The sequence below is a fragment of the Cryptomeria japonica genome, chromosome 8, assembly GCF_030272615.1.
Source record: "Cryptomeria japonica chromosome 8, Sugi_1.0, whole genome shotgun sequence".
Classification (NCBI taxonomy): Eukaryota; Viridiplantae; Streptophyta; class Pinopsida; order Cupressales; family Cupressaceae; genus Cryptomeria; species Cryptomeria japonica.
The window spans coordinates 203,754,710-203,826,798 of record NC_081412.1 but is presented as its reverse complement, the minus strand read 5'-3'; the positions used below and the strand labels follow the sequence as shown (position 1 = coordinate 203,826,798).

General features: G+C 37.6%; 2 protein-coding genes across 2 annotated transcripts; both read left to right on the top strand.

The window, feature by feature from the left end:
* Nucleotides 1-33,314: 33,314 nt before the first annotated feature.
* Nucleotides 33,315-35,485, top strand: LOC131857600 (LRR receptor-like serine/threonine-protein kinase FLS2). The gene is made up of 2 exons (XM_059210286.1): nucleotides 33,315-34,923; nucleotides 35,250-35,485. Exons 1-2 carry the CDS (start codon nucleotides 33,315-33,317, stop codon nucleotides 35,483-35,485), a joined length of 1,845 nt encoding a protein of 614 aa, XP_059066269.1.
* On the top strand, nucleotides 34,942-36,686 carry LOC131040201 (receptor-like protein 9DC3). The gene is made up of 2 exons (XM_059209976.1): nucleotides 34,942-36,370; nucleotides 36,536-36,686. The coding sequence occupies exons 1-2, from the start codon at nucleotides 35,698-35,700 to the stop codon at nucleotides 36,574-36,576; spliced, it is 714 nt and encodes a 237-aa protein (XP_059065959.1). The 5' UTR covers nucleotides 34,942-35,697; the 3' UTR covers nucleotides 36,577-36,686.
* The last annotated feature ends 35,403 nt before the right edge of the window (nucleotides 36,687-72,089 follow it).

Here is a 72,089-nt window from a genome sequence, read left to right as displayed (position 1 = left end):
TATCTTTAGATAGGGCAAACCCATCTGGTTTCTCTATATACACCTCCTCTTCAAGTACACCATTTAGGAATGTAGATTTTACATCCATTTGATATACTTTAAAGCCTTTAAAAGCTGCATATGCAAGAAGCATACGAACTCCTTCCAATTTGGTTACAGGGGCAAAGGTTTCTCCATAGTCTTCTCCTTCTTCTTGGGCATATCCTTTGCACACCAGTCTGGCTTTGTTTCTAATCACTGTGCCATTCTCATTCAGCTTATTTCTGAAGACCCATTTGGTACCAATGACATTTTTATGCTCCGGTCTGGGTACCAAGGACCATGTACCATTTTTCTCTATCTGGTCAAGTTCCTCTTCCATTGCCTTGATCCAGTCTTCATCTTTATGTGCCTCTGAAAGTTTTAGGCTCAAATTTAGAGATCATACATGATTTTTCTTTGACCTTTCTTCTTGTAAGGATTTTTGCATCCTTATCTCCTATGATCTGCTTAAGATCATGATTCAGCTTGACATACCGAGGAATGGTCTTGATAGATTCCTCTTGCTTTTCTTCTTCATCCTCATCTCCATCAGTATCAGCATCTACACCTACCGGTGTAGGAACACTATTACTGGTACTTGGTTGACTGACAACCGGTTCCCAGAAGGTTGCAACCAATTTGTTTACCACTTGCTCACTACCAGTTTCCTCAGTTTTCTCAGAGGTTTCATCAACTCTTACATTGATGCTTTCCATAATTTTCTGAGTCCTATTGTTGAAACACTTGAGAGCTTTGCTCTTGGTGGAATATCCTTGGAATATTCTCTCATCATATTTCGCATCAAATTTGCTCAGGTGTTCACTCCTCTTGATGTAACATTTGCTACCAAACACTCTAAAGTAGCTGACCATAGGTGTCTTACCGGTCCAATACTCATAAGGAGTTTTATCCTTACCTTTCTTGATGAGTACCCGGTTCATTGTGTAGACTGCAGTGCTCACTGCTTCTCTCCAAAAGGTGTGAGCTACCTTTCCTTGAATCAACATGGTTCTAGCTTCTTCAACCACAATCCTATTATTCCTCTCTGCTAGGCCATTCTACTGTGGAGTCTGGGGGGTAGACAATTGCCTCTTGATTTCATGTTCTTCATAGTACTTGTTGAATTCATCGGAAGTGAATTCCCCTCCTTCATCAGTTCTTAGGCACTTGATTCTTTTACCGCTTTCCTTCTCCACTAATGCTCTAAAAGCTTTGAACTTTACAAAGGCTTCAGACTTGTGTTTCAAGAATGTGACCCACATCAGTCTTGAGCAGTCATCAGTGAGAATCATGAAGTACCTATCACCTTGCACACTTCTAGTTTTCATAGGACCACACAAATCAGTATGCACAAGATCAAGCAAATTGTCAGCAATAAAAGATTTAGCTTTAAAGGTTGAGGAAGACATTTTCCCCAATTGACACTCTCAGCACAAGGTATTATCCAGTTTTCTTAACACCGACAACCCTCTAACTGCCTTGATCTTACTAGCCTTCACAATGTTATCAAAGTTTACATGGCAGAGTCTCCTATGCAATATCTAGCTATCATCAAATTTAGCCATAAGACATGTACTTATATTTGCATTCAGATGAAATAGGTTACCTTTGGTCCACATGCCGGTGGCCACCAATTCACCATTATTTCCTTTGATTTTGTAAAGTCCATTCTTGAATTCCAAAGTGAGGCCACTGTCATTTAGCTGGGCAACACTCAGAAGGTTGTGTCTGAGACCATCAACCCAGTACACATTGTCAGCACTAATCTTTCCATTCATAGAGATGGACCCTCTTCCCTTGACCATGCATGGTGTATCATTGCCAAAGCTAACCACACCACCATCATACTCCTCCAAGGATAGAAACTTGCTCTGGTCACTAGTCATATGGTGAGAACAATCACTGTCAATGATCCACTCATTGGAATCATCAAATCGGGAGACAAGAGCATTCTTGTCTGACACATCTTCTTTGACATCAACAAACACAATATCTTCATTTTCTTAATCCTTTGATTCCTCATCTATGACACCTTCATCAACTACCACAAAACAGTTTCTCTGGTTTCCTCCTTTGAACTTCTTGAACCTTTCCAGTTTGTCCTTGTTGTCGCCATTAGGATAGTTTATAGCAATGTGTCCTATCCAGTTGCAAGAAAAACATTTCAAAGGTAGCTTACCTTTGTATTTGTCAGTTCCTTTAGGAAGTTTCCTGGCAAGGAGAGCTTCAAATGCCATCAAAATCTCCTCATCATCCATTTCTCTGCTCTATCTTGGTTCACCACTAGTGCTAGCTTCTTTCCTTTTCTAGATGGTACAACATAAGCTTTAAAAGAAAATTTAGTCTTTTGAACACTGCCATCGAAACTATTTAGCTCATAGGCTGTCAACTTTGCTATGATGGAGTCCAAGGATACCTTAGTCTTGTCTATTGATCTCAGCTCCTGAATAGCAGCAACCCTTATTGCATAGACCAACAATAGGGATCTCAGGACTTTGCTTACCACAATGGAATCTTCTATTTTACCACTTGCACTCTTGGTATCTCCAACAATGGTTTTGATTCTTATTCCATACTGTTGAATGGTCTCACCTTCAACCATCCACATATCTTCAAACTTCCCTCTAAGGCTTTCTTCCTTAGCTTGTTTTACATGCTCATCACTGCCATAGATATTTTCAAGAGTATCCCATACCTCTTTGGGATTTACCTTATCTTGGACATCAATAAACTCAATGTTAGATAAACTACTAATTAGGGCTTCCATGACTTGCCCATTCTCCTGCATCTCTCTCTTCTAGTCATCAGTGAGATTACCGGTAGGGGCAACATAGGCATTCTCAACATAGCTCCAGTGTTGAGCACCCATGCTTCTAATGAATATCTTCATTCTGTCTTTCCATATATTGAAATTTTCTCTGTTAAACTTTGGACCTTCCCTCTTCATCATTTTATTAGGATCTTTACCTCAAGCGATTAAGCCTATAACACAGAGGACCTGGAGGACGCTCTGATACCAATTGATAACTCAAAGATGAACTGATAGTACTAATCTGGTACTGAGAGGGGGGGGTGAATCAGTATAGACAAAAATACAATCCTAAACCGGTCTGACAGTAGACACTTCAAATGACTGGCAAACGCTGACACCGGTTTGAAACAGAGTACAACCAGTAAAGCTAAGAATGACTAAGACAAGCATTAACTGGTTACTCACTTAGCTTTTCACTCAACTCAAGATTACACTACCATTTCACCCTTATGCATAAATAGGTAATCTATCATCAGATCATAATAACAACTAGTTCAACATGTTTTATTGACAGGCATAAAACATAGAACCATCATATGCTTGACAGACAATAGCAAAGCATTACAAGATAAAAGCATCACACATGACACACATATTTTTCACGTGGAAACCCAACTGGGAAAAACCATGGCAGGGATGAATACCCACAAGCTATTTTTGAACTCTTTAGAAGTCCACTCTGTTAGGAGCCTTGTTCGGTTAGAGACATTACAATAGGTCCTGCTAGGAACTGATCCTGTTAGAGATCACCCGGTTAAGGAATGGCTACAATACCCGGTTGAGGGTTAAACCCTGTTAAAGGTTACCTTGTTAGAGGATTTCAAGATCTCAATAGCTAAAGGATTTCCAACTCAATAGCTTTGAATTACCTTGTTAAAGGATTTACAGCAAGCCAGTTAAGGCTACCCTGTTAAGGGATTTTCCAACTGTTGAGGTAGTTAGAGATCAACAGGTATTACAATGATCTGGTAACATCACTCAATGCCAATGCATATCCACTTAAGATCCTCTTCACCTTCTGCACTTACACTCTACAGGTATCACTTCTCTCCTTTTGCTCTAGCAAGAATCACGTATCCCTTCTCTTGGATACACACACACAAATTTTGCCAACAACCCTAGAAAGAGTCACAACATCGACCTTATAGGAAAATAGTTAGGTCGGTAGCATAAACCCTAAACCCTAAACCTATTAGGTTAAGGAATTCAAATGGTTCAATCCTGACCATTGAGCACACTGCATTAATCTCCATCATTTGTTTTCCATCGATTTCACGGTGACTGATAACCCATCACACGTTATCACTATTTTACAGACTTCGCACATTCTCAAGGTAGATAGGAACAATCTTCTTCATGCATGATCCTTCACGCACACAAGGCTTACGTGGAAACATGATCTATTCTTTGTTATCATGCTAACTCATCACACAAAGTCACCGGTTGAGCCACAGAGGCTTGAATCACTTCAACCGGGAACCCTAAAGTTGAGACTACCAACCGGTAGTCATACAATGCTTCCATGTGCCGGTTCCCATAACAATATGCCAGTTCACCTTTGATCAAGCACACCACTTCACTTTGGCACAAATGCCGGTTCACAGTGTTATACCAGTTCTCTCATATGTCGGTTCTCACCTCTTCAACATATTGACATCAATGACAACATACAATGTCATTATGTCCTCATACTGGTTCACATAATGCCAACAGAATGTGTGTTTTTTCATTTTCTTCTGTGTGAGTTTGTTTATTGTCAAAGGGGTTGTGAAAGTGAGAAGGATTGCTAGAGGGGGTGTGAAAGCCTTTTCTTGTCAAGAAAGGCCAAGCATGGCACATCCTCTGTTGGCATATGCACACTCCAATGAGACACTGTAGGTGATTGAAGGTTTTGTCATTGATGGCAACCTTACAATCCTATGGCACTGGCAAGGCATTACACCAGCAAGATAGTTCATTGGCATCAATAGATCACACTCTACATCGGCACTCAGACCACCGGCACCGACACAGAGAAAGGAAGCATACTGGCACAGAGGCTGACAGGATTTTTGATATATTATATTTTGTTTATTATTGTAAAAACTTTGTAAGCCAACTTGGCAAGTTGTAAAATGACTCTTATATATAAGAGAGATCATTGTAGATATTTTGTAAGAAAAAGAAAGTGAAAAAGGAAGATATTAGGCAGACCTATTATGTGAAATATAGGTTAAAGGTTTTATGTAAAGAATAGAGTAGAAACCGGTACTAGATTAGACATTATAGATGCTATTGTAAAGCAGTACAAGATATTCTATTTGTATAATCCACATTGTAAGTTAGTGAGACTTCCCATTGAGCAGTGAGCTCTATGCAATTGGCCTTCCTGCATGTGCAGACCCCTCTTGTAATTAATATTCTCTTATTGGCCAGTAAGTGAATATTGTGGGTCACAAATCCCACCAATGTTTTTCCCACACTGGGTTTCCTCGTTAAATCCTTGTGTCATGGTGTGATTTTCATGTGGATGCTTTTAATTCTGTTTATTGTATTATTTCTTGCATATTGATATATTGTTATAATATGTTCTACATGTTTTAAGTTAAGAAATTCAAATCACCGGTGAGATATTGATTTACCCCCCTCTCAGTATCTGTGGGAATCCTAACAATTGGTATCAGAGCCTGGTCCTCTATTTTCAGAAGCCTAACAGCTTGAGGAAGATCTTGACACCGGTAGAGATGGAAAATCTGATGAAGCAACTTGGAGCAGCTCTTTCAGACTATGATACAGAGAAATTGAAAAATATCAAACTAGAAGAAGCAACTCAGGATATCATTCAAACACTTCAAGAGAATCTTACTATTGCAAGAAATAAGAGAAGAGAACTTTGTGAAAAAATGCAAAATAATAATGATGAAAAGGAATCACTCAATGATATGATAAGCAAGCTGAAACTGGAGAACATAACAACAAAGAATGAGATGCAAGATATGACTATGAGATTTTGTAAAGAAATTGAAGATAGGAAGAAGAATGAAGAAGAATTGACCAGGAGACTAAGTGATGCAGCAAATGAGAACACAAGACTTAGCTATGAAAATGATTTATTAAAGATAGATCTTATGCACACTCAGAATGACTCCAATGAACTGATGAGGCAGAAAGAAGTCTTATAAAGAGAACTAGAAACTGCAAATCAACATAAAGAAAAATTCAAGAAAAGCTTAGAGGAACTTGGTAACTTGCTGAAGAATAAAAAACCTAAAGGTGACACTTCTGGAATTGGCTTTGAAGTTGGTGAAAGCTCCAGTACTGCAAACACACAGGATCACAGTAAACCGGTAAGGCAACCTAATGCTTATAAATTCAATGGAAAATGTTTTAACTGTAATAAGTATGGTCATAGAGAAAATGAATGTAGATCTAGAAATTATCAGAATATCAACACACCCACTGGTCGATGTTCAAAATGCAACAAAGTTGGTCACAACTCTAAAAATTGCAGAATGAATGTGAGATGTTATGTTTGTGGAAGATTTGGATATTTATCTAATCAATGCAGAACACAAACCGACATAGGTTATGGGAAAGCTATTCAGAAGAATAATGTGACTTGTTATGCATGTAACAAGATTGGGCATATTGCAAAATTCTATAGAAGTAAAGGATCACCGACAGACAATAAAAGTTCTAGCTTGAAAGGTAAAGAAAAAGTTGAAGAGGTGAAGCAAGAATTCTCAAAACAATGGATTAGAAAAGTTGATCTAGATGTTGGGAATACTCCTCCACCAATAGAACCAATCAATGCTTCACCAGCAGGACAAAGTGATGCTTCACCGACAAGAAGTTCTTCATCAAATTGAAGAAAGTTTCCTTGAGGGTTTGGCAATCTAATGTCACATGTGCTATCATTCCCTCGGTTAGAGATGAGAAGTTGGAAATTACTTCATTACCGACAGACAATGTTAAGTGAATACTTAACCGACGTGCATTAAATATGGTAGATGGAAAATAAACACTATAAATTTGTGGTTTTGGCTCCATTTCATTTCACCGTGATTTCAAACATTCGTAGAGCGCAAAATTTACAGAGCTAAGGGATTTCAAGCAAAGAGGCGAAGCACTTCAAGAAATCAATCCATCCAAGATAGAAAAAGGTATTTATCATCATGGCATCCACCTCTGCACTTGAATATATAGCAAACCCTACTGTAGTCGAGGTTATAAAATGCCCTAGGCCCGTATTTCAACTAGTTCCCAAAGTAGCAAAGAAAGATGACAATGTAGGTGCTTTCTCTCAAATACCAAAAGGAGTTGTTTATGCTAAAGACCCTAGAATTTACATTCACTGTAACATAGAGGAATTGGGAGATGAAGAGAATAAAACTATGTATAAATTTGTCATATGTGATAATTCTGGAAATGTAAAACGGGAACATAAAATCATTGAAACCCTAGGATTTACTAAAATCCTTTGCATTCCTGAATTTCCCAAGGATGTGATTAGGATAGTCTTAAGTAGGGTACATGGTGAATTTTTATGGTTAGATGCAATTCACAAAATCACCAAGGAAGCTGTGAAAGCTGTCATAGGGTTACCGTCCACCAGTAAAAGGCCAGACAAAACCAAGAAGGTCTCAAATGACCTAGTTACTAAGCTAACTGGTGCTACATCTGATAAAAGGTCCTTAAGAGTCAATGATGTAACCGACACCAATGTAAGATTTATCAGCATGATATTAGGGTAGAAGGCAACTCATGCAAATAGACTCAATTCAGTTCCAAGTTTATGCATTAAGAGTGCTTATGATATGATCACAGATAATGTAAAGATTGATATGTGTGAGTGGTTGAAGGATGAGTTAATTGACAACTTAGGCAAGATTAAGAAGGATAAGAAAGGAACTTTTAGATTTGGAAATCTGCTAGTATGTTTGATGCTACATATAACCAAATAGGTTCTTGGTATAGGCTATAAAGTACTTGGATTTGATATACCGGTAGGAAAACAATTGACAAAACTATTCAACAATATGGGAGAAGATAAGGAAAACAATATCCATGAATACTTTCAAGCACTTAAGGCCAAAATGAAGAAGAGAATCAGATTATCACATAAGATTGTTGACAAATATAAGGATGATATATGTTTTGTAATAAAAAAGGATGAGATCTGGATGGAAGTAGTCATCCCAAGAACAATCTGGGTAACAGAGATGGGCTATGAGACAGATGATCATATAATTGAGACTTATGCTAAAGCACTTCTGGAAGCTCCAAATGAACCAGAGGAAGAAGTATTTGGTAGTGCTAAGACCATAGAAAAACAAATACAATCTAAGAAGGGAGTGAAAAAGGTTGAGGCAATTGTGAGAAGAGGCTCTAGATAGGCAAAGTCTATTAAAGAAGATGTGTTAAAGCAAATTGGTATCACTGAGGATGAGCTAGGAACTCTACAACCTGAGACTCACCTATCACTAGTAGGCACTTCTTCGGAGAGTGACATGCTTGCAACTTTCAAAAGAGTTGTAAGGAAAAGAGATCCCTCACCGACAACCACACCCTCACTTGGGAGGACAAGATAGAAACAACAAGCAGTGAGATCTCCGATTAAAAAGACTACACCAAAGAAGAATCTGACACCCAAGAAGAAGAAGAGAACAAAACAAAACTTGGTTCCTCTTGACATACTGTTAAATGAAATTACAAAGGAAGGGAAACTGAAGAATATAGAGAAATTGTATGACACTCTGACTGCAGATGAAAAAGAACAAGTAGAAAATAGTGTTATATTGCATATGGACATGTATAAGAAATTTTTGATGGAAGTTGTAGATGAAGTACCAAAAGAACTGTTCAAAAGACTGGAAGCAAGAAGACAAGCTATTATAGAGCTTGATAAGAAAATCAAAATTGAAAAGTTACTAGCTATTTATCCAGTGAACTCACCTAAGGAAATTGATGATTTAATTGTTGAAGCCAACCGGTCAGTATTCTCTACTGCACACCGACACATTGCATTAATGGTTGGAAGAGTCAATGAGGTGACTGAAGAAACAAAAAATGTATGGGATATATTCCTAGTTGAGAAAGAAAAATAGGAAGAATACAGGAACCCCAAACCAATAAAGGTATATCAAAAAGAAAGAGACAAAGGAAAAGGAAAGGTTGGTGGACCTCTGAGTATCAAAGTAAAAGACAACTTACCCCCACCTCCTTTTACATCACCGATAACAACAACTACAGAAGATCAACCGACAGTTGAAAGTATGGATGTAGAGGATGTCAATCCTAATCCTAAAGTCTTATACACAGTAGATGTTGATACACAAAAGATCAACATTGTGGTAGATAAAGATACAACTGGTAAGACTGAAATGGCTAGTGAGCCACCGGTAGCTGAGCAAACTGATAACACACAAGAGAAACTGACAGATGACAAAGTGCAACAAACAGAGCAATAAGAGAGAAACAAGCAAAAACTCAGTTTGAGACAGTGCAACAAACAGAGCAACAAGAAGAGCAACAGCAACAGCAATAGGCTCTGGAACATGTTCATGAGGAAACAATACAACCGACAACAGGAGAAGTACACAAACCATTGCTTAAGGAAATGCAAGCACAAACAGACCTACCAGAGGTCACAACAAGCTTGGTTACTTCCTCCACCAGCAGAATTCAGAATGTTGGTTCCTCCTCAGCAGGCCACAAATCAACAAATGTAATTGAAGTACTTTTAGATTCAATCAAAAGGATAATAGATTGTAGTTCACAGGCTTATAAAGCTATAGATGACACAATCCCAATTTTGAAGGTAATTGCTCCTAACTATAATATAGACAATAAAGATTCTTTAGAACAACTTGATACTTTGTGCAAATACATCACTGAGAACACAGTGACTATTGAGAAAATAAAGGAAGAGACATTGAAGAATAAGGTAGAAATTGAAAAGCAAAAATTCTTTGAAGATCAGATAAAGAAGTGTACTAGAGAATTTGACACACTTCTACCAAAACTATGTAACTTGTTAAAGGATTACAAAACTCTGTACAAAGACACCTGCAAGACAAACTAATTGACAGTAGACATAGATAAGAAAATAAGCAAGGTACAGGATGAAATCAATAAACTTGCTGATAATTTTGTTAACTCACCTGATACAGTATTAGTTTTTGAGCAAATGATAACAAATTTTGAGGAAGAGTTACTTAAGTTAGAAAGAGAAAAGGAGAGAATAGTGAATAAGGCAAAGCATCTGAGACTAAAACTGAGTCCAAGATTGGACTATCTAGCATCATTGCAGAAGGAAATATCTGAGGCACTGATACAGGGACAGAAAACACCAGCAGAGCATATGCAGCACCTCACCGGTACAGTTAAAAGAGCAGAGACAACAATAAGAGACAGTAAGAAGTTTATGGAGAGTATAAACTTAATTTTGGTGGATCTATTTCAAATTGTAACTACCTAGTTACAAGGTTGAAATTGCAAACTCTATTGACATCTTGACAACCTTTGTCATTGATGCCAAAGGGGGAGTAGTGGTATGAGAAAATTCAATATCACAAGAATCATATGCTCAGAGGGAGCACACATTTTTGGTAACATTTTTGGACTTCACATTTTTGGATACACTTTTGAAATTTCTCATGAGTGTTGCCATCAATGCCAAAGGGGGAGATTGTTGGCATATGCACACTCTAATGAGACATTGTAGGTGATTGAAGGTTTTGTCATTGATGGCAACCTTACAATCCTATGACATCGGCAAGGCATTACACTGGCAAGGCATTACACCGGCATCAATAGATCACACTCTACACCGACACTTAGACCACTAACACCGGCATAGAGAAAGGAAGCATACTGGCACAGAGGCCGATAGGATTTTTGATATATTATATTTTGTTTATTATTGTAAAAACTTTGTAAGCCGACTTGGCAAGTTGTAAAATGACTCTTATATATAAGAGAGATCATTGTAGACATTTTGTAAGAAAAAGGAAGCGAAAAAGGAATATATTAGGCAGACCTATTATGTGAAATATAGGTTAAAGGTTTTATGTAAAGAACAGAGTAGAAACTGGTACAGGATCAGGCATTATAGATGCTATTGTAAAGTAGTACAAGATATTGGATTTGTATAATCCACATTGTAAGTCAGTGAGACTTCCCATTGAGCAGTGAGCTCTAGGCAATTGGCCTTCCTGAATGTGCAGGCCCCTCTTGTAAGTAATATTCTCTTATTGGCCAGTAAGTGAATATTGTAGGTCACAAATCCCACTGATGTTTTTCCCACACTGGGTTTCCTCGTTAAATCCTTGTGTCATGGTGTGCTTTTCATGTGCATGCTTTTAATTATGTTTATTGCATTATTTCTTGCATACAGGCATACTGTTATAATATGTTCTACATGTTTTAAGTTAAGAAATTCAAATCACTGGTTAGATAGTGATTCACCCCCCCCTCTCAGTATTTGTGGGAATCCTAACATCCTCTGCTTCTACTTTGCCATAGGATGGCAAGGGGTTTGAAGAAGGAGCCCGCAAAGGAATGAAAGAAGGATTTGTTTGGGTGGGGAGTGGTAGCCAGTCATCTTTGTGACAACATGGAAGCTACGACCCCTCCCCAACATATTACATTTACCCTAAAGCTCCTTTTTCCACTTTCCCTAATCGTGGGCATGAAGGCTCGAGCTCCTCTTTCCATTTTCTCTGTTCCTGGGCATGAATTCTTCCTCCTCTATTTGGAAATGGTCTGTTGGACAGAATGTAACATCTCACATTTCATCCAAAGGCATCAGGGTGATAATGGCATGGCTCAAGCAGTTTTGCAAGTTGTATAGTCATTGGGGTTCCTTTTCTGGTTCCAGTAGTGATTCTAGACTCTAGGTGAAGGGAGAAAGTTGTATACTGTATAGTCATTTACAGAGAAAATGAAAAGCATTTAGTGTCAAGCTTTGTGCAAGTTCTTGAAGGAGTTATATATAAATTTATTTTGTGTATAATTCTGTCTCTTTCAAATGATCAGAATCATGAGTTTTAACTTTTTTCATTTGTTGCATTGTTATGGTGTATGTAGTTTTTCATTTAATGCTTCCTATTATGCCCAGGAATGCAAAAATTCTGTTAGTCTGGAATCATATTAAGGATTCACCTCATTGTAATTGGTGGGCAGATTATAGTCATATAACGCCTCCATATATATTACATAAATATCCATAGCATATAAAATCATAAGAGTATTAAGAATGAAAGTATCAAACACCACAATAGATAGGAATACAACATAATTATTAAAACATGCATGTAACTCAATTAAAGGGAATATCTTTTGAGGATCCAATTCCATGATAGATGTCATAGAAAAATCACAATTTCATAATCAAAGGCAAACAAGAAAACATATTCACCCACAATGAATCAACTATTATAATTGGAAGGTCACTTCACCAAGTCAACATCAAGACAACAGACCAGTGCCTTATCATAGGACATAGAGACACTTACAATTCAAAGACAACCTGATAATAAACTTCAATAAGATTCATTTGCAGATAAATAGGAATGAAATTATGAATAATGCCATTACATACACAACCTAGATTCATATGTAAACTGAAAAACCCTTGACCATTCAATTCACAGTGAAAACATAAATTCAACACAAAGACAATTATGTGAAGATCTCAAACTGCAAATGATATTTATATTATATTCATAATGAATCATGATATCAAAAAGTAAATTCACAATGCGATTCAGCTATGCACTTATCAAATTCTTGAACAGTTGAGCTTTATAACTATATAAGAGTTTTCAACATCAATAAAAGTGGCCAATTGGCCATCCCTCTCTACCGATCAAAAAGAAAAAGTGGCCATCCCTCTCAAATTAATCTTGGAATCCTTTTATAAGATGAGGATTCAACAAGATTAGAATTATTGTGAGGAATCTTAGGTAGCAACCTCAACCTGATATTTCTTCTTTGGTTTTAGCATGACTTGCCACCTATCCACCTCTTTGTCAGTTGGCCAACTGAATGCCTTTACCTCTTCCAACTTTGCAACTGAATATGTCCATCTGGCATCTATAACTGCCCTTGACTCAACAATAAACTTTGCATGGTCAACCTCAACCTTGAACAGTGAATCAAGCATACCGTTAAGGAAATCAGCATCAATCTATTCATTCATATGCTTGATTATTTCTTCTTGCTCCAAAATCAAATCAAAATTGCTGGTCCAATTAGAAATTGATTTCAAATCTCCATTACTACCATAAATTGAAGGCACCAATTTACTATAACCTTCCCCAAATGTCTACAATTTTTCATTTATAAGCAATTTTTCTGTGAAAAATGCATAAGTTGCATTCATTACCTCCACCATGTCATTAGTGGACTGATCTTGGGAGGTAACTCATCACTATACATCATTGTAGTATGTAGCTTATCCATTAATCTTCTTCTTCCTGACCAAACATTGAACAAAGGTCCAAGAAAAGAGACAGCCTCAGAGGATGTTTTACTTGCCTCTTTCAAAGAAATGTGCAAATCATGCACTACCATCAATTTTCCTTTCAATACAATCATCCTGTGTTTCAGAATTCCTGAGACAACAGAGGTAGCCTTGACATTTTGTTCCTTTTCAATATTTTCAATTTTCCCTGTGTATTCCTCTATTTTTGTTGTCACATCAGCTAGTATTTCTTGTACTTGTTCTGTAATCTATATTGGAGGGGGCTCATTTGCAATTTTTTCTTTCAACTCCACTAACTCTTCCTCCAGAGCACCCTTCTTGATCAGTGTCTCTTCATATTTTTTAGACAATGCAATCAATTGGGTATATGTTTCTGTGTATCTTCTTGACAAATCCTTTGTTTTTGATAAATTCATGAAAGAAACTTGAGTTAAAAATGAGGCAATCTCCATGTCAGTTGTGTTCTGCAAGTTCCAGATCATTATGTCAGCTTTCCTTTCTACTTGGATATTTAGAAGGTGGGGCTTTTGAGTGGAAGGGGCCAAGGACCAAGCAGCAAGTGTCTTTGACTTAGGATTAAATCCTGATCCTCTTATTACATCTCCAATTTCAAATTTAGTTTTAAACATTGGGTCCTCTTGCTTCCTAATTTGATCAATAATAAAAATACAATGGAAATCCCAGTCAGGCATCATAATCATACCAGTACTCTTAATAAATTGTCTTGCCTATTCCACAGATATTTGCTACTTGTCAGGATCATATTCCTGCAGTTCCTTAATGATCTCCTCTTTCTTTTCTTCATTTGTTTCCTCTATGATCAAATTTTGTCTTAATTGTGTTTGTTTCAACCTTGTCAAAAAAAATTTAAATTCATCTAACTTAATAAAGGCATCATCTTTCATGAACTCATTTGACAACATCACATGCTCATCAAAGCCTTGAGCAAGGGCTTCATTTGTTTCTCCCTATTCTTCATTCTACCCTGCTTCTCTGAGATGTGTCCTTGTTCTGTAATGATTTCTCTAGCAGGGTCTCTCCTCACAATTGTACCGACCTCATTGGTTTTTTGTTTCTTTGCAGTTGGCACTCAGGTAGATTGAACTTAATCCCCACTCTCTACATCATCAGCAGACACACTAAGTGGCCTCTTGCCATGTGAATAATGTGCATCTTTGGGGTCTTGCTACTGAGAAGCCACTTCTAGAATTTGAGGCATTTGTTCTATCAGAGTCATATAAACTCAACATTTTGTTAATCCTCTCCAGGTACGGGTTATCAGGGCAAAAACCTGAGAAACTAGGGTCAGCAACCTTCAATTCTGCTTCAACTCTCACCAAATTTTTCCATTTTCCTCTCCTTTCTTGTACTTCATCTTTTCTCAGCAAATTTCTCACCACATCTTCATCATCCAATGGTTCATGGTCCTTTATTGTGGCCTAAGGTGTCATTTTTGGCAATGTGCGTTTAATAAATTGTTCAGGATCACAGAATCTAGACACGACATTAACCAAACTCTACTGCTTAAGGAAATTGTTTACTTCATCAAAGGAACTCCTACCAATGGTAAAATCAGATGCAACCCAAAGCCTAGGAAGAAGAGAACCCTTTCTGTGTTTTTCAAGGTATTCTTTTTCAACTAGGGTCAATTGCCAGATAAACTCCATAAAAGCAATCCTAATTGGAACAAATTTTGGTAAAATATGGGGAGGCTAAAGATACCCATAGACTCTGATCACAGTAAAGTTATAAAAAAAATAAAAGTCCCCCCAATTATGTGAAATAGACCAGTTTGGAACATACTGGTAAGGTCTCAAAACTCTCCTAACATTAATTGACAATTGTTCCTTATTTATTCCTAGCATTTCCATAATTGGTCAAACAATCCAATTTTCAAAGAAAAGGAAAGAAGAATGGGGAGAACTACTGTCCCAAAACTGGGTCCATCTTTGTATTGGCATTGAGACACCCAATTCTTTATCTATGAACTCAACATTATAGAACAAGATTAAATGCATCAACAATGAATAATGCTTGAATGCAGGGCTAGGTGCACCACTCTGAATTTCAACTAGAGAATTATGAATGTGTTAAACCATATAGCCCACATAATCATAATCTTTGTTAACACCTGGGTGTTGAATGTCCATATCCATCATCAATAATTCAGCTAACACTATTGAATCTCCATCAAAACCCAACACTCTACACAATCCATAGATTGTCCAATGCATATAATGGTGGAAAGGTGTGATGTCAAATGGTGGTTTGATACTCTCTGGAATTATAACCAGTTTCCTATTCACCCTAGGCATGTATCTGGGAATTGCATGCTTCTTGACAACACCTTTGTATTTGTCATAATCCTTTGCAATCTGCTCTAAATCTATATGTGTACATGCAGCACCAGTAATCTAGAAAGCTTCAACAAAGCTAGCTTTGTCAATTGAAACTAAGGTAGAGTGGTTCTTTCTTTTGATTACTCTAGATACTGGGCAATAGCATTTGGCCAACTCTTTGATGAAATCCACATCAACATACACATCTAGCATAATTAACTTTACCATATTTAAATCCCAAGGATTTGACATCGTGACACCCTTAACCCTATTATTCCAGAAATAATGAAACCGAGCAGAACCAGTCATATTAAGCGTGGTAGGGTTTTTGCATTGGCTCCATAAATCTTTCCATGCCAAATCATTTGTATTCAAAGCAATGAAATTCCCTGGTAGCAAATCTACAAATTCTTCTTTGTATTTCTTAACCGTCTTTTCCTGAGTGGCACTAGCCTTGGAACCTCCAAGTCCTCCACTTGTCGTGGCCTTGGGCTTGGAACATCTAGTTCCACTCATTGCCTAGTTCATTTTAGCTACAGGAGAAAAACTTAACCAATTTTCTGAAATTTTCCCACACCCAACACTCTAAATTCTCCAACGTTGTTGCAAAGCTCAATTCACTGGATTACCTCGAAGATAGAATGCATTAATGCAATTATACAAAATCTCGGCTCGATCATGCAATTTATGGTATTTGGGCGTCGTCACTTCTCTCAAGTCTCATTAATTGCCACAATTGCATGAACTAGCTACTATGGCATTAATCCAAAGCTGAAGTACTTGAGCAAAATTTGAATTCATGCCCTTCTATTTGATTGGTGATTGCCATTTAAAACTTTTATAGAACCCCGAAAACAAGTCCACGTGTTAGCGAGTTAGCGACAATGCTACCAAATCCTCTTAATCACAAGCTTGCAACCCCTTTTACAAATCCTCAATCTCGCAAGTGAGCGACAACCGTTAATCTTCATCAAGCCCTTCAGTCGCAACCTCGCAACAACATTTGTAATATTCTTTCTTTACCTGCGAGCTGGCGACCACTACAAATCTAACAAAACAACTTATTTCGTCACAAGCTCGCAAATAGAAACTTAACTTCACTTAAACCCTTGTGATCCCGCAACAACAAGACACTTAACCGCCACTGCATGCTCACAACACTTTTTGACTTAAGACTTACAAACCCACGAGCATGCGATGACCACAAAATCAAACCAAAACTTACTTGTCGCCAGATCGCAACTTAAAATACTCAACAACTTCAAAAACTGTGAGCAATCGAGGAAACCAACTAAGCAGTGATACCAACCACATCGCATGATTGCAAATTAAAATGACTTAACTGCGAACACCTCGCTACCTTGCGATAACATAAAATCACACCCAGTCGCAACCTCGCAACATAAAATGGTATTTGGGTGCCGTCACTTCTCTGAAGTCTCATTAATTGCACACTTGCAACTAGTTATAACAATTTGGAAAGGAACAGGCCAGTTAGGGATAATGCTACCAAATCCTTTTAATCACAAGCTCGCAACCCCTTTTATGAATCCTCAAAGAAGCTCCCGAGTGAGTGACAACCATTGATCTTCATCAAGCCCTTCAGTCGCAACCTCGCAACAACATTTGTAATATTCTTTCTTTACCTGCGAATTGGCGACCACTGCAAATCTAACAAAATAACTTATTTCATCGCAAGCTCACAACTCAAAACTTAACTTGACTTAAACCTTTGCGATCCCGCGATAACAAGGCACTTAAACACCATTGCATGCTCGCAACACTTTTTAACTTAAGACTTACAAACCCGCAAGCATGCGATGACCACAAAATCAGACCAAAACTTACCTATCACCAGATCACAACGTAAAATGCTAAACAACTTCGAAACCTATGAGCAAGCGACAAAACCAACTAAGCTGTGATACCAACCACATCACATGATTGCAAATTAAAATGACTTAACCACGAACACCTCTCGACCTTGCGACAACATAAAATGGTCAAGTTCAAAACATCTTGCAAGGTAGTGACAACTAAAATCTCCTAGTACTCGCAAGCTCACGACTTAAACTGACTTGATGATAAAGGACCTGGGAGCTAGCGATAACCATAAAATCTCAAAACTTTTTATCTCTTGACCGTGGCGACCCAGCGAGTACCAACAAAAATTGATGTTTTATGCTAATTTATCGTCATAAACAAGCACGAGCAGTGGCACACAGACCATTAATGACTTAGTACTTACTTGCTAACTCTCGCGACTATAATGCATGGCATCAAACCAATTCGAGACCTCACGACCAAAGCAACTTCATTAACAATTTGCAGCTCGCTAACATAAAATGCTAACACTAAAAAAACAAGAGACCTCGTGATTTAAACCCAAACCAACACTCGCTAACTCACCACTTAAATTGTTAAACATGAAATTTATCTGCAAGTTAGAGATGAAACATTAAAAATGTCTCATTGTATCAATGTCTGACCAACCATTTGACCACACTTGATGTTGACATGGACAAATAAAGAGAGGACAACTCATATTTTCAATGCATGACAACTTCGGTTTACTAGCCAACTAAGACAAAAAACAAACACAAAACCCTAATTGCCATGAACATCATGTTAAGCATTTAATGTAGAACAGTAGAAAGGTTCTAGTAGTAACAATTATACAATATGAATAATTTTATGGATCTTGTGACACAAATTGTTGCATTTCATGCTCAACATAATGTGGAACCAAATACCAATTTACTAATAATTCAATTGTTTACTAATAATTTAGAAAATAAATTCTAATTGTTTACTAATAATTCAAATTCACAATTAAAAATATGAAATAAGTATCTATTCTGATTGACAAATTCAAGGAATACAATATCAAAAATCATCAATGACAACTATAGTATTGCAATTTTACAAATTGAAATTGTACTATGACTCAAGAACTATAGTATAGTTATAAATACTTATAAACTGACTGCTAATTCACTTCAGCGGCTCACTCTGAGGCTTCTATATCCTAGATGGACTCAAGATCCGAAAACTGACTAGTACTAATAGGTTCATCTTTATTCTGAGTCGGGTATTAAAAAAAAAATTTCATCTTCATGCTGACTCTTAGTCTGCGATCCATCATTTGTCTTAGCACTAGCACTAGTAGTAGCACCACCAGCTTTTAAAGTGTTGCACAACCCTCGTCTTTCATGCATGGAATTTCAGATTGCCAGTGCCCTATCATATGGAAAATCTCTAACATTATACTAGGTTACAAACAACCTCAAGCAAGTTTCCAAATTTTTGTCTAATTTGTTTAGGATCTTTGATTTCAAAAGCCCTAATGCATTGAAAACTCTCTCATCTTCGACTAACCCCGATATCATTGTTTGACATAAATCAACAAGTTTCAAATATTCTGGTACTGCAGTACGCAATGCTTCACTTTGATCTATCCTTTTTCAAAGCCTTGTGATTGATCCAGGTTCAAATGGATTCTCCAAGTTAACCAATTGTTGTTTCATAAGCAATGCAAACTATTTACACTGTTTTTTAAGATAATCTAAATTTAAAATTCCTTCTATTGGTTGTCCATTGCAATATGCATCTTTTGAAAATGTAAATATCAATTCCTCTAGTTTTTTATGAAACATCTTTGCATCATTTGGATTATCTCCAATAGAATGTCAAAATTGAGGATACACACAACCCATGGCTTCAAGTATTTCTTCTCGAGGGAATCTTTCATGAATCTTAGTTGAAAGTTCATATGCAATAGACTTCAAATTATCACTAACAGATTTAACAATCCTGTCAAAATCTTCCTTTTTAACTGGTAGTGCTCTGCCTTGCTTGTGTGTCTTAGATTGGTACATTGGTATCTGAAATCCTTTTACAAAGACACATAACTCATTTTTGTATTGAAATGTAAAAAAATTTCAGCATGATTCAAATCTGTAATTATCTGCCACCTAAAAAAATTTGGCCTTTGCCCTGTTAGATCTGAATATAGACCATCCAGTCTCAAGCATGTCATTTTACGAAGAGTGCTATACTCATTGATATACATAGTTCTGTCTTGGGCTTTCTTAACAAGTTTTTTCATTGAATCCAACATGGGGAGAAGACTAGCTAAAGTTAATAGAGTCTCTATATCACTTAACTTATGTAAGAGATCAGGAGCTTTGTCTACTATGAGGCGTTGCTCATACATTAGTCTGATCAAGGATTGATATTCTGTTAGAACTTGTTCTGATGGTCCATGCAAGGAGATCCATCTGGTCTCAACATCCCCGAGAAGCTTGTTTCTTGCTGTTTCTCCCTCTGCAAAAATCTAAAATTCTGCAAAATGTTTAGGACTTCAGCAGAAGTATGAGTGGAGCTCATGGACCAGATCTTCAACTTTTGACACTGTAGGAAAATTGCTTACAATTCTATATGCTAAATTTAATCGATGGGCCATGCAGTGAATGCCAACCATGTATGGTGCAATACTAGTTTGTAATCTTGTGCAAAGACCGGTCCTTTGACCTTGCATTACTGTAACTCCATCAGCTTCAACACACACCAACTTCTTGGCAATTGTAAAGTCATCCATACTAGCAATTTCATTCAAAGCTTTCTTAACTTCCAAATATAAATTTTTTGCTGTTGAATTGCCCCTCATTTTATGAACACAGAGTAGATGAGCTTAGCGGATGTGTTCTTTTATGGTATACACATGCATACAAACCCAAGTAGTGTTATCTACCGCAGTAACTTCATCTATGGATAATGAAATGAAATTTGACTCTTTTACACTCTCTTGTAAATTTTTCTTTTCGACCTCAGCGAGACAATTTGCCATTTCCCATCCAGCATTTATTGACCAATGTGACATAGGATAGTGACGAACATTCAAAAAAGATAATAAATTACTAAATTCTGGGAAATATTTCATAGGACACCCTCTCGACAGAAGATGAAAAACAACACTCATCTGAATAGTCTTTTCCAAGTTTGCATCTTTCGCTGCATGTTCAAGCCCAACCTTGATTGTATTTCCAAATCCACTATTACCAATCAGTGTTGTTTTGTGTTTATTCTCTTCATATTCCATGACATACTTAACATGAAGACATTCTTCCTTTGATTTCCATCTTACTACTCATGTCTCCTTTCTGTCTATGATCTATTTTTCATAAACCATACCAATATGCTTTTCTATGGTGTCAAGCTTTAGCTGCTTCTTCTTCTCTCTTTTAGTTTTCCAGCTACAAATCTTACACCTGCATTTTGTTGGTTGTTCATCATTGTTTGGGACCAGTTCAATGAATGGGTACCTTTCTACCCAATCAATCTTAAAACTCCTTGTCATCTCCCACTCTCACCCCAGTTTTACTTTCCTTTTTCTTTTCTTCCTACCAACATCATCTTCAGTACTAGCATTTGCATCCAAGTGAATTATCTCATTGTGTGTATCCCTTAGAACATCTTCTACTGTGTCAGTATTATCATCCTCATTTGATGCATTTAACTCAATGACAATCCCACCTTGTGGTGGTGGTGATCTAATGTGAATGGCTTCTGCAACTGCAGAAGTTGATAGACCGGAAACTTTGTCAATTCCAAAGAAAGACTTTATGGTAGTATCTTTAAGTTTAAGTTTTGGGCGTTTTGATGGCCTCTCAATCCCTTCAGTTTCACCGCCTTGGGGAGTCTTACCCTTTCCTGACATCCCAATCCCTTCACCACCATGAGGAGTCTCAGTCTCACCCTTGTGTGACATCTCAATCCCTTCACCAACCTGAGGAGTCTCACCCATGTTTGACTGTGACATCTTGAGTCTTGACCTCTCACTATGATTGAAAAGTTAAAACTAATACTATCAAGTATGAAGAAATGATTACTCACCTTTATGCCTTCTCAATTCTCTGAATCAGGAATCAGGAATGCTTGGACCTGTGTTGTAGGATTGTAACTCTGGCCCTCCGCCCTACGATGAACTTCGACTTTCCAACTCAATTTACAGAATGAGAATCGAGACTCGAGAGCTCCCAATTTACTAATTAGACATGAACAAATTGTAAGAAAGAGTGTATTTATAGCAATCCATGATTGCATTTTTGGTGAATTGCGTGGGGCACGGGCATTGCAATTGCCAATAAACATTTAATTTAATTGCATTTTTGGCGAATTATGCGGGCGTGCAATGAACATTTGATTTAAGCGGGGTGAAATGGGTCCTCGAATGCTTATAATGTTTTAATTGATATTGGTGAATTTGGTCGACGCGTGCAATGAACATTTAATTTACCATTGGCGAATTAGGTCCTGGGTACGTGGTCGTTTTACTATTGCTGGTGAATAACATAGGTGATATAATACCCACGTCCGAGTGATTCTAGGCAAATATTACGGGCATGCACGTCGACAGTGTGTGGTCAATGGCGAAGCTAGATTCTACAATGTACCATTAACCCCGAAATTCCGAGCAATTTGATCACGATGTTGCCCCAAACTATTTGCATGGAATTTGCCAATTGGCGAAGATTCACCACTAAAAAACTCTCTGATTATCAATCCCATGATAATATCTCCAACTATTTGTACTTATGTTTCCTTTTTCCTGGGCATTTTGAGTCATTTTTTATACTTTCTTTTAAGGACAAATTTGTTAACCAACAGATTTTTGGTGATCCTACTGGGGAAAGAATCGAATTGTCGGTGTTTTCATATTTCCTCAAAAATATTAATGGTGCCTTCCCTAGAATTAAGGTTGGTGACTCAGTATATGTCTGGTTGAAGAATTTTAGTCTGAAATCATCGCTTTGGTTGTAACATAGCTATGGGGGACTCATTTTGATCCATTTCTCCATAGTATTCAACCTTGGCTAAAAGATCAAGAGAATACTTTCCAAAGTTTGGTGGAGATAAGATTCAAGATCCAGATGATCATATTAAAGTAGTTACTATTGCTTGTGGAATTCTTGGAGTGCAAAAAGAAAATGTGTTTGTGAGATTGTCTATTGAAAACCTCATCGGAAATGTTGCAAAATGGTTTTAGAATTTAGAATATGGATGCATTACCAATTGGAATGATTTAAAGGTAGAATTTCTTGAAAGATTCAAAACCGTGATTGATACATATGATTTGTTGCTTAATTTCTTTCAAATACAAAAGAAAGAATATGAACCCATTAGAAGTTTAATTGAAATATTTAATCGATGTGTTGGAAAGATTCAGCATGGGTCTCAACCAACTGAAAATAATCAATTATGTGTATTTATTGTTGCATTACATCCTAAGATTAAGTTTTTTCTGAAATGTAAGAAGGTGCAAAATCTAGAAGATGCATAGAAAAAAGTTGTTGAGATAGAGGATGATATAATTGTGAGTGGAATGAAATGCATGAGTAAACATGTTGTGAAAGTTATAGAATCTGAAATTTACTTTCATAGTCAAAACTTTTACCTGAGATATAATCCTTTAAAAAATAATCTTGTCACAAAAGAAACAAAGCTAGTGCCATCTAATTCTTGTTGTCAAAACTTGACAGTTTCTAATGAAAAGGATTTTTGAGCATCTTCTAAGGCCAAGAATAGCACTTCAAACATTGCAAGAATTTATTATTTTTCATACTGATGGATTTGATCCTTCTAAAGGTGCAAATGATCATGTCATCCAACCAAAAGAATTGCCAGCTTTCCAAGCCACACCTACTATTAAACAAACTTTTGAGGATATGTATAATGAAGAATTGAACAAAAGTTTTTTGGAAAAAAATTCTTCTTCTAATTTTAAATCTTTCACATTTAAAATTTCTGATGCATTTTTAGAAAATGATCGAGTTAGCATAAAGGGCTAGCATGACAAAGAAACCTGAAAAGGAAAATATCAAACCTTTATTTTGCCTTTCTGTGGTGGAGAAGCTTATTTGTTTATGTTTCTCTTTGTCTCTCAATTCATAACTGCATTCGTGCCATGGTGATGGGTAGATATTAGTTGGCCTTTTCTGTTTTCTGGTTAAAAGTATACCCTAGAAAACTAAAAATAAATATTACGAAGGAGCTATACCTCTAAAATTCAAAAGAAGATTATCAATCCTATGATAATCTCACCAACTGTTGGTACTTATGCATCCTTGTTCCTAGGCATTTTGAGTCAGTTTCTATACTTTCTTTGAAGGACAAATCTGTTGACCAATACATATGAATTCAGTAAAAGTTGTAATATACCAGAAGTTTCATTATGTTTGTTGTGGGCATGAACCATCAATGCAATCATTTCTGGGAGGCTAGGTTTATGCTATGTATGCTCCCATTTTGTTTGCTAAGTCCCTTGAATGTTCTGAGCCATACCCAAGCCATGTATTCTCTTAGGTTCCCTGAGTACAAAAATTATAAAAATATGACACTATGTTTTTCAAAATCTATGGAAAATACAAATGAAACACCTAAATCTATGGGATCATTTGAGGCACCTCCCCAATAATCTCTCTCATATTTTTATTACTCAAATCCATTTTCTCATGGCAAGACTTTTTCTGCTACCCCAAAAAGTGTATATGCATTCAATAAAAATTTACAATAGATCCTAACTTATAGAGTTGAGTAACATTAAATACATTTGTAGTTGATTGCTGAGACATCCTTTTACAACTATCACAAGTCAAAAAAACATAATTTTAATTTATTAACATCAATGATATGTAGACTTATTAATCCTCCCATCCTCCAAAATATTTTTGACCATTCTATTTTATTTCTTTTGAGATACAATAAATCTATAGATCATTAAAAGTGCACACCATCTGATTTATTAATCTAAGATTTAACTAAATCATAATATGTCATCAAAATGACTATTTAAGCTCACTATCAATATGTTCAAACTTTACTTACAATTTATGGTTCAAATTATTTTCCCTTTAAGATCAATAGTTGCAAAAGAAATTGGTGATAATATAGATTGATCCATAGAATCCATATCATAATTGCAATCTGCTTCGAAAAAATTAGGTAAAAGATTTGGAGACCCTTGGTGAATATGTCATGTTTGGAGGCCACCATTCTTTGTTATATATACCTAGTCATTTAGACTTCATTTCACCATGGACCAGTTGGAGGAACATGCAACACCTTGTTGTAGTAGAATATTTCCACACTAGATGCACTTACATAGATGACATGTTCTTGTTACCAAAATTTTTGCACCTGCCAAATTTGGTTCCCTAATGAATCCTTACATTAATTCATATTAAAAAGGTCCAAACCATGAGCAAATCACCAGAAATGCATTTTTTGTCTAACTTGTTTGCTTCATGTGTAGATACAGGAGAAGCAATGCAGCATGTGGGTTAAAATGGGCTCCCGAAGAGGTTAAGCTCAGCATGCTAATGTAAGAATGTCAAAATTCTCCCTGCAGCATGATCAAATGGTGACAAAGAGAGGCTTAGAGATTTCCAAGCATCAAGCTTAGAGATTTTTTATGACAAACGCTCAAGTGCAGGTCACGTACGATAGTAGGGGCCGTGAAAAACATTTGTCCCACATTGTTAGTGGGGAGGAGCATTCTTGTATTTAAAACCAAAGTCGCATTTATCCTTAGTGTCAAAGCTTACGAGCTTTTGGCTAGTGGTCGATTAAGGAAGCAATCAACCTCGTGCGCACACACATCTCAAGGTGACCCAAATTTTGCATCGGACATCGGTAAGACCCATGATATGTTACGCTGAAGGCCTGATGAAAAGAGCAGGTGGGGCATCGGGTTATCAGTAATCCAATTCTAATGTTATGCTGATAACCCGATGGAAAAGGTGCGAATTAATGTGGGGTATCGGACAGAAGAATAGCAGGTTCCAAGTTATCCCAGAGGCCCGATAAAAAGTGCAAGGAGTTAAGGAAGCATCAGACATCAGGGTAAATCATTCTAATATTATCCCAAAAATCAAGGCGGGAAAAGGTGCGAGGCAATGCAAAATTCATCAAACATTTGGGTAACTCATCCTAATGTTATCCCAAAAGCCCAAAAGAAGATGCAAAGCAATGCCAATAGAAAATGAAAGTGGTGCGAGTCATCGGGTATCGGAATAGCAGGCTCCAAGTTGTCCCAAAGGCCCGATGGAAAGAGGAGAAGATCAACAAAGTGAAAAGGAGATCAAGGTCACCATCGATCATTGGGAATCTTCATGTTGAAGTTACCCCGATGACCCAATAGAGAATGCAAGGCGGGGCATCGGGTTATTGGTAATCCCATTCTGATGTTACGCCGATAACTTGATGGAAAAAGTGCAAAGTAATGTAAAAGGTGCAGAGCAGTGTAGAGGAAGTACCACCATTGGTCATTAGGAACCCTACATAGAAGTTACCCCAAAGGCCTGATGGAGAACCAAGGCGAAAAAAGTGCGAATGCAGGAATCATCAGGTTATCGGTATCTTCATGTTGATGTTATGCCGAAGGCCTGAAACAAAATGAAAAGCAGTGAAGAGGTCCATAGGGTATTGGCAACATGATTCTAAAATTATCCCAAAGGCCTGATAGAATGTAGGAATCATCTGACCCTTGTACCAGTTTTGTTGATGAAACTAGTGTTTTGGTGAATCCTTTTGGGGGTCTATTGTAGCCAAGATTTTCTCGATAAGTTATTTTTCAAAGTGGGCCCAGGTTGAAATGATAGTCAAGATGGCATACAAAGTAGATCTGCAAGCAAATCAGAGGCTGACACATGGCAAAGGTCTACAGACGAGCGGATTTCTATTTTTTTTTTTTTAAAGTCAACTTTGAACTTGAACTTTGAACCGGTTCAAGTGGTTCAATAGTTCAAGTGGTTCAACTGGTTCAAAGTGTTTCAAATGGTTCAAGTGGATCAATGGTTCAATTGGTTCAAAGTTCATTATCGTCGCTCGTCCCTGTGGGCCCAGGATGATAAGATGAACTCAGAAAGAGGTGGATCCACTCCAGAGTGTGGAAAATTATAAGTGAAGCGTAGGTGGATCCATAGACAAATCTGAATGTAGCACGTGGCAAGGGTCAAGTGACTAAGTGGGCCTATTTTGTTTTTCAAAGAGCAACGCAAGAGGGGTTTTAAAGGCCGAGCAAGTCTAAAAAGATCCGATGGTGGTCGCTATACCGTGGATTGAATTTTCTCGATGGATATCTGTCTAGAGTTGGCGACAAGCAATAAGTTTTCATTTCGAGCGGTTAGTGAGGCCATGTTGAGATAAAGGAGCAGAGACCCCAGAGTCAATCAGAAAGTGCCGCGTGACAGAGTGCAGATTGAGATCAAAGAGGATCGGACGATCAGGATAGCTGCTCGACTAACTTGTCATTGACCCGATGGATTTGATTTTAGAGGTCGGGATAACTGGTCGTTTGCACGGTGAAAAGCCTACCAAGCGAAGAGTTAAATTCCTGCATGAAAAAATTAATTCAGACACGGATCGATTGTCCAGAATGCAAGTGTTGCATACCATTGGAAAGATCACGAGACAGAGAGATCATATTTTTCAACCATTTTTACCAGAAGTTTCAGCATGAAGAGCAGTTGCCAGTGAATACATTCGATATTTTCAATGGGATTTCTTTTAATACAGTCACAACTAAGTTCGTAATGCATCTTTCACATGGGGATAGCTATTTTTTGCACTTAGACATGCGGATTTTTTAAACAATGGTTTCTTCTTTTCCAATGAAGCTATTAAGGGTGAGACTAGCAATTCCATATTGCAGTTTGAGAGATTCTCTCTTCGTGCAGGATCAGTGGCAATCCTTTGGAGCAATTAAGATTGTTATTTACAGTATTATGCATGAGTTTTTATGCCATTCTTGAGCAGATTCGCCCAAGGCTTTTCTCATGCAGCCATTTTAGGGTTTTTGAAGGGGATTCGTGAATATTTCTATATATTCCTCCTCTCCTTCTTTTTCCCTCTGGTTCTTTCTTTTTGCATACACATTTTTGCAAAAAGCATTGTAGCTCAACAGTATTTGAGTTTTGTAACATCAGGCTCCTTTATTTTCACTAATATAGCACCAGATCACCTTCTTGGTATTTCTTGTCTTGTTTAATGAATGATTTGATGATTTCCTATGATTTTTATCCTCTAATTTGTCTCATTCAGTCAATTTGTGGTGCAAGAAAATACATCTTAGTTGTAGGTTCTAGTTTGTGTTAGTTGATTTTAATTGCTTGAAGTTGTGAAAACTTGTTTTTTCCCTTCACACACGCATTAAATTTATACCTTTCTAGAGAATATTTATGCATCTACATGTTCAATTGAGTTGTGAGGTTCAGAGTTATTTGCTAGAAGATTTTTGTGAGTTAAGATGATTGTAGTTCTTAGATAAGATATTTGGTGCATCACCTTCATTAAAAATAGATTTTTATTACACACAAACCTTCTATCCCTTTCTATCCCTTTTCTTATCAAGTATTTACAAGAGATTCACCAAACAGGAAGTCAGCCTGATCTCCTGAGATTCACCTTCACTTTGAGCAACCCACAGGCTCGAAGGTGTTTCCATGTTTCATAGGATTGCTTGTTTTCAAACATAGCATCATGGGTGCAATCCTCAATGACAACAGTTCCTTTAGTAAAGATGAATATTTGATTGACCTGACCAACTTATATATTTAACCAAATTGATAACCAATCAATTGATGATAAGATTTAATATAACACTTTTAAAAATATTCACTAATAAAAATCTGTTTCACAACTTTCCAAAGACATGCAATTTTATTCAATAAGATTTATTTATATAAATTAGAAAATATAAAACTGCCGAAGATGAGTGTTTTCTAAATTTGATCATTTAAAAATTTCTTGTATGGGAGCCATTTAACTTAAATGTCACAATTGTTTCCAGACAAACAATCTGCGAGTTTAGGAATTTTGTCTGTCAAAGAATTGACACCATTTGACATGTCAAATTTATTAAGAAAGGGAAAGTTACAATTCCTAGTGGACTTCCCATGTTGTATATTTAGTGGGATAATTCTTGTTAGATAATTTTCCTTTAATCGCAAAGTTATTAGCTACTTGAGATTGAAAAAAATTCAAAATATGTTGTTGGATAGTAGATTACCACTAAGTAGATTACCACTAAGATTTACATAAATTATCATTTATGTCTAAGTATGCCAAATTTCGAGCATTTGAAGCTACAGAAGAAATGGCTCCAATCAAGTTGTTGATTTTTATGCTTCACCTAAACAAACTGTGGTATCCCACATAACTGAATGACAAAGAATTCTTCACAACCTATACAGACAATAAATGGAAGGCAATAGATAGAGTTTCTTAGATTTCAGACTGATTTTTTGATGTGTAAACTAGCAGTTTTCAAATGGATTTTTTGATCTGAAAACTAGCAATTTTCGGATGGATTTTTCAATGTGCATGAGCGTGAGACATTTAAGGTGGATAGAGTCCACAAAATAAAAGCCTCTTGACCAACTAGTAAGTATAAAAGGTTTTCTGGCATGAGTGAGACATTTTCGATGGGCAGAGCTCACATAATAAAATAATAATAACTAGCATTTGCATCTGGGTAAGGTGTAATGTGTAATGCTGATAGTAGTTTATATCATATTTAAGAATCTCCATATATGATGTGAATGTACAGTATACCGTTGAAGTCGGGTGGTCCTCCATTGATAAAATCCACTTGTCCTGGAAAAGACGGTATGTCTTTTTGCTTGCCCTGGAAAAGGCAATATGTCTTTTTGCTCATTTTCATGGTTGACCTACAAAAATAAAGATATTTTAGAAAACAAAACTTTCAAGGAGTGTATATACAAATCTTGTTCTTGTACATGATCATCAAACTAACATAATGCATGATACTTGCATACACCTAAAATTGGCTTGAGAGAATTTCATAGTGGATTCCCAAAGGTTCAGTTTGATCAGTCATCATCAGGCATCACAACAAGATCAACACGGGTGAAACGTGGTCCTCCCTTCATATCATGGCTTATTGGAAAGAGTTAAGACTTATGCAATCTCCTTAGCACATCTCATCAAACATTAAAGTCTCATCAAAATCCTAGCTTTTGGCCAAGACCACACAATAGTCTTATTGATATGGTCTTCATCGACATAAAATATTACTTTGGTTGGATCCTTGACATGTCTAACCAAACTCTTATGTCATGTTGAAAACCATCGCTTGTCGCCAATTAGATATTGGGTTTCAATTTAATTGCCTCCATGCTTGTGAAAATTGACTCTGTGTGGAAAGAGTTCAAAAAGAATGCAATTGAGCAAAGGTAGTTTTTAGATCCAAATGTAGATAGCGAAATGGTGGACCAACTTAATGATCTACAAAATAAGGATTTCATCTTTCTCAACAACACAGTTTGGAAGATTACATACAGAAAGGAGTTTAAAATATTATTTACCAGTATAAAGAATTTATATTTGCAGAAGAAAATAATCAACACATTATGGAGATGGGTTAATGATAGGTAACAAGCTATGAAACTTGCAGGTCCTACTAAGCAAAGCCTTATAAATGAATATGTGATTTTGGAATTATAATTAGCAAATATTGGACAAGGAGTGCAGGGATCTCTAGTACTGAAAATGTGGAATGTTCTTACCCTTAAAAAACTTCATGGCCTTAGACAAGGTTTATAAAATATTTTTTCAACATATCACAAATGGATTAAGAACTTAAGATGCTTGTGGAAAAGACAACAAGATTTAATTATAATTTTACTATTTTGTTTCAAGTTTCAACTTAGCAAACTCTTTCTGGTGCAGGGATTAACAGTAATCTGATCTAAGCTAGGAGGACAGGTATCTTTGTAGTCACATTGTGAATGGCAATGATTCAACTCAAAGAAAATATCAACAACAAAAACCAATTGGTAAGGGGTTATTGTATGGGTTTCATTATCATTAAAATATATTGGAAATAAGAAAATATAGGGAATGTTGTTTCATTCAGAGTTTCTAATGATCTGTAAAATATATCTTGTTGATAGTGAGAGGTTCATAGATTATGCCCTTCTTAGTAGAGCTCTGGGCAATCCTTATGCTGTTGTTATCAATAGACGAGGCCTAAATGGTTATTCATTGACAATGAATCAAGGTAAGATCTTGTTGGTGATGGTGAATCTATCTATAAATCAAACCTGTTAAATTTCTGAGGCACTTTTTGCCTGCAATGTGGTTTACATACATTTTTTGTCATTACCAAAAAGACCAAAATAGAAAAACCCAACAATGATCTGTGGGCAAAAAAAAGAACCGAGAAGAAAGAAGGGGGAAAACATCTTCTTATGGTATAGGAAATAACAATATTTTAAGTTCTTTCTTGCAGACAGGTTTTTTTCCTAACCAAAATCTTCCATCATGGTTTGATGGATATCCATAACCTATTAGAATGATTTCTTATATTTGTCATATGGTAATACTAGATTTTTCAATCAAACCTAATATTTTTTTTTCAAATTGATATATTTTTATGCCTAACAAGTAGCATCACAAATAGTTTCACAAAGTTCTAGAGATATCGGTGTTGCAAGTATTTGAATTCAAAAAAAAGATAAATAAAAAGTAAGAAACTCTGTAGATGGGACTAGAAACTTGGAGGAGTCTGATATGGCCTTCATGTTTTGTCACATTCTCTGCAAGCCATTAATGTTTTCTATTGTCTGTGATGGACACCTATGCAATAGAAATCTATAAAATAATCCCCTATTAATTCTAATCATAGGAAAAGTTGCAGAAGCCATAGCCAAATAAATTAAAAGAAAACATGAAGGAGCTTGGTTTTAAGTTTTGTTTTCCTTTGTCTTAATCATGTTACTTTTCTATAATAATAAGAGGTAAATATGATGGTGCAAAACAATCTACAAGGCAAGTGTTCACTACTAGCGAGGTTGGCTGGGATGGTGTAAATGTGTGGGCTGCACCAAGCATGTGGAGAACCACACTCATTTCGAATATAATGTTACCTATTTTCCCATGCATTAGATGAGTAACCCTGATATACATTTCATGGCAGGATATTTTTTAGAGAACAAAACTTTCAAGGAGTTTATATACATCACCAGACATCTCAACAAGAATAGCATGGGTCAAATGTGGCCCTCCCTTCATCTCATTTATCGGAAAGAATTAAGACTTCTACAATCTCCTTAGTATATCTCATCGAACATCAAAGTCTCCTCAAAATCTTAGGAAGATCAACATGGGTCAAACATGGTCCTCCCTTCACCTTAAGGCTTATCGACAAGAGTTAAGACTTCAACAATCTCCTAGCATGTCTCATCAAACATCAAAGTCTCATCAAAATCTTAGTTTTTCACCAAGATCACACAACAGTCTTATCGATATGGTCTTCATTGGTGTAAAACATCACTTTGGTTGGCTCCTTGACATATCCCACCAAACTCTGATGTCATGCCAAAAACCATCACTTGTCACCAAGAAACATGCACAATCTCACTAATATGGTCTTCATCGGTAGAGGAAATCACTCTAGCTAGCTCCTTGAATTGTCACGTTGAACATCAATGTCATACCAAAAAACATCTTTGTCGCCAAGACTAACCCAATGTCTCATCGAAATTGGCTTATTGGCCTAAGAGAATGACCTTTGTAATCCCCTTTGAGTGTCTCATCAAACATGGATGTCACATTGAAAATCCTATAATGTTCCCAAGACTTCACAAATGTCTTATCGATATTAGAGAAATCCACCACTTTGGTTAAATCTGCTCAATTTGTCTCACCGAACTCTAATGTCACAAAAACAAGGGACTTTTTTCGGCAAGACCAACCAATCGTCACATCGAAATCGTCTCTTCACCAAGACCACTCCAATGTCTCACTGAATTCAAAAACTCTATCACTATGAATATTTTGACCAGCGATCAGAATTTTCTCTCGGTGTGAAGACTTCTTTAACGTGCGTGGATAACAACTTTTGTTGACTAAAGTCGTGAATGTTTTTTAACTTATATAGTATATAGCTCACAAAGCAGGTAGCATAGCTAGGAGACTTCATGCTTACCACAAGTTCTTCATATTTTTTTGCGTGCAGATTCATTCCAGTTCGGTGTGTTTGGAAGTGGTGTTCAAACTTTAGAATGTTGAATAGTCGTTGCCGTTCATACCAAGGCGCTTGACTCAAAGAGCATGATATAGGACTCTAGTTAATACGGCATTAAGACAACGAATGCTTACAAACGCTTTCTTTCCAAGGGATTTTGGAGTGCACTCACGCCTTGACCCAGTAAACAACCGAAGTGAATTTGAGGAAATTCTTTCTGCCTTCACCCACTAAACATAACCTTAACTAAATGCTACCAAAACTGTAAACCTTAACCTATCCCTATTTGATCCACAATCTTAATCTCAGTCCCGACCATCATGGAATCCTAATCCAAGTTGATTATAAATGAAAATCATATCTTATTTAATTAAAATAGCAGTCTTAGTCAATGGGTCTTTGATGTAATGGAATTCATTGACTGAATGGATACCTTTCAGTCTTTGATTCTTAATCGAAGAGATTTCAGCTCCCACTTCATGCTCTTGATAAGCTACCATTATCGCAGGTCTGAACATCTATTAAAAAAACAACAGCCTTAATTAAACCAAATCATTAATAATAATATAATAATATTATTATAACGTAATCTTAAAATAATATAAAATAGTTTTCATGACTTGAATGATTTCTAGCCTATATTATGATGGCCGCTGTGCTGCGCTTAATTCATGTGGTATCCTTTGTTTAGGAATTTCAAGCATGCAAATGAGTGAAGGCATGTTGATCCAAATCTTCTGGGTAGGCTTGGCTGTGGTATTCGCCATAACCCCTGCCAATGCAAAACCGAATAACAACAATTCCTATTCTTCTCATCTCTTCCCTTTGCATAGCCCTAGAGTGGATGGAACGTTTTCTAATGTTGTGAAAGGTCGTATGCTACCAGAGAATGATGCTTTCGATAAGAGGGACCAGGAGAGTCTACTCACTTTCAGAGATGGCATTACAGTAGACCCCTTGCAGTCTCTCTCCACCTGGGTTTCTACCAATGCAGAAAACATGTGCTCCTGGAACGGTGTTTTCTGTAGAAAGTGTACCAATAGAGTTGTGGTCGTGATTATCCCTCACATGGGGTTGGAAGGTACCATTTCTCCTTCCATAGGAGCCCTCTCCTTACTACACATTTTGAATCTCACTAATAATTCTTTCACGGGAAAGATTCCACCTGAGCTTGGCCAACTGAAAGCCTTAAGTATTGTAGACCTTAGTTATAATGGACTGGAAGGTTTCATCCCCAAATCTCTCTCGAGCTGCACACACCTTCGGCAGATTAGACTTTCCAAAAACAATTTGACTGAGAGCATACCTGCAGATTATGGTAGTCTGAGTAAGCTAGAGCAACTCCGCTTGTCCTATAACCGTCTGACTGGAAGCATTCCAATTTCTCTGAGCAACTGCACACGTCTTCAAGTGATTTCACTAGGTGAAAACAATTTGACTGGGACAATACCACCAGAGTTTGGCCACCTGGGCATGCTGGAGAGTCTATTCTTGGAGAGCAATGATCTACGTGGAAGGATTTCAATTTCTCTGAGCAACTGCACCTCTCTCCTTGAATTGAGCATTGGCTACAACAATCTCATGGGTTCAATTCCTCCTGTTTTGGGCTCGATAAAAGGTCTATCATATCTCTACTTTGAAGGCAACTTGCTCACTGGTAATATCCCTCTTTCTATCAGTAATTGCTCTGAGTTGTGGTTTATTGCATTTTCCCACAACTTGTTGACTGGAAGCATTCCCTCTGAACTGGGTAGGCTGGACAAGTTACAGAGACTTTACTTGCAGTCTAACAAGTTCATGTCACAAATCCTAGCATCCTTAGCTAATTGTTCTTCCCTTGAAGTATTGTTTCTGTCTGATAACGTGCTGTCTGGCCCCATACCACCTGAACTGGGAAAATTGAAAGAGCTTTTTCAATTATCATTGTATATCACCATAAATCTAACTGGCCATATTCCACAAGAATTGGGCAATTGCAGTAATCTTGAATGGATTGATATTTCAAGAAACCAAATCAAAGGAACACTGCCCATGAGTATCGCGAAGCTTCCTTTAACAACCCTTGCTTTAAATGAAAATCTTTTTGAAGGCAGATTTCCAGATGCCGTTTTGAATATGACCCAATTGACTTCTTTACAACTTGGTATAAATGAGTTCAACGGAGCCGTTCCAGAGGAGATAGGAAATCTGAACAAGCTCATCTATTTGACTCTGGGTACAAACAGATTAACAGGTGCCTTACCCAAAACAATTTCAATGGGAAAATTCCACTTGCCATAGGAGAGATGCAATCTTTGAAGACGCTGCATGCGTATAGAAACAATCTTACTGGACCTATACCTCAAAGCATTGGTTAGCTAAAGAATCTTAATCAGCTTGTCTTCTACAACAATAAACTTTCTGGTGGTATTCCTCAGAGCATTGGTGGGCTGATTTCACTACAGTTATTAGATGTATCTGATAATCAGCTAATGGGAGAAATTCCGCAATCCGTAGGGAAGTGCAATCATCTAACTGATCTGATACTGTCAAAAAACCTTTTTTCCGGAATAATTCTAGTAACGCTGGGTAACTGTACATCCCTAAAGAGGCTAAAGCTGTCCAATAATGCATTCTATGGGGATCTAGAAATTGAATTTTCTTCTTCTATGGAAGTTCTATCTGCTCATTCTAACAACTTTTCTGGAACCCTGCCTGCATCGTTAGGCAATTGCAAACAGCTTAAGCTTCTTGATTTCAGCAACAACAGATTGACAGGTGACTTTCCTTCAGGCTTGCTTGCTAAAATTGTCTAGAATTGAGAGTTATAAGTCTTGGCTCAAATGAGCTCAAGGGGAGTATTCCTCTATGCATCAACAATCTCAGCAGATTGCAAGTGTTGGACTTATCCGGTAACAAATTTTATGGAAAAATTCCTTCTGCTCTGGAGGCCCTGCAGGGATTTAAAAACCCTGAAATTTCACAAGTGAATGGTAGTACACTGTATGAGGATCTACCGAGCGTAACAATGAAAGGAAATGTATATTCACTAGTATATGTGCTAGCAACAAACACCATACTTGATCTTTCAAACAACAATTTAAGTGGGGAAATACCGGCAGGCATCAGCAGTCTATCTCAGATGAGGTTGTTAAATCTAAGTGGAAATCATCTGAAAGGTGGGATACCGGCATCTCTGGGAGAAATATCAACCTTGGAACAGTTAGACTTGTCTCGAAATTATTTGAGTGGGAAGATACCCCAAGAACTATCTAAATTGTATCTCTTGAGCTATTTCAATGTCTCTTTCAACAGTCTGTGTGGGCAAATACTAGGAGGACCGCAGTTTGCAACTTTTGACACAATATTCTACCAGGGAAACCCACCATGTTTGTGTGGCTACCCTCTTCCAAAGTGCAAAAAGGATACGCTGGTTCCCCCACCACAACCACCACCATATGTGAGGAAGTCAGTGTGGAGCATAGTAGATGACCATGTCCCAGTGGTTGCGGTGGGATTGGGGTGGGGGATTGGATTTGGTGCAACAGTTTTACTCATAATATGGTGGGATACACTATGGCGTTGTATTAGGGCCCTCAAAATCAGAGCTTTCTATGGAGTTACGGGTTCCCAGACATGTAGTTGGAGTTTGAACTACAGCCCTCATTTTACATTTCACTCATCCACATCAACGACCACTGGTTAGTTGCTTCGACAATTCTTCACTTTCAAATTGTTTAGTTTTCGTCTTACTTCTTGAAAGGCTTAGCAGTTATATTTTATAGTTATCTAAAAATAGAAATTTTTTTGTTTATGTTAATGCTTCTCCCTGAAAGTTTATTGCAACAATCTTTGTGGGAATGCAGTTGATAACAGTCGATCAGTAAAACAAGATGTGCATATCTGATTTCCCGCTAGCTTGTGGTTGCTGAACTGATGGGAAGGACATTTGAATCCCCTGTATTGACTTTAATTTTCTGCTCAGGAGTACTATGATATCTTCTAGTTTTAGTTTTATTTTAGGGACAAGGGTATTATGATATTAGAGTACAAAATGGATCTGCTTCTTTTAGAGTTTCAAACCTACAATGCATATTAGAATATTGGTGCTATTAGGAAATATTCTTTTGTAAACTATAAATTTAGAGATCTAATAATCTCAAAGTGGTTACCTAAAATGTTGACTAATGTACAATATGCATCTCATTAAAAAAAAAATCTATTATTTAGTTTACTAAAAAATATTGATTGGCATATTGAAAGTGTGTTATCCTTTACATCCATCTATTTTATAATATATTTGAATAATAAATTACTACAAACTCATTTCATTCGACTTGCTCTTCCATTATCAAGATATGGTTTGTCAAATTTGTATGCTTTTGTAGGCATTTGTTTTGATTGATTAACTTGGGATAGGCCCAAACCTTTTACATAATTATTCAAAAGAAATTGTTTGGGGTCCATGAGGGGTGCACACCCAGCCAAAAAAATAAGCCAAAGCACACAAAAGACCAACAAACTATTGGCAATTGACACTCATTGGATTCATTTTATTGTCATTGATGGCAACAAGATATGATGGAAGTCATAAATCGGAACTAGGAGGCATATACCGACAGATATCAGTTTTGGAGCATTCAGGGCTACATCGGCACCGACATCAATACTTCTTTGGAAGCCGACATCAAGGAGGGTTTACTTAAATCATTTAGTAATTATTATTGTCAAGGTCGACATTTTTGTAAATATATTGTAAGCGGACATAAGGCATATCATTTGTAATAGGTATATAGGTCAGTTTGCTAGGTTACTTTTGTAAGTAGAAAGACATATGAAATGTGTGGATATAGGAGAATATAGTAGAGCTGTATGATGTGAAATATATGTATGGAGATCATTTTGTATGCGAGTAGTATATCATGCAATGATATATAGATAGCTTGGAAATCATTCTTGGAGGAGAAGAGATACTAGTAGTAGTTCAGAATTTATGAACTAGTACAGAGCAGAACCAGAACCGGAACTCTATTTGGCATAGCAGATGCATTCTTGAGTTCCTTTTTAGTAATTTCCTTTGGCAGAAAGCTTGTAGTCAGTGAGGCTCTTTAGTGATGAGCAGTATGCTCTAGTCGGTGTGCCTTCCTGCAAGTGCAAGCCCCTGTTATATGTAATATTTTTTCATATGGCCAGTGAATTGATATCGTGGGTCACAAATCCCACCATGGTTTTTTCGTCATTGAGGTTTTCCACATATAAACTTTGTGTGTTATGGTGTTCATTTATGTGGATGGTTTATTTGCTTCTTGTTATAGTCTTATTTGCTGACCGGTTTATATATGCATGGTCTAGAAGTTAAAAACAGTTCATTCCAACAGAACATTGGTTAACCTCCCGTTTTAGTGTTCTTGGATCCCAACAATTGGTATCAGAGCTTGGTACCTCAGAAGAAGTTTAATAGCTTGAGGAAGATCCTGAAACCAAAATATTTGTACATGGCTATGGAGAAGCAACTTGAGATGGCTCTTGAGGATTATGATGTTGAAAGGATAAAAAACTTGAAATTGCAAGAAGAATTGAATTATGCAAATGAATTCATTCTTATCCTGCAAGAAAGGTTATCATCTGCTCAAGCCAAGAGAAAAGAACTTTTACAACAATCGGATGATAGGGAGAAAAACGCTCTTAAGGAACAAAGTCAAAAACTAAGTCAAGCAAACATGCTCATGAAGAATGAAATGTAAGATCTGACTATGAGGTTATCAAAAGATATTGAGGATAGAAAGAAGAAGGAAGATAATCGGGTTATATCTCTTATGAACAAATTTGATGAATGTGGCAGATTGACTCATGAGAATAATCTTTTGAGAATTGTTTTGGCACACTCCTAGAACAATGAACAAGAACTTGAAAGACAAGTAACCACTCTGAGAGATGATCTCACTACTACAAGTGAGTATAAAGAAAATTTTAGCATCAGTGTTGCACAATTGGATGACTTACTGAAAAGACAAAGATAGATTGATGATTCTAGATGACTTGGATTTGTAGAAGGTGAAAGCTCTAGTACGGCAAATGAAGATCAGACAACCAACATGCATAACTCATTTGAACAGAGGAAACTGGTAAGGCAATCTAATGCTTATAAATTGAATGGTAAATGTTTTGTTTGCAATAAATTTGGGCATATGGCTAAACAATATAGAAATAAGGTAGATTAAAACTACAATTTTTTTCCTGGTCAATGCACAAACTACAAGAAATATGGTCATAGATCAGAAGATTGCAGAATGAATCTTAAATGTCATGCATGTGGAAAGTTTGGACATTTTTCTAATCATTGTAGGTCAAGAAATGATACCGGATATGTCAAAGCAATTCAAAAGAACAATGTTACATGTTATGCATGCAACAAAATAGGTCATACTGCTAAGTATTACAAAAGCAAGAATCAATCGGTTAATAATGATAAAGATAATGAGAAAGGAAAGCAGAAAGTAGATGAAATACAACAAGATCACACCAAGAGATGGGTTGGAAAATCTGAAGAACCAAGTGGAGATGGATCTATACCAGTAACTCCACCAGTAGAACAGAGTATTCCTCCACCGACATGAAATTCCACCTGTAACTAGGGCATAAGCCTTAGGGGTTGGCAAAGTCATTGCTAAATTTTGCATATTACCCTAGAAGAGATCTGGAGAATTGTGTACATCATCGATGAAGGTTCACCTAGCACATAACTATGAAACCGACATCCATAGGGTTGTTGGTGAAGCATTTATTACAAAAAATTAGGGTTTTATTTTCTATTAAAGAAGGTAAGTGAATTCATTTTCACTCACCGAGCATTCAAGCATTCAGAGCGAAGTAGAGGCAATTCAAGAGTGAGCAAAAGCATTGTGAAAAGCTTTTGAGTAGTTATCAATCTTCCACCAACATTCACTTTCAGGTTTTTTTTGACATGGCACCTGGATCTTCATCTCCTACTTTTATTGAAAATACCACCATTGTCGAAGTCAAGGATAGGTTGAGGCCAGTATTTAAGGAGGTTCCCAAAATTGCTAAAAAGGAAAACTTTGCGAGAGCATTTTCTAGGGTTCCTGACGGCGTAATGTATGTCGAAGATGTGAGGGCATACATTCACTGCAACCTTGAGGATTTGGGCACTGAAGACATCAAAATCATATATCAATCTATGATACTAGGGGACTCTAGAACCATCAAACTGGAATTCAAAGCAATTGAGGATCTAAGGTTAACCGGTATCCTGTACATACCGAAATTCAAGGATGAGGTTATCAGATACGTTTTGAGAAGGGTTCACAATGAATTTATTTGGCTAGTGTAGCATCCTAAAATTGCGACACTTGCAATTTTGACCACATTTGAGTCTTCACGATGGCGATGCAACACGGAACCTGAATGGAGACCCCGAAACTTGTTCATGACATCAAAAACTGCATTTTTCAACACCCTGGCCTGATCCTCCTTGCACCCTATTGTCCCTGGAGGTGGGACCATGGCGCCCAGTGCCCTGGTCCTTCAGGACTAGGGCGCCCAGTGCCCTGGTCCCCCAGGACCATGGCGCCCAGTGCCCTGGTCCCTGGTCCTATTTTTGGGCCCGGTCTCTTTTGGGTCTCGGGTCTTTATGTTTGCAAATTGGAAAATAATCTTTCCTGGTCGGCCTAAGGTCGGAAAAATCAATCTTTTAACCCTAATTGGCAAGTATATAAACTACATTTCCTCTCCCATTTTGGTATGATGGAAAAAAGGCAGAAGCGATATTCAAACATTCAAGCATTCAAGCATTCAAGCATTCCTTCAAGCAATTGATCATTCTAAGTCTCCATTCAAGGCTAAGTGTTGCATTCAAGACAAGGATTCAACCATTGAAGAGGATATCACATACAACATACAACATACAACAACAATTACGCCTTCGCATGTAAGAATACAAACATTCTTACAACAAGGTATCAGTACTTGTTTACATTACAATCATTTACATTTACAACATTTCTCATTTCTTGGTTAATTCCAAAACCGGGGTTTGACCTAAGGGCAAACCCCTAATCCCTAACCCCCCAATCGTCCTCTCTTTTCTATGTGTAGGTTGCAGGTACGCAACTGTAATTGAAGATCTGGAATCCTTGTGTAGAGACGAACAGATCCCCCTTTGTTTCGCGGATTTTTCGGAGGACCGTGTGCACGCCGGGTGCCATCATCGCGTTAACTTTCACTTAAATTTGTAGGACAGTGCCGTCTCGACATTTTACTGCTAATTCCAGGTCCGCAGCTTCATCCTATATTCCTATCTCTATTTATAAGTGAATCTTTCTCACTTTTCATGCATTCCTAGCTTAATCCTTCTATCTACATTCTTTACAAAAGAGGGTAGCCTTGCTGTCTTAACCCTTGAAACTCATTTAGAATCCAATCTTGCATTGTGTGGGATTGGATCTTGTGGGTTTTGACCCCTCTTTTGAATGTAAAGTCTCTCCTAAGTGAAAACCGTCAACCCTAGTGACCTCCTTCCCCTCTCCTCAGAGTGGTGGGGGGGAACACTTGGGGTTCGCTCGTGATTTTCTGCTTTACATTTTGGTGAACCTGACGTGAACATCCTTTCTGATTATTCATGACTACATCTGAAAATTGGATGCCTTGATTACATTTCCATGTTTGATCTTTTGCAAATTTTAGAGGTTAATTGCATAAAAACCCTAAATTTTCTTTTTAGAAATTGAGCTTGTGAAATGTTTAATTGTTAGTGCTTGTCTCAGATCTACCCTTTTACTACAAATTTTCAAATCATATCTGTGCTTTAATTTTGAAAATTAAGTGGTTAAGTGTCAAAACCCTAATTTTTGAAACCCTCTTGATTCAACCTTTGACTGATAATTTCACTGATCAAAACATTTCCAAATCAGCTGTAACTTTGGATTCTGCAACAAAATCATAAAATCTTTCATCCCTAAAAATTTGGAAAAAAGTTGCGAGGACCGTGTGCACCCCGAGTGCCATCGTCCCCGACATTTTTTCTGAAATTTCGGGAGTTAGATCTTACTGTATTTTTCTGCTAAAATCCAGAATTTTGGCTAATTTTATCAATTACAACACTTTCAAAATTAAAGTCAAAGTTGGTCTAGTGATTGCTTGGATTAAGGCTCCTAATCATTCAAAAATTATTGAAATTGAAATTTTGTGTCAAAATTGTGTTCTTACTGTCCTAAATCTAAAAAGTGTGTTGGCATTCATTCAAAATTTCAGTGCTTTATTCAAATTCTTGCAATTTGTGACTTTTGAAATTAAGTGTTTAATTACACTAACTTTGATTTCCGCTTTCAAAATTGAATTTTGCATGAAATTGAGTCAACTTTTAAAATTCAAAACTTGCATTGCTTTTGGTATTCCCTCTAAAATCATAAAATTCAAAATTTCAGTTTCCCTCTCTTTTTCAAAATTCAAATTTTGCATTTTTCAACAATCTTGGTAGGGTTCAATTTTGAGATTGCAACTTTAATTTGGCCTATCCACAGATCGTAAAATAACTCAATTTTTTCAGATTAGCTTTAAAATCATCATAACTTTCATCTCTGAAAATTTCAAAAAAAGTTGCGAGGACCGTGTGCACCCTGAGCGCCACGGTCCCTGACATTTTTTCTGAAATTTCAGGAGATTGTCGTGATTGCATTTAACAGCCTAAATCTAGGAGTTTGGCTGATTTTATTGAAATTTGCTACCTCTAAATTCAAAATCTTCTCTCCCTCTCTAGTGCATGAGTTTTACAACAATAAGCCCTACTTACACTATTCCCGTTAGACGAAGCATTAGAATTAAGTCTGTCCAAGGTTTAATTACCGAGGAAATGGAACCTAATTTGAATAGCCTTTTTAACGAGGACACGGGTAATTCCTCTAATTCTCCTAATGATGAAGAAGCTCTCCATGAGGTTTCTGTAGAACAACTTTCGAAATTGGATAACCAATTTGATGATTTTCAGCAATGGATGTCTCAAGAGTATCCTGATAGTCAAGCTCTTTCTTTAATTGAGGGTCTAAAACATATGGTTCAAAGTGATAAGAATGGAATTGATATTTTGCGTGGTATTGCACACATTGTGGATTCGAATGTGATGCCTATGAAGAGTTGTGCCAAAACTTTGGGTTATACACAACCTCCTACTCAAGTCAATCATTCTATTCCTTTGACAACTTCTATTGCTAGCATACCTACTTTTACATCAAACATAATGACTACTTCTATACAAGACATTCCCCCTATGATCACCAGTCATGGGGGCAATCCTTCCTCTTCAATTAAGCCTCTTCCTTCATTCAATCCGACTTCTTCATTCATTCCTTCAATGAGTGTCCCTATCACATCTTCACAAATGAACATGACGCAAGGGGGCAATTCATTCAACCATTCCATTCCTCCTTGTAGTGCTCCTCTTTTCCAATCATCTCCTATGACTAACTATCATAGTGTCCCGCCACCTTACTCTCAATCAATACCTTCTTTCAATAACATAATACCTCCATCACAATCTAACACATCTAATATGAACTCTTCGACTGAAGCGACCATTAACAATCTTGCACAAACTGTCTCTTCTTTACAGCAACAAATTGCCTCTATGAATCAATCTAAGTTTAGTGTGCCCACATTTGATGTTGCGAGCCCACTTTCTCTTGACATTGTTCGAGCTATCCCTCCTAAACATGTTGAAATCCCGCATTTGGAGCTTTATAATGGTAAAGGTGATCCTCTAACACATGTTAAGACTTTTCAAACAATATGTACCGATTTTGCTTATGACCAAAGGTTGCTTGCAAAACTGTTTACTAGAACATTAAGAAATAAAGCCCTACAATGGTATTGCTCATTTCCTTCTTATTCTATTACTTCTTTCGAACAACTTGCAAATGCTTTTATTCAACAATTTCAAAACAATATAAGTCCTAAAGTTACTTTGATTGATTTAATGCATTGTAAACAAGGTGTTAAAGAAAAAGTGACTGATTTCATTGGTAGATATAAGCATTTGTATGCTCAAATCTCTTTTCCTGTGCTTGATAATGATATTCAAAGAATCTTTATTTCTAATTTACAAAAAGATATTCGAGACAAACTTCTATTTTCTGAGTTTACTTCTTTCCAACAGTTGTGTGCAACTCTTCACAATTATCAACTGACTGTGAGTCAAATGGAACAAGAAAATCCTATGGCTCTGAGTGATAAAGGTGATAGTAGTCAACAACCATTTGGAAAGTTTAAACTGAACAGAGAGTCCATTAAATTCAATGAAAACATCATCAACAACAATGTGAATGCAGCATCAGGTGTGCCTCCTATTTCTAAGTTTTTCAAGAAAGAAAGAAAGTTTACTCCTTTGAATGAATCATTGCATAGTATTATGAATAAGTTATTGGAACAAAATGTGCTTACTCTCCCTCCTATAAAGCAAATTGATCCTACAAAGATTAATTCACCCTATTTTGATAACAAATCTTTTTGTCAATTTCATTGTCAACCTGGGCATGATACTGAAAAATGTTTTGCTTTAAAGGGTAAAATTCAAGATTTGATTGATAATAATACTATCTTTGTTTCTAGTATGAATGATAAAGGCAACACATCTGTAGCTCCTCCTAACCAAAATCTTAAAATTTTTACTGATCCATTACCTTCTCATACCTCTAATGTGATTGAGACTAATGATTCCTCTTTCTCATCTGATGGTCTTGTGTCTATGACTCCGAATGTGATTAACCTTGTAGAACAACAAGAAAATCCTAAAGAACCTTCCATCACATTTGATTCTAGTGAAACTATCAGGGCACCTGATGGTCCTTTATATATAGTTGCAAAAGTCAAGAATACACCTTGCCGTGGAGTGCTTATTGATCCTTCGTGCATGGTTAATGTTATTATTGAAGAATTTCTTTTTACTTTGCAATTGAATCAAGTGATCTATGACAAAACAGATGTGGTTGTGAAATTATTTGATGCATTTTCTTCTCCTGCAATTGGTTCTATTACATTACCTATTGAAGTTCATAACAAATCCCTTGATGTGAGCTTCGCTATCATTCCTTCATCTGAACAATTTCGTGTGAAGCTAGGCTATCCTTGGCTATCTTCCATGAAAGCTATTGCTTCTCCTATTCATAAATGTTTGAAATTTCCCCATAATGGTGAAGTTGTTACTGTCAATCATAGTCTCTTTAAACCAGCTGAAAGAACTTCTAGTGTTCCTATTGATTATTTTTGGCCTAAACAATTCCAATCTCTTCCTCTGCGAAGTGATCATCTTTTCAAATCTTATCAAAAGTGGAAAATAGATATGATCCTATCTCTAAGTGAACCTAGAACACCCAAACTTGATATTCCTATCGTTCTTGAGAAGGAAGTTCTTCCTTTGAAAGATAAAACTAATGTTTTTCCTCAAGAAGATTCCCAACCCATTCCTATGGATGTGACTATGTCTATGTCTAATAAAATTTCTAAAAGTAGGCCTATACCTCCTCGTCATGATGGACTTGGTCTCCTTCCTAAACCAAATATTCCTCCTTTATATGGAGCAGTTCCTCCTCCTTCTTTTTATAGAGAGAAGAGACCCTCTTCTTCTCCTATTATCCAACTTAAGAGACCACAACCTAAACACCCAAGTGATAAGGATGAGAACATTCCTCCTCCTCAATCTTCTCAACTTCCTACTAAGACTAGACGAAATCGTTCTACACGTGAATGTCGACGAAAGCGTCGTCTTAGAGCTCAGGCAGCTGCTTCTCAAACTTTGCAATCCCCAAAAACACCTTCAACAAGCATTATTCCATTTTCTCCAAAATCTCCTAAACATAAGATGCATGATGGTCTTGACCCTGTGCGAGTTAAAGACCCTATTTTTATAAATCTTGATGATGATATAGATGAAAATGTTACTCATGATGAAAATGCTACTTCTCTTGCTTCTGATAGTAAATATGAATTTGTTGATGTTGATAACAATTTATCTAACAAATTTTCTAAAGCACTTATCCTAGCTCCTAGACAAGAACAACGTGGCTTGGAACATGAACATAGCCCTTGTTTGGATCTTGTGATAGCTCCATCTGCTGTGTTGAATGTTCCTCCTCTAGCGTGTTTCTTGCCTTCCCGAAACATTGATTAGCAAGATCAGGGGGTAGATGACGTGCTAGACTAGTTTCATTAGCATAGCAGATTCTCTCCTCCTCTCTTTTGTTACTTCTTCTATGTGTTATTCTCATTCTTCTATTTGTTGTCCTTAGTGTTGTCTACTTGAGGACGATGCAAAGCATTGAGATCTCTTTTGGTCTCTCTCATGTTGACTCAAAAGACACATGTGCTCCCTTCTTCTAGGTGACCTTCCTTGATTGGGGAATGACAAACAATTATGCATACATACATATGATATACATGAATTATCATACAACATACTGACCCCAAGGAAAGCGAAGTCACCTTGTGCTTTGTGTTTTGTGTCTATTATCCTTGGGTTTATCCCACACTTGGGGGCTAAATCTTTGTGATAACGTGCTCCTTTCCCTTCTCATTTGTTATGTGTATCACTACCTTAAAGCAATCACCCCCGCTGAGGCGTGTGCAATCACTTTAACGTAGGGGGATATACACCCCGTCTATCCCTTCAGGATACTTGAAAATTTCTTGGCGAACTTAGCTTTGCCTTGAAAATTTTTGGTATTTTTCTTACATGACTCATAGTGAGGGAACCTTACTACTGATAGTCATGGTTCTCCCTCGTGATCTTCCCTTTTGCTTTGTCAATCGAAGTCGTAAGATCCTTAGTCCACTGGGGGCTTGGTGTGTCTTGCCTCCTTGACGTGGTGAAAGTCCTTCAATGTTGTTTCCTTGTTCTTTACCAGAAGTATGAGCGTACGCTTATACTCCCACTAAAGTGGGGGCTAAATGTAGCATCCTAAAATTGCGACACTTGCAATTTCGACCACATTTGGGTCTTCACGATGGTGACGCAACACAGAACCTGAATGGAGACCTCGAAACTTGTTCATGACATCAAAAACTTCATTTTTCAGCACCCTGGCCTGATCCTGCTTGCACCCTGTTGTCCCTGGAGGTGGGACCATGGTGCCCAGCGCCCTGTTCCTTGGCCCTATTTTTGGGCCCCGTCTCTTTTGGGTCTCGGGTCTTTATGTTTGCAAATTGGAAAATAATCTTTCCTGGTCGGCCTAAGGTCGGAAAAATCAATCTTTTAACCCTAATTGGCAAGTTTATAAACTACATTTCCTCTCCCATTTTGGTATGATGGAAAAAAGGTGGAAGCGATATTCAAACATTCAAGCATTCAAGCATTCAAGCATTCCTTCAAGCAATTGATCATTCTAAGTCTCCATTCAAGGCTAAGTGTTGCATTCAAGACAAAGATTCAACCATTGAAGAGGAGATCACATACAACATACAACATACAACAACAATTACACCTTCGCATGTAAGAATACAAACATTCTTACAACAAGGTATCAGTACTTGTTTACATTACAATCATTTACATTTACAGCATTTCTCATTTCTTGGTTAATTCCAAAACCGGGGTTTGACCTAAGGGCAAACCCCTAATCCCTAACCCCCCAATTGTCCTCTCTTTTATGTGTGTAGGTTGCTTGTACGCGGTTGTAATTGAAGATCTAGAATCCTTGTGCAGAGACGAACAGATCCCCCTTCGTTTTGCGGATTTTTCGGAGGACCGTGTGCACGCCGGGCGCCATTGTCCCGTCAACTTTCGCTCAAATTTGTAGGACAGCGCCGTCTCGACATTTTACTACTAATTCCAGGTCCGCAGCTTCATCCTATATTCCTATCTCTGTTTATAAGTGAATCTTTCTCACTTTTCATGCATTCCTAGCTTAATCCTTCTATCTACATTCTTTACAAAAGAGGGTAGCCTTGTTGTCTTAACCCTTGAAACTCATTTAGAATCCAATCTTGCATTGTGTGGGATTGGATCTTGTGGGTTTCAACCCCTCTTTTGAATGTAAAGTCTCCCCTAAGTGAAAACTGTCAACCCTAGTGACCTCCTTCCCCTCTCCTCGAAGTGGTTGGGGGGAACACTTGGGGTTCGCTCGCGATTTTCCGCTTTACAGCTAGATAGGCCTTACATGATCACAAAGGAGGAAATTCAAGCTATCACCAACTTACCTAAGGTTGGACAAGAACCTGGCAAGAAAATTTCCAACACAGAGGTCGAAAAACTCACTGGTGCTACACTTGATAGCAGATCAATGACGATAAGCACAATCACTGACATGGATATAAAGTTTGCAAGAATGATCATAGGTTACAAGGTAACTCAATCCAACCAATTGAATTATGTTGCTAGTTCAAGCATTCATACTACGTATCAGATGTTGAGGAATAATGTGGAATATGATTTATGTGAGTGGATGAGGAGTGAGCTAATGTTAAACCCTGGAAAGATCAAAGGAATCAAGAAAGCCACTTTTAGATATGGAAACTTGATTGTTTGTTTAATGCTTTACTTCCTAAGTGAGCTACCTAGTATAGGGAAGAAGCATTGGTCTCATGACATACCGGTAGGTATGTAGATCAAGGAAGCTATCACCGATCTTGGTACCAGCAGAGATGAGAAACTTTGGGGGTATTTTGAGACTTATCAAGAAAACAAGAGGAAAAGGGAGAGAATTTCAAAGAACATTGTGGACAAGTATTCCACTGATATCTATTTCATAGTAAAAACTGATGAAACTCTTATGGAAGCAATTGAACCAAGGCAAATATGGATTACTGAGCTTGGATATGAGGTGGATGATAGCATTTTTTAAGTCTATGCAAAGATGTTGTTAGATGCCCCATTAGATGATAAGAAAAACATTTTGGTACAATAGGAGAGAAGGCTCTTGAAGTGAAAACCAGTTTTAATAGGAAAAGAAGAGAGAAGAAAATAGAAGAGATGTCTGCATATGTACAAGATGTGCTTTATAAGATAGACACTCAACTGGGCTCCAAATCTAAATAGGTAGCTAAACTGACAGAGGTTGGTACTGCAGAAGTGAAAAAGCCACAAGTTCACATTTCCCCTATCACTTCTATTCTGACTTTGACTCTGAGGATAATGAACCTTTGGCTTTTAGAAGGGTACAAAGGAAGAATGTGGTAAAACCACTGGTAGAGCAGAAGAAGGTAGAGCCTTAGGAGGAGACTATTTAGATAGGCAACTAAGCCTTCTGCACCTCCACCATTGGTAAGGAAGCCTATGCAAAAGAGGAAACCAGTGACACCGACAACCACAAGCAAAAAATAGAAGGGTGATGATACTAAAACCGGTAAGACCACAATGATCCGTGTTGAACTTATTGATAAAATTACAAAAGATGGAATGTTGAAAAATATATCAAAGTATTATGAACATTTAGAAGAGAATGAGAAAAGTGAATTAGAAGAGGCTATTATGTTATATATGGACATCTATAAGAAAGCCTTAATTAAAATTTTGAAGGACATACCTTTATCTTTGTATAATAAACTTGAGGTCAAGAGACTTGACATTGTCAAGAGAGATAGGGAGGTGAAAGAAGTTGTACTTTTGGAATTATGTGGTATTGTAAATAATGAAGAAATGAAAAGATGTATAGACACTGCAAATAGGACAATCTTCAGTAGTAAATCCCGACAGATAAGTCTTATGATGGAGAGAGTAAATGAGGTGGCAAATAAGACAAGTAAGGGATGGACCAAATTCTTTCAGAAAAACCCAGACTTTCTCACATCTCAAGAAGAATTTGCAAGGGCAACATCTTCTACCCTTCCTGATAAATCAAAAGGGAAAGGTATTTTGGGTAGTTCAAATCTAGTTTTGACACAACCGACAGTAACTATAGATATTCAAACACAACTGGAAGTTACAGAGAGTGTACAGTCTATACTAACATAGGCTTTTTTTGAGCAAGACAATGTACAGGACTCTAAAAATACTATGGATAATACTCCACTGGCAGCAATCGACACTGCACCAAGTGTTGAAGCCACCGATTCAATAGAGGTCGAGATGGACAAGGTAATCACTGAGTCCATACCAATAAGTAAAATTGATCCCTGGACAAAGGTTTTGGAAATTGACACTTCTTAGGTTGAGAAGAAATCAATCTGTGAGTTGAGTCCAACTGAATTAATGATGATGGCTACTCAAAAATTACTGAAGGAAGGTACTGTAGATAAAGGATTAATTGATCAATCAATCTCTGTGTTGCACAGATTATTACCTTACAGTCAGATTGAAGGTGGAGCAAGGCCTTCCAGTAAGATCAAGACTCTAACAGAGCACATATCCAACAATTTTCAACCTCTGACGTAGATAACAGACCAACCGACTTTAGACAATTTCATAGCAGCAAAGAGAACAACTTTTGATCATCTTATAGAAACAGGGAAGAATAAAATTGGGGAAACACTTATCCCTATTGAGGTTTGTTTAAAACAATGTACAAATATCTATAGAGTGTGTTGTAACATAGAATTTCCTACAGCTAATGTAGATAACAAATTGAAGGAGTTATATGATAAGATGGCTAAAATTGCTAACTCTTTTGATGGACAAATTTTGTCCTTGGAGAACCAATTTTTTTCTTTTGAGAAGGAGAGAGATGAAATCATGAGAAGAGCAAGAAATCTAAGAGGATTGGTGACTCCTAGACTAGATTTATTGGATGTTCACAAGAAAGAGTGCATGGATGTGATAACTAAACCCACACCTGTAGATATCCAAGAGAAATAAATACTTGGCCACTTACTAAGTGGACTTGCATCTATTTCTAATACTTACAAATCCGACTGGGATACATATTTTCAGTTATTGCAAAAGGAATTCCCGGAAATCCTAAAGATGACTAAGCTCCAGTGAAACTAACAGTATTCTTTTACTCTTTCAATTCTTTCACTGGTCTTTGGCATTAATGTCAAAGGGGGAGTATCTTCATATGTGAAAAATATCAGCGAAACACATTTCAGATGGATTGTATTGCTCAGGGGAAGCATATCGGAAGGGAATCCATTTTTCACACGAGTGTTGCCATCAATTCCAAACGGGGAGATTGTTGGCAATTGGCATTCATTGGATTCATTTTGTTGTCATTGATGGCAAAAAAATATGATGGAAGTCATAAACCGATACTAGGAGGCATATACCGGCTTTGGAGCATTCAGGGCTACACCGACACTAGCATCAATACTTCTTTGGAAGCCGAAATCAAGGACGGTTTACTTAAATCATTTTGTAATTATTCTTGTCAAGGCCGACATTTTTGTAAATATATTGTAAGCTGACATAAGGCATATTATTTTTAATAGGTATATAGGTCAATCTGCTAGGTTATTTTTGAAAGTAGAAAGACATATGAAATGTGTGGATATAGGAGAATATAGCAGAATTGTATGATGCAAAATATATGTATGGAGATCATTTTGTATGTGAGTAGTATATCATGCAATTATCTATAAATAGCTTGGAAAGCATTCTTGGAGGAGAAGAGATATCAATAGCAGTTTAGAGTTTATGAAGCAGTACAGAGCAAAACTAGAACCAGAACTCTATTTGGCATAGCAGATGCATTCTTCAGTTCATTTTCAGTAATTTAGTTTGGCCGAAAGCTTGTAGTCGGTGAGGCTCTTTAGTGATGAGCAGTATACTCTAGGCAGTGTGCCTTCCTACTAGTGCAAGCCCCTATTATATGTAATATATTTTCATATGGCCAGTGAACTAATATTGTAGGTCACAAATCTCACCGTGGTTTTTCTTCATTGAGGTTTTCCACGTATAAACTTTGTGTGTTATGGTGTTCATTTATGTGGATGGTTTATTTGATTCTTGTTATATGCTTATTTGTTTACCGGTTTATATATGCATGGTATGGAAGTTAAAAATAGTTCATTCCGGCAGAACATTGATTCACCGTCCCCTCTCAGTGTTCTTGGATCCCAACACAAACAACCAAAATAGAACCACTACACAAAAAGACAACAAAAAACCCAGACAACCAACCACCCACCACAAACACAAAGTAATGGCTTAACAAGTGGGGGCATTATAATCTTGTCATTGATGGACAAACATATTAACTTCATAAAAAATGGATAGTTTTCTGTTCAAATATTTCCTACATGACACTGCCATAGAATCTAGAGCGGCCTTAATAGAAGATTTGAGGAGGTCTGATGTTGTAGAAGGAGTCTCTAGATGTCTCTTTCTCCTTGCCTTCTTTCAATCTCCTCTTGAATGGCATGCAAAGATGAAAAAAATTCCATAATCTTTTTCTTGGTTAGTGTAGTCATCTCCTCAACTTTCCTTTTTAGGTGCTCATGGTTTTCCTCCAACTCATCCATATCTTTCCTCTCCTCCCTCAGATTGATATTTGTATTAATTTCTTTCAGTTTTTCTTCCATGGTCTCCCAATTTTCTGGTTTCTTTGCCATGCCATTGGCCGCCTTCCAAACCCTCTCATCTTTTTCCTCCATGGACCAACTGTCACCACAAGCCTTCACCTCACAATTGCTTCCAACCTATTGATACTCTTCTAGGAAACATTAAAATAGCAGAGGAGCTAACAAATGACCACATAAAACCACATCGTATCCAATGATGGCATTCGCTAGCCCAATAACTTTTTCTATGAGAGTAGGGGAATCCAATTTAAGGGTAGTGACACCATGGACTAGGGAAGGGGATCCCATAGGTGGTGCGAAGGGATATGTTTCTATAGAAGTAGCCAAAGACCAATCTAAACCTTTGGATGATGAAGAATCAAAATCCTCATATTACTCTTCTTCCTTAGAGTCCACTAAATCAATTTCCTTAGCAGGGGGAGTAAGGGGGTTTTTTGGTTTAGACACTCAAAGAAGGATGAAGTGGGTAGGGATTTGTTTAGTCTTAGACGAGGAGGCTAAAATGGGGTCAATTTTAGTAACAACTATTCCAAAAAGCTCCACCAGTAGGTTAGAAGTAGAAATGGGGCCATAGGAGATCAACAAGGTCCCTCTAGATGGAGTCAAAGCTAGACAAAACTTATAAAGTCTCAAAATTAAACCTTGGTGAAGAGGGAGAGTATTCTCAGTTTAAGCTAAAATAACTTACTACGATAAAGAGGAGAAAACTTGGAATGAGAAATCCGTTTTAGCGTCATACCTCAAATGCTTCAACATGGGAAAGAGTTAAATATAAAATATTTTGAACCTCCAATCTAGAATGAAGTACTTCATGAGCATAAGAGCGACATCTTTTTAGACCCTAGGCAGATCCTCTCTATTGTAGCCACTCTAAAGCTTTGAGACACCTTCACCTAGTTTTGAGATCCTCTTAGAATCACCCTTCTAAGTTTGCTTAAGATTTTTTGGAAAAGTCACTTAGTCCAAGGATAGACTATTAACATTGGAAATATTTTCTATAGAAACTGTAAACACCATGCCCCCAATCATAACTTCACCTTTCTCCCAAAACCAAGAAAATTTCTTAAAGGGATAGATCATAATATTGGATCACTTCCACATAGTCTGTAAGATTTTCATTCGCCACCTATAGCCACAACTTTTCATTATTATTGAAGCCATCACAACTATCTAGTTTTATCTAGATTAGGTCTCCACCCATAGCTATAATATTCATAAAGAAACCAGAGGCTAAAACTAAAGAAGGAAACCAAAAGCCAGAAGTAAGAAAGGGATAGCTCGAGCCACTATTGCGAAAGGTATATATAATGCTAGAATTAAAGGCTCAACAAGAAATCACTTGATTTATTACCTTCCTGTCTTGTGTGATTAATTATGATGTGGCCTAGCATAGGAAGGAGATCAAGACATTTGGAGATGAGGTGTCCAGATTTCCAATTCGGTTAGCTTCCTTTCTGAGCATCATTATGGTGTTTTTTAAAATCACATTCAATGATGATTCTTATATATCCTCTATCCTTCACAATCACAACTCCATGATACATTGCAATCTCTTCTACAAATTAAGGTTTGAATTCCAACATTAGAAATGTAGTCTAGTAGCATTTTAGCCATGTAGGTTGGCCATGTAGACTAGCAGGTTAAGGTTTGAATTACAAGGATATTCATGACCCTACCCCCACCCACCCAACCTAAGCTACCTCTTGACAAGCTATCGAAATTCAATCTCAACCAACCAATATCAGGGGTGACCATTTAATACATATGAAGCTCGAAAGGGAATTCACCAACCCACAACTTTTTGCAATATGCCAATTTAGGGAAGAGGGTGGGTGAGAGTGTTTTATACTTTCTTCTCTATTCCTGGCATCAATTTCTCTCATTTCTTTCTCTCTTTACAATGTTTCTATTAGTTTTATGTGTCCAAATGGATTAATATTTTCCCAAGTCTTTTTGGGAATGATCAAATTCAATCTGCACTATCAAAATCACTACTGTGTACAATATTTAACACATGTTTCCACTAGGATGCCCCCATATTCACAAGTCATGAGAATGCTGAGAAATATCGAGGAATTTGGCTTTATGTCTGCCACATATGTTTTGATGATTGTCGATACTCTATTCCAAAGTTTCTATTTTGGCATGGGTGAGAAGGATGTTGATGGTGAATTTGGCTTCTCACTGCCAATTGCATTTGCGTAAAGGTTTCTAAAACTTTATCAACAAATATATTTCATGCATAACTAGCAACCAGTGTAGTCCAAAGGACAACATTCTTGAGGCATTCTAACAAACAACTAGGGTATCCTATATTTTGGCAGTTGTGAATACCACATATGAGACAACTTCTTTTATAACTAGATGGATTCCCATTCCCTCTTCAAAAAAAATGTGTGAAGATGTAAGAAAATACTATGAAAATTTGTTTTTGAATTTCTATCCAAATATACATTTAAACTTTCCCTTTCACCCTTCATAGTCATGGTCAAACTTCTGCAAATTTGAAGGAGAGATGCCACGACAAACCAAAATTGAAGAAACAAACTAAAACCATGTTTTTGATTTGTGTTGATTGTTGACTACCTCGACTACTCTTACACCAAACACACTGGGTAGGAAAATTTGTAAGCATAAGTACACAAAATGGGGTTAAGTATTAAAACTGATGCCCTCCTAAATGGACAAGGTTAGCAAATGATAAACAACACAAAAGATAAATGAAAATCGTTAGTGTTAGTCAATCAAAAACTAATCTAAACATGCATACCAAGAGAGACACTAAAATCATGCTAATATATCTAATAAACAAAACAAAGATTATGAGGCATCTCCAACTGCCTCTTAGCATGGCCTTAGCTCCTTCTCCCTTGTTCCTCTCCTCCCCAAGTTCCAAAATAGTGTAGCTCTCAGCAGCTTTTTGCATTGTGGATGCTTATAGAGGATTGAGATTGTAGTATTGCTCTAAATGTAAAATGAAAAGCTAATATTAATCTATTAATTTTAAAATGATTTATTTTAACCAAAATGACAATACATGAGTTTGTTATGCTAAATGCTCTCTTAAAATGCCTATAGCTTAAATGCATACAAGTTTTTTAGGATCTGGATTATGAAGAAATGGGCTCTATTTATAAGAAAAATGGAGCAATGGATGGTTGACATTGAGCAATCTCAACAAGGGTTAGGATTGAATGATTTCAAATCCATGTGAGGGCTTTCAACCCAATCCCAGGATGACAAGTGTCAATGTGAGATAGGTTGAGAGGAGAGGGAATAAGCATTTAATGCTTGAAATGACCTTGAGAGTTAAAGTCAAGGTTGGTTGAATGAATAAACTCTTTATTCAAAGAATAAAGCTTTTATCCAATGGATAAACTCTTGTGCAAATGTGAAATGGATGAATATGGTCAAAACAATAAATGTTTGGGGAGACAAGTTTGAAACAACTATAAATGGTTATGTAAGAGCCATAAATGGTCATGTAAGAGCCATTAGTGGTCTTGGAAGACTTTGGGGGTTAATTTGTTGAACACACAAAGCATTAAATGTTTTTCAAAGACTTTGGAGTCTTTGAGAAGTGACTTCATTTTGCTTAGGAATGTGATAATAATTAGGGGATGGATTAGGCTAATTAGGAAGGGGTTAGAAGAATCTAGAAGGGGATTAGATTTTGCAAGTGGATTTGGTGGGTGAGGGAAAATAAGATTTTATTAAAATAAAAATTCATTTATTTCAATAAATGTGTGCAAGTTGCATTTGTAGGAAAATGCAAGTGGGGGGTTTTAAAATGATTTAAATAAATGTTAATTTATTTAAAAGAGGAAAAGGGGGATTTTAATTAAATAAATAGATTTTATTTATTTAATTGATTTGAATTTGATTTAATGAATTAATTAAAATAAATTGAATAATTTATTTAATTAATAGAAGAATTTTTGGGGATGAATTAATTAAATATTTATTTAATTAATTGATGGCTAGTGGATTTTTAATCAAATAAATAGCAAATATTTATTTAATTAAGTTGGACAGATTTGTGTGACTACATTTGCCTCTCTTTGAGACGGTGCGATTTATCGCGTCGTTTCAAAGAAAGAAAAATTGGTGTAAAGAAATGTCCCATAAATTGTAAATTTAATGGGTGGTATGCCCCCTCGAGAGATGGGCCGAAATTTTTTGAAAAATCGAGCGATCTCTCGAAAAAAAATAAAAATTGGCAGGGTCGTAGAAGAGAAGAAATTAGCCATATAGGTGAGAAATAAAAGAAAACGGGGGAAAAATGGAGAAATGGGGAGCTCGGGAAGTTCACAGGGACCACGGCAGTGAGCGAGGAGAAGTTATAGTGACGACGACGAGTATAAAAGGAGTGAAAGGGGTGAAAACAAGATCATTTGTGACCGCGACCATTTGGAAATCAAAGCTCTGATAGGGACATTTTGGAGGAACGAGGAGCTGTTAGAATGCCGATACCGATAGCCGAGCACAAATTAGAGTGAGTCCGATGGTTCCAGCGCCCAGATGACTACGGACTAGCGGTACGCAAATTCAAAATTTTAATTTTGATTCGCTTTTGATACCTTTTTAGCTGAGTCCAAGTCGGGTCGGAGCAAGAGCGCTGGAACTTCGGTTTTGACGCTTTTGCTCCATGAACTAGCGCTATTGTGCCGCAATAGCGCTATTGGACCCTTGTTTGAGCGCTTTTGATTTTCTTTAGCGCTATTGTAGACAAGTTTAGGCGCTATTGTTCAATGAGCGCTATTGAAGGCTTATTTGAGTGCTTTTGAACTTAATTAGCGCTATTGGGTGGTTGTTTTAGCGCATTTGTAGTTTTAGCGCTATAGGATAGTTGATTGAGCGCTTTTGTTAGGGTTGTAGCGCTACTGTTGAGATACTAATGCTTTTGCTAGTAAAATAGCGCTTTTGCTGTAGGATAAAGATATGCCCCAGTTGGATGAAGAGAATCTCCTGATGCCAATGATGGGTGGATGGCGAGGTGAAGTGGGAGTTGTTTTGAACCATAGCAGCCTATTGAGACTTAGGTCATTTGTTAGGATAAATGCCTGTTGAAGTCTAGGTGGCCATGATTGCTTACCTATTGAGACTCAAAGATACTTGATCAAAGTATTTGATGATAATCTAGGTTTAAACTTAAGAAAGTTTGAAAACAAAACAACTGATGGTGATTGATGAATGTCCATGTGCAGGAGGAGCTATGCGTGTTGCAGTTACGTGAGCGTCATCCTGCGACACAAGAGTTACGGGATCGATTGACAGAGGCGGAGATCGATTGCATTGCCGCGACGGGTTTATATGAGGTGATGCACATGCCTGTGATTCGTATGAATCACAGTTTGATCACAGCACTGGCAGAGCGGTGGCACAGCGAGACATGCACCTTCCATTTGACACAGGGGGAGATGACAGTGACCCTGAAAGATGTGTGGCGCATCCTACGGATTCCAATTCGAGGGGAGCTAGTTACATATGATAGATCCTGGGGGACTCTTGTAGTTTAGAGGATTTTTGATGAGGATGTGTTTATTGACGATGGCTCCATTGCATGGGAGGATATAGCGGCATTATATGAGCCTCTGCCAACAGTGTTAACAGGGATCATGGGAGGACTACTCTGTTCAGACAGGCGATCATATGGGTTGGCTATGGGGTGGGGACAGGTGGTCGAGATGATGGTTACCAAGGGGACTCGATTTGCGTGGGGGTCGTGCATGCTGGCGCACATGTACTAGGAGCTCCATGAGGTGGTTTACCGGGAGAGAGGTTCCTTAACAGTGGAGAGGGAGAGGTGGACTGCCTCTACAGATATCATAGGGACCATTGATACAGGGAGGAGTTTAGTTGAGTGGGAGGAGGATGGAGAGAGAGATCCTGATGGACAGAGGGGAGGGGCCTACTGGAGAGGGTGATACAGGTGAGGCGATGATGGACACCAGGGAGGGAGCCATTGGAGATCTACGGGATCATATGATAGCTCATTTGCAGACCCGAATAGAGGATTTAGAGGAGGAGGTAGCAGCTAGGGATGTGCAGCTATTTGCATGAGAGGCAGAGCTGGCGGTGGTGCTGCGAAAGAGGGATAGTGCAGTGGAGAGATTGGCCAAGCTACAGGAGAGAGTGCGGGTGGGAGTAGGAGCATAGGGTCCTACAAGGGAGGTGATGAGGGAGATGTGGCATGCAAAGGTAGAGATAGAGTACTAGTGGGGTTTGTATGAGCAGGTTGTGCCAGTTAGCTAGCGAGCGCTTAGCTATTCTCAGATGCGGCAGGCCAAGTCAGAGCGATCGCAGAGGATGCAGAGCAGTGGTGGTGTGATGGGTCCTCTACGGAGGGAGAGATCAGGGGATGCAGGAGGGAGTGGTGGTTCGATGAGGCCTCCACGGAGAGATGGATCAGGTGGTGCAGGCCCCAGTGGGAGAGCAGGTGGCGATGGTGGTGGGGGTACAACATCTGGCCAGAGTGACATTTGAGAGAGCATTTTTGCATATATGTATTGTATCATTGTTTATTCTTTTGGACTGTACCTTGGATGGCTCTTGGTAGCCGATTTTGTAGACTTCATTGTACTCTGATATATGAGATGATATATATGAGGAGATCCCATATCGTGATGATATGCATTTGATTTATTTGGATGTTTATGCAGGATCATGAGTTATTGCTTAGATGGATATGTGTACATGTATGCATTTGATGAGATGTTTCTTTTATGCATGTTTTTATGATGATGTATGATGTGGGATACTGACATATGAATGCAGGTTTATATATGTATGATTTGATTTTGATTTTTGATGTAATGCTTTATGTATGTAATGCCATGATGAGGATGTATGCTTATGATGATGTATGAATAGGATTTTGGTGTTTCCTATTGCAATGATATAATGATGAGATGATTTATGCGATGATGTTAATGCAATGGTTTGAATGATTGATTTTATGTATGGATATGCATCTAGATGTGTTTAGATGAATCTAATATGGATAAACAAAATGTAAAGTCCAAATGTTTATATGATAATGCCTAAACGAATGCAAATGTATAATGGATATATATAATGGGATGAACCAATGTTTTGGAAACAAATGGGTTTATGATTCTAAATGCTTTAAATATGTTTTAAGTAAAAAAATGATAATATGATGATACTATAACTTACGGTTTTAATAACTGCACCTTAATGCAATTAAAAAAGGATAATGAATGTAATGTGAAATGAATCCTAAAATGAGCATAATAAGATACTTTAATAAATGGATGAATGAATTGACTCTTTCACTAATAAATGAATACAATAATAAATGATAAAGGATGATGAAATGATGATGGATAATGTTGACATTAAATGAATGCATAGTAAATGATTTTAAAACAATCAAAGACTATTTGATCCTATGAATTAATCTAAGTATTTATGATTGATGCAATGATGCAATTGGTTAATGAAAACTAATGTCAAAATGAACTATATGTAATGTTAAGTTAAAAATGACATGAATGGACTGAATGCAAGATGCAACTAAATGCGATGATGATATGATCATGAGGAATGCAAGGTTTTTAAGACTTTGCATGATGCATTGATGATGTATCAGAGTACTCGGTCGTGTTTGTATCCAAGACTAGTTTCACTGGTCACTTTTGCATGTAAATCCTACATATGAATGAATGGATGGGTGATATGCAACGGAATGCAATATATAAACAGATGAGATGGAAATGACGATCCATAGTGCTCTATTTTCATCATTGAACTTTAAAATGTTGGAAGAGAATACAAGCATCTTGACATAATGATTCAAGATGACCTGAGTATTCCTTACATGGATTTTATATAGCAAGTTAATACAAACGACTTGATATAAGGGTCAAGTTGACCAGAGTATTGCTTGCGGAATAGACAAGGATTATCTTCATTCATGCATGACTTGGATCGTACTCCTTGATCTTAGGCTGATCATATCCTAAGACAAGTGCATACCGTACTAAGAAATAAAAACCTTTATCCACGTTGGATGAGGAGGAACCAAAGAATGAGCATTGTACCTACAAACAAACAGTATATACAGAAAGAATAAAGAATAAGGATCCTTGGTAATGGTCCATGAACATATGGTCAAGGTATAAGCTATAGTCAGCAAGCCATAATGATCTATGACTGCATTTGGCATAAGATCACGTAGCTTAGTGAACTTCCCACGTAGACACCATTAGTACATGCCCCAAAACTTCATCAGAAATAATGCGTAAACAATACAAAACAATGCTGAAAGATCCCGATATAGACAAACGAATTATTGTACTCACAAATCAACCAAGTATTTGATAGCTTAACATAATATTCTTGTCAAAGAAAACGTCACTTTTGTCTTTGTTTTGGTAAGGAAGGATGCATCCTTGTTTAAAGACAGTTTGATTGTTGATGTTGATTGCGTGGTTTGATTGATAAGTGGTCATTTTGTGAGTATTGTGTCAATGTTTGCTTTGCATCTACTCGAATGAATATGTACAAGGTGTTGCCATGTTTTTGTTTGAGTTTTGATGGTTTTTCGATGTTTTTGGATTTTGTGAGACATTTTTGAATGTTTTTGGATTTTGTGTGAGACATTTTTGAATGTTTTTGGATTTTTGTGAGACATTTTTGAATGTTTTTGCCAATGAATCATCAGTAATGTAGAATCCACTTCCATTAACTAGATTGAGAGGGTATTGCCCCCCAAGTTTAGACATGACTATGAAAAAGTGGGATGCAAGACACATGAAGTACTATCTCTTTATTGCAGATCAAATAACAAGCCATGGTTAGATGGATGGATGGATGTGTGTATGAATGTGATCGCAACGAGCCTGAAAGATACTAGAGCCATTGTCTTTATGAGTGGTTCCTGTTTGCCAGGTTTTCACCATCGCACTTACCTAAGGTGCCACCGGAGTGGTTGTTCACTGTTTGGATGCATGATTTTTCTTTACTTTTTGAGTGTTTTTTGTATTTCTTCAGGACATTTTTCTGAATGTTTTTAGTATTTTCTGATATGCAAGGGAGCCTGATGCTCTATGCCACTTAGGTATAAAACCGTTTGAGGTGCATGTTGTTGATTGGATCTGCAAGCGGTTCTCCTTCTGATGTAGCCAACTGATATGCCCCGGACCCGAATACAGCAGTGACAACATATGGGCCTAGCCAATTTGATTCAAACTTGCCCTGATGTTCTCTATTTGGTTGGTTGCGAGGATACTCTCATAGAACAAGATCACCTACCTCAAATGTACGAGATCTAACTCAGTGATTGTAGCTTCTACTCATGCGCTGCTGATAGGCTTTGAGGTGATTGTACGTAGCTTGTCGCTTCTCATCAAGTAACTCTAAGTCTTGAAGGCGTGAGACTCTGTATGCTTCATCATCGATGAGATTGTGCAATGAAACCCATAGTGATGGTATCTCGACCTCAATAGGTAAGATAGCTTCTGCACCATAGACCAATGAATAAGGAGTTGCACCTGTAGGGGTTCGAATGCTAGTTCGATATGCCCATAGTACTGGATTCAGTTGAACATGCCAATCACGGCTGGCATCATTGACTGTCTTCTTTAAGATTCTTAATATGTTTTTATTGGATGCTTCAGCCTAACCATTGCCTTGTGGGTAATAGGGAGTGGAAAAGCGGTGTTGGATATGAAATTTCTCACAAAGTTCACGGACATCCTAATTTTTGAAAGGAAGACATTTATCTGTGATGATGGACATGGGCACACCATACCGGCAAATGATGTAGTTGAGGATGAATGAGGCGATCTACTTGCCGGTGACTTGGGTAAGTGGAACAACTTCGATCCACTTTGTGAAATATTCGGTGGCGGTAATAATGAATTTATGGCCATTGGATGAAGATGGATGAATCTTACCCACAAGGTCAAGACCCCATTGACAAAAAAGCCATGGTGTCGTGATTGGTTGCAGTTCCTGGGCTGATGCATGTATCAGGTCGCCATGAACTTGACATTTCTTGCATTTTCTGACAAAGTAGTAGGAATCTTTTTCCATAGATGGCCAATAATATCCAGCTCGCATGAGTTTCTTGGCTAGTGATGGACCACTTGAGTGAGTCCCGCAAATTCCTTCATGGACTTCTTCCAAAGCCTTTGTTATCTCACCTTGTTCCAGACATCGAAGGAGAGTACCATCAAGACCGCGTCGGTATAGGGTTTCAGCAATAATGGTATATCGAGCAGTTTGGCGAATGAAGGTTTTACGTTGGTTATTTGATTGGTTGGGAGGAAGGGTGTGATCGCGGAGATAGGTGTAGAACTCACCATACCATGGAGATTCAGAACCGACAAGATGACATATCATTTCAGATTCGGGGATATCATAAGCGGGAATCCAAAGCTATTCTACCAAGAACTCGTAGCGTGTTGAATTTTGTGGAAGATCTAAGAGAGATGTGATGGTAGCCATAGCGTCAGTAGCTCAATTCTGATCTCTTGGTATCTGCTCAAAAGTGATAGTAGTAAATGAGGTCTTTAGATTGTCCACCATTTTCTTATATGGCATGAGTTTATCATCCTTGGTCTGATATTCATCTGTTGCTTGTCGAATGACCAGTTGGGAGTCGCCATATACTTGTAGTTCTTGTAATTTTCATTGTACGGCTAGCCTGAGTCCTATGATCAAGGCCTCATATTCTGCGATGTTGTTGGTGCATGGAAATGTGAGCCTATAAGACTTCGGGATGCTATCACCCTGAGGTGTAATAAACAGAATGCCTGCCCCCGAGCCATGCCTAGTGTATGAACCATCAAAGTATAATTTCCATGGTTGTGCTGTTGTGATCATGAATATCTCTTCATCTATAAAATTGGAAATGAGAGGATGATCACCTGTTAGGGGTGCATCGGCCAACTGATCTACAATAACTTGACCTTTGATAGCTTTACAGTCCACGTACTCAATGTCAAATTCACTTAGAATCATCACCCATTTGACCAAGCGACCTGTCAATGCTGCTTTGCTAAGTAAATACTTGAGTGGATCAATCTTTGCAATGAGTTGTACCTTGTGTGTCAACAGATAGTGCCTCAATTTAGTAGCTGCCAGGATTACTGCTAGGCAAGCTCACTCAATAGGTGTGTAATTAAGTTCATAGCCCACCAGTGTACGAGAAATGTAGTAAACAACACACTCTTTTCCTTCTATATTATGTTGCGCCATTAGTACACCCAATGTTGTACTTGTTGCTGAGATATATAGTAACAACAGTCTACTTGGATCTGGTGGCATCAGCAATGGTAGATTCATGAGATAGTCTTTAAGCATCTGAAATGCTTGCTGGCATCTGGCATCCCGCTGAAAGTGGATGTTCTTGTGTAGCAGGTGTGTGAATGGGTGACATTTATCGGCCAATTATGCAATGAATCTTCGGATGGATTGAAGCTGCTCTTGTAATGTCCTTAGTTGACTGATATTCTTTGGTGGTGGCATGTCCATAATTGCCTTAACCTTTGCTGGATCGACCTCAATACCTTTGCTTGAGACAATGTATCCTAGAAGCTTCCCGGAGGTCACTCCAAAGACACATTTCTTTGGGTTGAGTCGAACATGGTATTGTTCTAGTCTATCAAAGATTTTATCTAAGATGTGGAGATGTCCTTCTCTGGTAAGTGATTTTGCTAGTAAGTCATCCACATAATCTTCCATAATAGTATGCATCATGTCATGGAAGATGGTGGTCATTGCTCATTGATAGGTCGCTCCTGCATTCTTGAGACGAAAAGGCATTACATTCCAGCAATATGTGCCCCATGGACATGTGAAGGCCATCTTATGTTGATCCTCTGGTGCGATCTTTATCTGATTGTATCCTAAAAAGCCATCCAAGAGTGAAAGCATGGCATGTCCTGCTGTCAGATCCACTATGATGTCAATATTTGGAAAGGGGAAGTCATCCTTAGGACATGCCTTATTCAGATCTCTAAAGTCAGTACAAATGCTGATGCCCCCTTTTGGTTTGCCGACAAGCACAATATTGGAGATCCATTCTGTATAATCAATTGGCCTAATGAAACCAACATCTAGGAGTTTCTTGAGTTCTGTTTTGACTAGCACTGCAATCTAGGGATGCATCTTACGAAGCTTGTGCTTGACAGGTTTGGCTCCTTCTGCTACGGTGAGGTGATGCACAACTAAATCAAGATCAAGCCCAGGCATGTCTGCATATGACCATGCAAAGTTGATCTGATGCTTTTGGAAGAACTCTATAAACTTAGGCTGTTCCTCTGGAGTGAGAAGAGATGCCAAATGTATGATATGAGGATTTTCAGGAGTCTCCACATTGTATTCTTTGGTTTCCTCGATGAGAATCATTGATCGTTCCTGTTGTGTACTAGTAGGGAGAATGTCAAACCCTTCATCCTCAGGTGCCTCAAAGAGGTTTTCACCATTGGATACGCTCTTTCCTTTTACTTTTGTCGGATCAAACAATGCCACAGTGTGGTTTTCACTGGAAGATCCATGTTTTATTTTTATATTTTTGCAGCTGAAAGGTTTGGCATCTGCCCCGAAGTATGTTGCGCTATTAAGTTCAATGGCAAATCCAACTTTGTGATCCCCACTTGGTAGGTTATCCCTTAACTCCAAAAATTCAATGATGGCCTCATCATTTTGGAAGAAGTCAAGACATGGGGGATTTGGGTGGTTCCATTCGATGAGTTCAGGGTGAATAATGGGCATTACTTCATCGATTAGGTTAAGCACATTAGATGTATCAGTGAGGGTTAAGATGTTATGGTGAAGGTCATTAATGGTACTCTCCCTATCTAAATCAGGCGTAGGATGAGACGTAGGGTCTATGGAAGATGTTTCCAGTTCAAGAACCCAAGTGGTCTTTATCTATGCTTCTCCGTAAATAGGGATGTCTTTGCATGGCGGAGGTGGCGGTGTGTCTTCCTCATCTGAAGTATTAAGCTGTACTGAATCAAATTCCCACTCATGTGAGTCAGTCTCTGAGTCACTTTCCAGCATCCAATTACTATACCATACTGGGATGTCCTTTGAGTTAAATACTGCAGGCATGATTGGTTTATGTACCTTTGTAGTGATCAGTGTTGCAAGAAGTTTGATGGGGATTAAAGAATCTGGTACAGGTAGGATTGGTAGTGTTGACTCAGTGACTTCTGCTGGTGCCATGGATGCTGCTGCGAGTTCCGATACAGTTGCTACTGCTAATGGTGTTGCTGATGGGATTACGGGTTCGTTTGGTGGGATGATTGGAATTGATGATGGTTGTATTGGGGTTGTGAGCCTCGATGGGACAATTGGGATGGTGCTTGAGGCTACTTTAATGATAAAAGGTGTCCTCTTTGCTGTAGGCTGATATAGTGGTTTGCTGGGTTTTCCTTTGAATTTGAGCTTAGGAAAGATCTCATTTTCAAAACCTAGGCCTGTATTACCTTTGGGCATGAATTCCGGCAGTAGAGGTTTATGTCGTCCTTGTTTGCAATATCCTAAAGCACTCTGACCATCATACCCCATTCTTTGCATAATGAGGAGACCTTTGCCATACTGATCCGTAGGAAGTTTAACTTGCGGTACATCAGTGGTGATGGGATCTTTGTAGATCCATTCTGCTAGGTCCTCATCTTGGGTTTCTTCCTCTTGACTCTTTCCAAGGATGAAAGGCGTCAAAGCACATGCTGGCATGATCAGCGGTTGCTGCAGTACCTGCTGTGGTTTACCATGCATCCTAGGAGAAGTGGGCATCTGTCCCACACAAAAGAGTTGACTCAAGTTGTATTCCCCAGGACCTTCCTCTACTACTTTCATTTTAAGCTTTTCTTGCTTTGGTATAGTGGTGTTTGAACTGGCAAGAGAGGTGGGACTTATACATGATGTGGAGGAAATGGCTTCTCTATTATTAGGAACAGTAATCTCTAGTTGATGGCTGATATTATGGCAAAATGCAAAGGGATTTGCATCGCCCAGGATTGTGATCTCTGCACCGTCATGTGGGAACTTGATACATTGATGGTAGGTAGATGGGACAGCTTGCATGGCATGTATCCAAGGTCTTCCTAACAATAGATTGTATGGCAGAGGAAGGTCCAGAACCTGACAGATGATGTGCTTTACCATAGGGCCCACTCGGATTGGTAGTACCATAGCTCCTTTGGATGAACACTCTGCATCATCATAAGCTTTGATTGTGATCTTCTTGCGAGGATCCACTGATTCTACCACATATCCCAATGCTGTGACCAATTATAGTGTACAAATGTTCAGGCCTGCTCCATTATCGATCAAGACTTGCTTGATCCTATGCTGGTTGATAAAGCCTTCAATGTGTAGCGAAGCGTTATGAGGTTGCTGGAAGGAAGATTTGTCACTTTCGGAAAAAGTGAGGCAAGGTGATGACTTTAGACTTCCAACCATGGCTTGAAATTGGTCTGTATTCAGGTTTGTAGGGACTGACACCTCTTGGAGTGCTTGATCTAAGATAGTTTTATGAGATGGCGATAGACGCAAAAGCTCTAAAATGGATATAGCGCAGGCATTTTGTCTAATTGCTCCATAAGATTGTACTTCTTTGGGATGGACGTTGTGCCTTATGGAGCTGCCTTTATGGTGACCTTGCCACAACGTGTAACAACATTGCAATTTGAGTTGGGATTTTTGAAGGTTATAGTTGTAACTTGTTCACTGGCATCATATAGATGATTTACAGTGTAATTATACGCAGCCTGTGTATAATTAGTGGTATTAGTGCTTCGCCTGGAAGTGGAAGGACCCCTTTGATCTTGTGATGGAAGTGGATTTTTGAACATCAGATGATCATTATTTGTTGTTTTTGGGTCATGTCCTTCAATTTCAATTTCTCCTCGGTCAATAAGATCCTGAATGAGATCTTTCAATCGGTGACAATTACTTGTCTTGTGTCCTCTCCCTTGATGGAATTCACAGTGTTCAGTATCTCTCCACCATGCCGGTTTGACCTGAGGCTCATAGTTTGATAGTTTAGGTAGAGTGACCAAATTTTGAGAAATGAGTTGTCGCAATACTGTTTCAATGGGTTCCCCTAAGGGAGTGTATGTGCGTTTCTATTTTTGCTGATGAGGTCTTGGTTCATTGTGAGACGTGATGTGACCTTGATTGGAAGGAACATTTGTGTTATTCTATGGAGGATTTTGTCCTGCAAACCAAACCACGGGTCATGCATTTTGGATAGTCCGAGCATCCACAACCCCATCATTGACGATATTCTTGTTTTTGTTCCAGAAGCTTGGTTTATCACTATTGAAGCGCGGGTGAGGACCATCTTTTGGTTCATTAAAGATTTTGATGAGTCCTTTCTTGATGAGTGCCCGTTCACATTTTAAACCCTTGGTGATCATATCATTAAAAGAGTTTGTGTCTTTGACATCCAGGTGAAATTCCATTTCTTCGTTTAAGTTGGAAATGAATATTTCCACTAGTTCTCGTTCAGGTAACTGAAGAGAATGTCTGCTAGACATTTGACGCCATCGTTGCAGGAATACTGAGAATAGTTCACCTGGTTTTTGTTTGGTGTTGCACAGATCAGCCATGGTGATGTCGCGTTCAATGTTATGAGAGTAATGAGTGAGGAATTTTTGGATGAGTTACTCAAATGTTCTAATGCCACTTGGTAAGTAGGAAAACCATGATGTGGTTGTTCCTCCCAAGCTTTGGGGAAAAAGACGCATTAGGTAGGTGTCTTCATATGCCACTTCAAGACAAGGGGAATGAAATTCTCTGACATGATCGCGGGGATCTCCCTTTCCTCTATATTTTTCAAATTTTGGTGTTTCGAATCCTCGTGGAAAGGGTGGCATATAAAGATTCCTATCAAAAGGATAAGGACAGATGTCATTGAGTGAGAATTGGTTGGTCTTGACACCGCTATGAAGTTGTTTGGCGAGATTCTCGACTTGTTGCCACAACATCTCCATTTCATTTGGAGGAGGAGGTGGTGGGTTACCTCGAGGAATGTTATATCTGATGGGATCTCTACCTCTTTCCTCTTCATGGCGACTTTTCTTTCTGATTCTTGTCTTAATTGGGCAAGATCAAAGTTAGAGGGGAGTTTTTCTCCTTCTTGAGCGAGTCTTAAGAAGTGAGCATCCGCATTGCTCCTGAGTATTTCGTCAAATAGTTTGTTAAAGAGAGGGTTATGCTGGGCCCTTTCTATTGTTGCACGAGTAGGAGTACTTGGGTTTTCGTCATTCGCATTTCCTCCAAGTGCTTCTTGAAATTCATTGAGATTTTCCTCTTCTTCTTCTTCCATTTCTATTTCTCGTTGCCTTGATTGTGATTGGGTTTGAGCCATTTTGTTTTACAAGCTTTTGTTGAAGTTGAGCAAAGATGATGATGAGTTGTTTGATGAAATGAAAGGTTGATGGTTGGTGAATTGTATTGCATGTGGATCTCTAGCACTTTTAAGGTGGATGTAACCGAAATTCCTTCTTTGAATTGCTTGCTTGTTTGATAAGATTTGATGTGATAAGGTGTAGAGAAATCTGAGATGTGTTACAGATTTAACTACCTAGTAATGAGAGGATTCACTCATGAACTAGTTTTAACCTATGTAGATGTGTCTCTTAGGATGAGCTTATCCTAGATGTAGAAACAATCTAAAAAGTGATGTGTTGTGTTTGATTCAAGCAATATCTAAAAGAGAACTTGGAACAAGAACCTCTTAATGTTTTGAGAGTTGGAATGAATTGACGATGAAGTGATGATGTATGAAGAAGATGATGGATGAAAATGTTTTCAACTTTCAATAGAAACTTTGTGTTATAAATGGGACAAACTCTATCTCTTCCCTTTTGGGTGTTGGTGGTATTTCTCGAGCTGTGTTGTATGTGATATAGATGTTTGGGAAGAAGTTGGGATTAATCTTTCCTCCTTGGTTTTTGTGATAACTCAGAGCTCTATATTGCATAAAAGCTCTACGGTTCAATGATTCGGAATCAAATTCATTTGTTTTGCCTTGAAGGTAGAGATGCATGTGATGCAGAAAGACTCTATGCGAGACAAAGATTTGCCTATTTATATAGAAGAATTTCCTCCTTTTGATCAAATCCTTTGAGCTTAATGGTCTTCTTTTCAAGTTGATATTCTGATGATGCTTCTTCTTTCGTAAGATGTGAAGAATGGTCATAAATTTTGACTCTTTTGTTGTTTGCACTTTGTTTTTGATGTGTTTGGTTGGATGAATACTTTGCTTTTGGGATTGATTTTCTGATTGATGTTTCTTTGACAAGAAAACAAAGCAAGCACACAAACACAAGAATGTTGCCTCCAGAGGCACAAATGAGTATGGGTCTAGATCAACCCAATATTTGGACTTGCATATGACCTTTCCTTTAGATGTATTTTAAGGTGTATTTCAAAAGCCTGAAGTCAGCTCAATTTGCACTAGGTCTTTAAAAGGAACACACTTCAAACACTTTTTATCCCTAAGGTCAAATGGCCAGTTGTGATAAATTTAGCCCACATCTTGATATTTATTCGACTTTGGTACTACATACCTTATGAATCCCGTCGTGGCAGGTAAGGATGTGATATACTAAGTCTTGCACGAGCATAACAAATAGATGATCCCTATGATGGGGGAGTCAGCAATTTTATCAAGCCACAAGTGACTTTTCAAAAAGCTATGTTTCTACTCAAGGAAATATGTATGGTGAGTATCTTGGGAGCAAAACCATCTATGCTCTTGCACTAAATTATATCGCAAATATCCTCAATCAATAGAACGGGTGGGCTACTATTTAAAGGTGTTTAGTCATGTTCGATGTTTTTGGACATAAGTTCATTCTGCAGTGACTCACTTAAGAGCCTTGTAACTGGTGGTGGGGCCCATTTGTCCTTTCGGCCAGTTACACTGTAGGAACAACTATACCCAAGGCTACAACTTTCGCTCTCACCTGATTTCTATAGTGGCTCAAAGGATTTACCGCTCGAGGTCGTTCCCAAGAGTATCGATCCCTTGGCAGACCTTTCTTAAAAAGATAAAATTTTGAGTGTTACTAACACTTTTCTCTTGCACCTAGGACCACGAAAGCCAAGGGAGAGGATAGTGTGTGTTAGAGGTAGGACCACTCGACTGACTTTAGTGCACAAGTGTGCCAAACACAAAATTCACTTGTTCTTTTTTTAATCCATCATTGCAATGTGGTCTAACTATTTGGAGATGTTGCTCCAACAGCCATGGTGTTCTTTTTAACTTCAAAGGCAATGTGTTTTGTAATCTAGAATTTGGAAATCCTGGTCAACTTAATGAAAAACACGTTTGCTTGAAGTAAAATTTGCTTGCAAAATCAAAACAAGTGGATTGTTCTTTTTACTTGCCCAAAAATTCAAGTGTGGATTGTGATTTTTAAGTTTGATGCAAGAAAGGAAATTTGTCTTGTTGATTTTAAGCACCAAAATAAAATGTATCCCTAACTTGCAATAAAAACAAAATTTGAAGTTGTTGTTCTTTTTACCTTGCAATAAAGAAAGATGAATTTTCTTTTAAGCACCAAAAACAAGTTTGAGGTTCATTTTATGCACTCCAAAATGAGATGTGAGGTTTATTTTAACTTGTACAAGAAGGAAGAATGGATTCTTTTTAACCAACTCTTGTTGAAAGAAAGTAAAAAAAAGAACTTTAAAGCATCTAAACTAACTCCTTCCCCTACACAAAAAAGATTAGAACCTGCACAAAAGACAATTAGTTAGAAAAATCTGCATGTCTTGGTGGGCTTCTACAAGCCTATAATTTTTGGTTTTTGGTTACAAGGAATTTTCGTACAACTCTCTGTTACAATAGCGCTAGTTTGTGTTTGAACAGAGGCACTATTTAACACAAAAGTGCTGAAATTTGGGCAATAGCGCTATTGTAAAAATAATAGCGCTAAAAACGCAAATGTCGGTAGCACTAGAACATGTTCAATAGTGCCAAAGTGCAACCTGTGTGACACTTTCAATAGTCAAACATGTTAGTTTGCTAAAAAAAATGATCAAATTCAATCTGCACTATCAAAATCACTACTATGTACAATATTTAACACATGTTTCCACTAGGATGCCCCCATATTCACAAGTCATGAGAATGCTAAGAAATATCAAGGAATTTGGCTTTATGTCTGCCACATATGTTTTGATGATTCTCGATACTCTATTCCAAAGTTTCTATTTTGGCATGGGTGAGAAGGATGTTGATGGTGAATTTGGCTTCTCACTGCCAATTGCATTTGCGTAAAGGTTTCTAAAACTTTATCAACAAATATATTTCATGCATAACTAGCAACCAGTGTAGTCCAAAGGACAACATTCTTGAGGCACTCTAACAAACAACTAGGGTATCCTATATTTTGGCAGTTGTGAATACCACATATGAGACAACTTCTTTTATAACTAGATGGATTCCCATTCCCTCTTAAAAAAAAATGTGTGAAGATGTAAGAAAATACTATGAAAATTTGTTTTTGAATTTCTATCCAAATATACATTTAAACTTTCCCTTTCACCCTTCATAGTCATGGTCAAACTTCTACAAATTTGAAGGAGAGACGCCACGACAAACCAAAATTGAAGAAACAAACTAAAACCATGTTTCTGATTCATGTTGATTGTTGACTACCTCGACTACTCTTACACCAAACACACTGGGTAGGAAAATTTGTAAGCATAAGTACACAAAATGGGGTTAAGTATTAAAACTGATGCCCTCCTAAATGGACAAGGTTAGCAAATGATAAACAACACAAAAGATAAATGAAAATTGTTAGTGTTAGTCAATCAAAAACTAATCTAAACACGCATACCAAGAGAGAAACTAAAATCATGCTAATATATCTAATAAACAAAAGAAAGATTATGAGGCATCTCCAACTGCCTCTTAGCATGGCCTTAGCTCCTTCTCCCTTGTTCCTCTCCTCTCCA

Excerpts from the sequence above, each read along its gene's own strand:
- LOC131857600 (XM_059210286.1), top strand. The coding sequence starts at position 33,315 with ATGATTTCTAGCCTATATTATGATGGCCGCTGTGCTGCGCTTAATTCA. Across the intron at positions 34,924-35,249 it reads GGGTACAAACAGATTAACAG|TAACGCTGGGTAACTGTACA; the intron begins GTGCCTTACCCA and ends GAATAATTCTAG.
- LOC131040201 (XM_059209976.1), top strand. The coding sequence starts at position 35,698 with ATGAAAGGAAATGTATATTCACTAGTATATGTGCTAGCAACAAACACC. Across the intron at positions 36,371-36,535 it reads ATCCACATCAACGACCACTG|TTGATAACAGTCGATCAGTA; the intron begins GTTAGTTGCTTC and ends GTGGGAATGCAG.